Source organism: Mastacembelus armatus, chromosome 1 (assembly GCF_900324485.2).
Source record: "Mastacembelus armatus chromosome 1, fMasArm1.2, whole genome shotgun sequence".
In the NCBI taxonomy this organism is placed as follows: Eukaryota; Metazoa; Chordata; class Actinopteri; order Synbranchiformes; family Mastacembelidae; genus Mastacembelus; species Mastacembelus armatus.
The window spans coordinates 24,836,369-24,895,253 of record NC_046633.1 but is presented as its reverse complement, the minus strand read 5'-3'; the positions used below and the strand labels follow the sequence as shown (position 1 = coordinate 24,895,253).

Sequence of the window (58,885 nt, the reverse complement as noted above, 5' to 3'; positions counted from 1 at the left end):
TGGCTCCATCAAGCTAGGATCTCCAGCGTGCGCTGGGGCGGTTTGCAACCAAGTGTGCTTCACACTTGGTTGGGATGAGAATCAGCACCTCCAAGTCCGAGGCCATGGTACTCAACCAGAAAAAGGTGGCTTGCCATCTCCAGGCCAGGGGAGAGATCCTGCCTCAGGTGGAGGAGTTCAAGCACCTTGGGGTCTTGTTCACGAGTGAGGGAAGGACGGAGTGTGAGATTGACAGACGGATCGGTGCATCGGCAGCAGTAATGCATTCGGTGTACCTGTCCGTTGTGGTGAAGAATCTACATTCCTACTCTCACCTATGGTCATGAGCTTTGGGCCATGACCGAAAGGACAAGATCTCGGATACAAGCGGCTGAAATGAGCTTCCTCCGCAGGGTAGCTGGGCGCTCCCTTAGAGATAGGGTGGGGAGCTCGGTCACCCAGGAGGAGCTCGGTCACCCGGGAGGAGCTCGGCATAGAGCCGCTGCTCCTCCACATCGAGAGGAATCAGCTGAGGCAGCTCGGGCATCTGTTCCAGATGCCTCCTGTTCCGGGCATGTCCCCCAGGGAGGAGGCCCGGGGAAAGACCCAGGATATGCTGGAGGGACTATGTCTCCTGGCTGGCCTGGGAACGCCTCAGTATCCCCCCAGAAGAGCTGGAGGAAGTGTCCAGGGAAAAGGAAGTTTGGGTATCCCTGCTTAGGCTACTGCCCCCGCGACCCGATCCCGGATAAGCGGAAGAAGATGGATGGATGGATAATTTTAAAATGTACCTCAGTTAATCAGGTTATTCACATAGAAATTATAGCATATATCAAAAAACTTTATTCATCTCCCCCATATTAGCCAGAAAATGGATTGAACTACGTCAGTTTATACAGTACTAGTGTAAGTAGATTATCAGATAAATAGATAGATACTTTTTTCATGGCAATTATTTATTTATATAATATAATATATAATTTATTAGATTCTTCAATTTATTCATTATTCATTTATTTATTCAGATTATTAATAACTATTATAATTACTTCTGTCTATCTAAAATAAGAAATCTTCAAAAAAGCAGTTCATTATTGATCAAAAAGCTTTACAATTCTGGTAAATTTCATTTCAAGTATTAAGACACTCAGAAATAGTAATAAAATCTTACTTACAAGGTGTAATACCCCATCAAGATAATATAGGATAAAAAAGCTGAAGAAATATCTTGTCAGACAAAAACAAGTATATATTGCCTTGATTTAAGATGTTTTATCTTACATAGATTTCAGTTTTTGCAGTGCAATATCTTGTCTCATGCTATTTTAGGAAACATCAAGCTGCCAAAAGAAGAATGTAATACTAGGAATGCAGAATGAATGTATGTCTCTTTTAGCTCTATATGAATAGATGGTACACCATGAAACCATGTTGTATCATGTGGTACTACTAACCCGTACATCCTGAGTCTCTGGACTCTGCATGGGCTGGGACTCTGGTTCCTCCTCCTCAGTCCTGGAAACTCTTCTTCTGATTCCAGCAGGATCCTTGGAATATCAGCCAGCACTATGTAGTCCTCCATGGTCATCCCCACCTCAGAGTCAGAGTTTTTATCACTGTTTTACTTGAGATGTGGTATAGACTTGTCAGACGATACTGTGTCGACCACCATGCTATCAGCTCTGTGGGTTGTACTTAAGGACTAAACACTAATGTTAGCATGCTAACATGTTTACAGCATAAACTATATAGTTCACAGCAACAATGCTAACCTGTTGATGTTCAGCAGGTGTAATGCTTACACTGACTACAATATTATTCAATCATGTTAGCATGCTGACAGCTGCTCATTAGCACAAAGTACAAATGAGGCAGATAAAAACTGCTCTGGCAGAAATTTCATCAGAAGCAAAAGTACTGGACATTTTAAAATGTAAATGATGATGGTGCTAGAGGAAAAGTCAGAGGAACGTCATCAGTTGTTACAGCTTGTTCTAAAACCAACATGAGTGTTTTAAGCTCTTTAGGAGAACACCTCAGTCATTGGAGTACGTTTTCTATGGAACATGAATAAACAAAATTTCCTTGCAATCCATCCCACTGATATTGAAAAACAACATTTCACTCTGGGTCTACCCACTGACTGACATTCTTAAAGCCACATCACTAACATATCTAAAACAAATAATACCTACCATGTGTTGTTGGTATTACAATACGTACCTCTCCAAGTTCTACTGCAACCTTCGTGGGTTCAGAGATCAACAAGGCCTCCATTCCTCGCCTCATGCTGCTCCTGCTTCTGTCACCGCTGACCAGATTATTTCCCTCATTGTGCTTATCAGTTTCTGTAATTGCAACATGTGACACAAAATCACCAAGAACCTGAGATTCTGCACCTCTTCTTGATGTAGAAGAACCACAAGAGGGTAGGCGGCTGAGTAAGGAGCGTGAGGACCCCTGCCAGGACCCTTGACAAGGACTTGATCTGCTATCTCTTGACTGGGGCTCCCTCTGTGGGGTGTGACTCTGTGTGCCATAGCCGTTCCTAGATGGTGATACTACCCGGCTGTTACGAGTACGAGTGTTGGTCGAGCTGTTAACAGTTGTTCTGGTTAGTGGAAATGGTTTTGATCCTTCATATGAATTTTGTTGAATAGCTGAGGAACCACGACGGGAGATAGACTCCAGGTTTCTGTAGAGTTTTTCAGAGTCTAGGCTGTGTTTGTTTGAAAACTGAGATGAACTTCTCGACTCTCGGCTGCAACTTTGGGCATAATAATCACCATTCCGTAAATGGTAGGAGTCTCTGTGCCTGTGAGAAGAGGTGATCCTGGAAGGTGAGATGGTCTGTGAGGCAATGGACCCCCTTCGGCAAGATGGACTGGACCTGCCGGACATATGCCGGGAAGGAGCATGTGATGGAAGCTGAGAGGAGCTACAAGATGATGCATGAGATCGAGCTTGACTCCTGGAGAGTGAGGTCCCTCTTTGAGGTCCCACAGGAGACTCAGTGGAATTGTAGCTGTCTGGGCTCACAGAGCTGTGATGTGTTGGAGAGTTTCTCTGTGAGTCAGTTCCTCGTCTAAAGTTGGAGTGGTATGTGTACCTCTGTGGGGATTCACTTCTCCATGTATCTAGCATATATGTCTCTGGGGTCCTCCTCTGGGATGGTAGACCAAGGTTGACATTTCTATAAGGGACACTGGCTTTGGGCTCTGGAATGTAGTTGTTGGGCAGGGGATGACCCTTCTCATAGTAACGATGAGGCCGTTTGTTGACTTCCTCCATCTGCCGCTCCCCATCACCTCTTCTGTCTGGAGAGAAATAGCCACTCTCTTGTTCCCTGTTTCCTCTAGACTCTGAAAATCATACAAGCCTGTGGTCATTGTCTACAAATGTACCCTGAGAACACAGATATCATGGGTGACATTTCTTTTGCACAGGTTTTATTTACTGTCGCTACTTGACAAAACCTCTTGTTTTCAAAAGGCAAGGTCAAGATGTTCCTTGACCAGGTTTTTAGGCCAGTTGCACATGTATGACTGACCTGATGCCCGGCGTGACCTGTCTCTGCCCCTTCTCTCGTCCATCCAGAAGCTTTCAGTACCTTGTTGGGCAAAAGAGTCCAACCTGGTCATATTTCCTTGAGCCACACAATGCCTTTCTGAGTTGAGAGATCTGCTCATTTCTGGGCAGGACTCTCTGGACTGGTTTGGAGAGCTGGAGGAGGTAAGGTCATAACAGACATTTAGACAAGGAAGCTGGTGCCATCAGCTTTTTAATTGTAAAATACACTCACCAAGCACTTTATTAGGTACCAGCACAACTGAATGCAATTAACTAAATAGATAGATAGATAGATAGATAGATAGATACTTTATTCATCCCCACTGGAGAAATTCAGATTGTCCTGTAGCTCTTAACCAATAACTTTAACAGAGATTCCACTATAAAATATGAAATATAATAAATACCAATTAATTAATTAATTACTAATTATTCCAACAAATTATTATTACAACACAATTAATTACTTACTTTATTAATACTACAACAACTCTGTCATAACAATAATCTTTATAAGGCTCACAATGCTTCAGTTTTTGGTTACATAGCTAGAAATGTATAAATTCAGTTATATGGTTATTATTGTGGTTATTGTTAAAAGGTGGGCCGGACTATAATACTTTTTTTTGCCCTCCCTGTTTACATTTACATTCATGAAGCAGGAAGAATATTAGAAAGTGAAATGGAGTTTCTGGCCACCTCATGGATGTAGGAGGTTTCACTTAGTGTGTAGTTAATCCTACACCTAAATGTATAATTATCCAAAAATTTAAACAGCTTAAGGAGATACTGACGAGGAAGGCAGTGAAAAGTACTATCTCTCTGTCAGCCTGTTTATGTAATGGGATGTTGAATATTGCTCAAAAGGCTCTATTGGATTTGATTCTACAGTAACGTTAGCTGTTTTTCTGACAAGATAAAAAAAATTATATATATGCACAATTGTGAAGAACATAGTCTGTGTTATCAGGTTATCAAGGAGATAACAATATGTATATTAATGAAAATTGTTAAAATTAGTGCAGTTCTAAGCTCAGTTTTTATGTATAATGAACCAAGTTACTGTATGTCATTGTAAGCTAATATCAACTGGCTCATTCACTGAGATTAAGATTCAAGCCTAGCAGCCAAAACATTTATCTGAGTGTGTTATTTCAGGAGCCAAATGTGCTTGCTACTCAGGGAGCCAGTTCTGGGTAAAAAGTGGTTTCTAAAATCAGGCTACAGGGCACAGTCACCTGGATTGTATGTCAATCTCACAGATATTAAGTTCCCACTCAGGACTGTGGACCAGACTCCACTCATAGGTCCAGCCAACACTCAGGTCATCACTACTGGCACTTGTGGTCACCTCAGACAGGGCACAATTATCATCATCTTCATGCTGGTTTGTGGGGCATAAAAACACAGATTAAAACATTAGGATGATCCATGGATCAGCAAACTGTTAATGCGACTCTTCAAAACAGAAGGATGATAAAAATCAGATTAAAAGTTAAAATACATAGACAACATTGGAGTCACTTAATGTGACTTCTGGAACTTTGTTTTCAATTTGATCATATTTTAAAATAATGCAGCAACAAAATCGCTCACATTACTTACATTTTCTCATTATGGGCAGACAAAAGCTTAAAATAAAACAAAAAGAGTTTTTTAATCCTAGTACTTTAAAACAAAAAACACAAACTTACCCTGCAGATACTAATAAATAGCCAAGATCCAACGACTTGCAGTCCTTTAGACAAATCTGCCCTCAGTGCTTTCAGCTGCTATCCTTCTCTCCTTCCTTCTGCGCATTCATTCTAGCTAGGCCAGTTCATTTAGACTGCACATGACGTAACTCAAGCTAGTCTCTTGTCATGCTCATCATTATTTCATTGCTCTAGTGCTTTTGCATTACCAGAACTGCCCACTCAAGTTCTTTCTCATCTTTATCTAGATCACTCCTTCAGGTCATCAACGGATGAAAAACTGTTTCTTAGTTCTTGACTGGATGCAGGTTTAAAAAATTTGAAGTGCCCCTCTTTGTTTTCAGATTAAAATAAGTTACTACCTCACTACCATTGATCAAATACAACTTTCTTCTCTTTTTCTTCAATATAATTTTTTTAAAGTGGGGCAGTAGTGCATTAGGGTGCGAGTTTGCATGTGTAATATGGGTGTATAAGATTACGGCCCATTCCCCAGGGATTGTAATGAGCTTTCATTAATTAATGATATAGAATCAAATGCCACCATGCTGTTTTATCCTTCTTCCACCTCTGCAGTAGTTTCATTTGGTGATTGTGGTGTAGGTTGACATCACCATCCATTGAACAGTTTTATCACACGTGTCATTGACCACTATAGTTTATATTCAGCTTTGTTTAGGTCATTTGTTTTCAACTTATGGTTTATGAATAATTTATTTTTCTGTAAGCAGTTAAGATCAATAAAACCTATGGGGAGGGTATATCAATCACAAAAGGCTGCAATCAATAATTATTATCATCATCACTATGTCTGTATAAAATAATTATGAGATTGCATGTTTTGTCTGACCAACAGTGAGAAACCCAAAAGTACAGAGTTTACAAAAAAAAAAAATGAAATAGAGCAAATATTTACACTTAAGCAGCTGTCAACTAACGAATAGATGAATTAACTGTTCAGACCACTTCAGCTTTGAAGTGGTTGGTTTTTTTCTGGGTGTCTTATGAAATAATGGGACTTCCTTATCTTCCTCTGCTTAAAGTTTGTTTACTTATAGTTTATTTATAAGTCACTTTAAAATGTGTCATTTTCATAAATTTGTTTTTGTGAGGGAAATTTACACCTTGACAGACAATATGTCTGTCAAAAAATTTTTGTGTAAGGCTAGACTTAAAACCTTCCTCTTTGACAAAGCATATAGTTAGGGCTGGCTTCAGGCAACCCTGAACCATCCCTTAGTTATGCTGCTATAGACCTAGACTGCCCGAGGACCATTGGTGCACTGAGCTCCCCCAGCCTAACCCCCCCCTTCCCTTCCCCTCCCCTCTCTTCCTCTCCTCCCACCTCATGTATATTCCACCATTGAATGTCACTAACCTTGTGCTCTCTCTTTCCCCTAGTTTGTGCTCTCTCCCTCTCTCTCTCTCTCTCTCTCTCTCTCTCTCTCTGTACCTTCTGCAGGTGTCCCTGGTCCTGGAGCTGTATATCGCTGATGTGCAGTTACTGGTCCCACCAACCTGCAGTGTCTATTTGTTGTTTATTGTTGCTGTTCATTTCTCTCTCCTCTATCCACTCACCCCAACCGGTCGAGGCAGATGGCCGCCCAAACTGAGCCCGGTCCTGCTGGAGGTTTTTTCTTCCGTTAAAGGGAGTTTTTCCTCTCCACTGTCACCAAGTGCTTGCTCATAAGGGAATTGTTGGGTTTTTAGTTTTAGTTTTTGTAAAGTGCCTTGAGATGATTTGTATTGTGATTTGGCGCAATACAAATAAAATTGAATTGAATTGAATTCTCTGATTCACTAACTTCTTTTTCAGGGGGCCACAGTATCAAGCATTTCACGCAGTGAAACACTGTCAACAATATGATCAATGATTAGATTTTTATATTTGGCCTTTCATCAGAAAACAGACATTCATTGGTTCTCACATGGGCCCAATATGGTGACTGTGTCCTCTCAAATATTATCATCTTTACAGAGTGAAACATAGCACTGACTCCTCTTGTCTTATGCACAGATGGTTACAGTGCAGCACAAACAGGAGAGTGACAGTGTGTTTGCAAAAAACAAAAAAGAAAAGTGAAATGTAAATCTCATAAGAATGCAAAGTCATTAAAAAAGAGTAAAACCAGCAATATTTGATGATGTTTTGCATTTTACATTACAGCTCAGGTTTTTGAGGTAATCTTCATCTTCTCCTTTCAGCTGCTCCCTTCAGGAGTCGCCACAGCGAATCATCTGCGTCCATTTAACCCTATCCTCTGTATCCTTCACACCCACACCCACACCCAACTATCATCATGTCCTCCTTCACTACATCCATGAACCTCCTCTTTGGTCTTCCTCTAGGCCTCCTTCCTGGCAGCTCTAACCTCAGCATCCTTTTACCAATGTAGTCACTGTCCCTCCTCTGAACATGTCCAAACCATCTCAATCTGGTTTCCCCGGCTTTTTCTCCAAAACATCTAACATGAGCTGTCCCTCTGATGTCCTCATTCCTGATCCTATCCATCCTCGTCACTCCCAGAGAGAACCTCAACATCTTCAGCTCTGCTACTTCCAGCTCTGCCTCCTGTCTTTTTCTCAGTGCCACTGTCTCTAAACCAGACAACATTGCTGGTCTCACCACTGTCTTGTACACCTTTCCTTTCATTCTTGCTGACACTCTTGTCACACATCACACCTGACACTTTCCTCCACCCGTTCCAACCTGCTTGCACACGTCTCTTCACTTCTTTTCCACACTCTCCGTTGCTCTAGACTGTTGACCCTAGGTACTTAAAATCCTCCACCTTCTTCACCTCTACTCCCTGTAACCTCACCGTTCTACTTGAGTCCCTCTCATTTACACACATGTACTCTGTTTTACTGCAGCTAAGCTTCATTCCTCTTCTTTCCAGAGCAAAACCTCCACCTCTCTAAATTTTCCTCGACCTGCTCATTCATCAACTCTTCAAAGTATTCTTTCCATCTTTCCATCACACTTGTGGCACCTGTCAACACATTTCCATCCCTGTTCTTGATCACCCTAACCTGCTGCACATCCTTTCCATCTCTGTCTCTCTGCCTCGTAAACCTGTACAAATCCACCTCTCCCTCCTTAGAGTCCAACCTATCATACAAATCCTCATACGCCTTTTGTTTGGCCTTTGCCACCTCTACCTTCACTTTATGCTGCATCTCCCCGTACTCCCACCTGTTCTCTTCTGTCCTCTCAGTGTCCCACTTCTTCTTAGCTAACCTTCTCCTCTTAACACACTCCTGAACTTCCTCATTCCACCACCAAGTCTCCTTATCTGCTTTCCTCTTTCCAGATGACACACCAAGTACCCTCCTACCTGTCTCCCTGGTCACTTTAGCTGTAGCTGTCCAGTCATCTGGAAGAACCTCCTGACCTCCCAGAGCCTGTTTCAGCTCCTCCCTGAAAGCCACACGACACTCTTCCTTTTTCAACTTCCACCACTTGGTCCTCTGCTCTGCCCTTGTCCTCTTCATCTTCCTCACCACCAGAGTCATCCTACACACCACCATCCTATGCTGTCTGGCTACACTCTCCCCAACCACTACTTTGCAGTCACTGATCTCTTTCAGGTTGAAACGTCTGCACAAGATGTAATCAACTTCTGTGCTACTGCCTCACCTTATGCTCCTCCCATTTCTGGAAAAATGTGTTCACTACAGACATTTCCATCCTTTTTGCGAAGTCTACCACCATCTGTCCTTCTGCATTCCTGTCCTGCATACCAAACTTACCCATCATTTCCTCATCACCTCTGTTTGGCTCACCACTAGGGATACCCTGTATCACCTCATCCATTTCCCTCCAGAATTTCTCCTCTTCTAACTCACATCCTACCTGGGGGGCATAACCACTGACAACATTCAACATCCAGCCTCAGACTCATCACCCTATCTGACACTCTCTTCACCTCTATCATTCCTAGCAAAATCCTCCTTCAAGATAACTCCTACTCCATTCCTCTTTCCATCCACACAGCCTGAATCCTGCTCCTAATCTATAGGCCTTGCTACCTTCCCACCTGGTCTCCTGAACACACAAGATATCCACCTTTCTTCTCTCCATCATATCAGCCAACTCTCTAGTTTTCCATGACAAAGTCCCTACATTCAAAGTTCCTACTTTAAGTGCTACACACCTTCGACCAACAGTAGTCCAATTTCCACTGGCACCCTGTAGGTCAACAGCACCAGTGGCGGTTGTTATTAACCCGGGCGGAACCAATCCGGTATGGAAGTCATATTTGTGATTCGCATGTTTGATTTGGCTTAAATTTTATGTCGGATGCCCTTCCTGACACAACCCTCTGCATTTACCAGGACTTGGGACCGGCACATGAAGACACTGGATAGTGCCCCCCTGTGGTTGCATTGGGCTAATATGCTAATAATAGGTGATATTTGTTTTATGTTTTTCAAGTGTTATAATAGTACTTGTTTTGAATCTATGAGCAACTGCAGTTTGTCTCTGAAAGCTGTTGACATCATTAGTTTAGTTAATTCCCATGGGGTGAGAAAGTGCTGAGACAGTGTTTGAACAAGCCACCAGAGGGGGTCTTCTGTCTCAGCAGAGCCAGTGGTGTGTTTGCAACGATACATACTGTACAGGGATTTACACAAACTGAAGGCAGACATGCACATATGTTCACATCACTTTCTGTCTCCCTCTCCACCACCTTTATGCAAACACACACACACGCACACATACAGGTGCACACAGACTGTGCTCCATCTGTTTGCAGATCCCACTCTGCTCATCAAACATCCACAGAGATGCTTTGAATTTATAAGACACTTTAGTCTGTGTCTTGTTACAAAATGAGTGGCGAGAATTGAGTGCTCAGGCCCAGTCTGTGTGAATTGTGTGTGTGTGTGGGTCAGAAGCTTGTGATGATTAATTACAGTTTTGTAAGCCTACATTTCGTCAAGCAACACTACCACATGAACCTCAAAGACACAGGAATATAATTAAACATTTTTGGCAAGTAAAATGACAATTAGGGTGAGATATTTTTGTCTTCTGCTGTGTGTCTGTGCACTGTAGTGACATTCAGCTGCTCTGGCAGCAGTTGCTATAAGAAGAGAGTGGAGCCAGTATCCATGGAAATGCTGTCTGAAAAGTTTAGCTGACAAAACTTAAAACTAACAGGAAGATAAACATTTTAATGGCTGCATTAAAAAATAATGCAATTTCATTTCACACATTCAGCTTTATACAGTCTATGGATAGGATGAAGCATTTAATGTGAAATGCATATCTACTGACTTCATTTTGCCTCTCAAATCAAATCTACTAATAAGATTTGGGATCCAGTTCATGTTTCCAGGGCCTAGGTGGAAACAGGTTAGGGAGTGGGTGGGCCAGGGTCAGGTAATAATAATGTAATAATGTGAATTTGTAGTGACAAGAGAGTTTATTGCGAGTCAGTGACAAGGCATAAAAATGAATAATTGAGATTTTGCTGAAACGTTAGCAAAGGTAGTGACTTTAGATACTGAGCTACAGCACAACTGTTGTAAATTTAGATTATCAAACTATCACAGATCAATTCCTGTAGTAAAAAACAGAAACAACTTCGTGCAATGTGAACTGTTAAATCTTTGCCTTCACCCAAAGCAAGTATTGATTGTGACTAGTATTCCTGCACAGATCAGCCTCCTGAACTCAACAACTTTAACCTGCTTTTCTTCTAACCGGCCTGTACATTATTTCATAATTCATGTAAGGTATTTATGTGTTTGTCAAAAATGATTCCTACAGAGACAGAATTGAGCAGCTGCAGAGTTGTGTCCAAAACAAGAGTGCCCAAACACACACAGTGCCTATTTAGAGTAAATTTACTAAATTTACTTTGGGAGCCAACCTTTCTAAAAACATGTTCACCTGCATCAGCTCTCAAACTGAGAAATGAAGCAGCCACCTGCTTCTGAGTAAATTGACTCTTGCAGCATTTGAGGGGGTGTTCTCCAGCATAGCCAACAGAGATGGCCAGCACTACAGAAAACAGCTCTCGTTATAGCCTTATCAAATACAAAATTGAAGGGAAAAGTTATTACATTGGCATTGAGGACTCTTGGTGATGATTTCAGTCACTGGCCCCAGTGTTTGTTGTTTTGCTCTGGGAAAAATCATGTGTGTACAGTGTGTATGTGTGCATACATGTGTGCTTTTGAATGCGTTTCTATCTGTGGTGAGGAGATGTGATGGATGGTCCCTATAGAGACAGAAATACAGAAGTGTTGTTAGAAAAATATACCTCTAAAATGTGTTAATATCTCACTGCCACCCAGCTCAGTGCTATTTCTATACACAGATGGGCATGTTGACAAAGAGGATGGACTTTCCTGCATGACTTAACACGCTCTAATTAGAGGATTTCTATTAGACACAGTCTTCGATATTTATACTCTGGCTGCAAAATGAACCTGCAGGCTGTGCGTCTTATCTTCAGGTTTCTATAGTATTCATTTATTATTTTATCATATTTTACTATCTTTGTGTGCAACCCACATTTATTTCTCAAGTGTAAGTGTCACCTTACATTGGATTGTAACTTTGTGTAGCGTCATCATGAATCATCAAACTGGCCAACACAGCAGTAACAGCTTTTGTTTCATTCAGACTTGCAACTTAGAGTACATTGTGTTCCTTGATCTGAGTGTTATTATCAGCCCACTCATTCCCTCTGTGTTCCCTCTTAGGTAAGTGGGAGCCTTCACCTCTGACCTGTGCCCACACTGCTCTGTTCTGTATTACTGTACCCCATCCTGTGCAATGCAGCATCCACCTGTTGTCTCATAAAACTAGAAAGGAGTTTTAAAATAAACCATGTGCAGAAAGAGTGTGTGTATTTATATGCCAAAGAAAGAACAGAAAGAAGGGAAAAAATAAGGTTTCCATGGAAACTAAAGAGTTGTGTCTAATTATGTCTAATAACGCCTCAAAGAGGTCTGAAATAAGACGGCATAAAGCCGACCAGACTCTACAGTATGGATCTAGCTGACACCGTGCTGCAATGCTTAATCAACATTGCTTTCTAATTTATTGATGCTTTTTTATTTATTTATGGACAGCGAAGGTTTTCAGTCTGTCCACTGCAACAAGTACAAAAATGGTTTTGGCTGCACCTGTGCCCGTTTCTCTGGCTTTTATTTCTGGGATGAAGGGTTATCAGGAGCTAAAGCAGGAAACCAAATGATTCAGCTCCCCACACACAAACACAAACACACACACACACACACACACGCACACACACACACACACACACACACACACACACACATACATGTGCACACAAGATCAAACATCAACCATGGTTCCAAAGGAAAATCCCTCTTCATGGAGAGCTATTTAGACCGGGTGCACATATTCATGTTGTGTTAGACATCCCAGAATATGTTATCAGTCTTCTGATTCTTTACATCTGACTATTTCTCTCATAAATTAATCTTCAAATAATCCATTAATAATTTCATCTATGAAATGCAAAAAAAAAAAAGAAAAACATGCATCACAATGTCCCAAAGTGATGCTCCAGAATGACTTTGTCCAATAAGCAGCTGAAAACCGAAGCATATTTAGTGTATGTCATTGTCTTGTGAATCAGAGGGGTCACATGAATCCACCATTAGATCCTAACGACCTTCACCTGAGCTCACTTCTATTGTTCACCTAACGAGCCTATTCAGGCTGGGTGTGAAGTGTAACCAACTCAGGAGTGTTGGTCTAATGACCCTCACCTGAATTCCATAGCTTGCCTACTGATTTTATGGGACTAGAGGTGGAATGAAACCAACCTGGAAGATAAATTGGAGGTTTCATACTTTCTGTCAGGCTGATGAAGCTACTTGGATGAGTAGTGAAACATTTTGACCTATAAACTAGAAGTCCAGTCGCAATGACTCAACCTCTGCCAAAGGGCCCTGTTGGGTTTTGAAACAGGAACCTTCTTGCTGTGAGGCAACAATACTAACCACTAAGCCACAGTGCTGCCCCCTATTTAGAACTTAAATTTATTAATTTCAGATAAACTTTAGAACAGATGAAGAGTGTGCTTTGACGTTTATGTGTTTTCAGGTTAGTGCATCCTAATGTTTCTGATTTGACTTTTGCTTGTGCTTTGCCCCATGGGGCAAACGAAACATTTTTATAGGCTACTACATCAGAAAAACTCAGCCAAAACTATTACAAATAACTATTATACCACTGTATCTGTAAGACATCCTCCTTTCATAAAAGTGATAATCTTTGGTTTTGTGTTTTTACTACTATTGACTCATATTATTTAGTCTGTCCTGATATAAATGGGTTGAGCCTAATCAAATTCACCACAGATATACATAAAAAAAAATTAAGAAATGTCTTTGTAATATAATCAGAGACTAACAAAAATGTTTTGGGTCAACAGAAACATACAGTAAAATGCCTGTACAGGAATTTTGTAGCATTAGAAAAGTCTTCACTTCTTTTGTGTTTTTGGATGTCGGAGCAAGTATCTGAGTGGGCTAAATTATACAATCCACATCTCCACACTCTGGGGAAAACAATAGTATATATAAATAGGAACATAATCAGAGCTCTCGCTCTCTCTCTCTCTCTCTCTGTGTCTCCCACACACACACACACACACACACACATACACAGGCAGGGATCGGAGCAGATGCACCACCACCAGGCAGGAGCGAGTCTGTTCAGCTACTATGGAGCCACAAGACAAATCTCACACTGGAGACGTGCAAGTTTTTGCAGGAGAAACCTGGCTGCAGATTGATGAAACAGGCGTGTGTCTATTAAAGGGACGGTGCAAACAGTAAAACTACCCAAATATCTTTGTATGAGGATGAAACCAGTGTTAGTCTCCAAGTGATTCGGTCCGCAGTAACACAAAGGTGAGTGTGTTTACATAGTCTTCTTGTTTTGTGTTTGGTAATATACAGATTTTCATACATTGATCATCTTTTAGCCACAAAAGCTTTTTTTATTTTGTGTTGATCAAGAGTCAATAACATTCTCTACTTTTCTGAGTCGGATCTAAATCGTATTATTTTATAGTAAGAAACTGTCGCCTCAGTAAGTGCTGCCACCTGTTCTCATTCTAGCTAAATAACTACCAAGAAAACACAATCCGTACTTGAACAAAACATTCATGTGGCTGAGTAAGTCCACTGTAAAACTGTGAGGAGTGTAAACAGACATTTTCAAGCGCAGGGTAGTATAGTGCTCCGCCCCCCTCCCTCCACGACCTGTTGTCAATTATTCCTGCAGGGTTTGAATTGATTTCCAGGACTGGACAGCGCCCCGTGGCCTCAATGAAACAAGCACACGTCACAGCTGCAGTTTGCAAACTGCCCCGTCATAACTTCTGGCTGCCCTGTGTGAACCATTGATTGGCATTCAGAACTTCTTCCTGCAGTGATGCATATGCAGAGATGGAAACTTCACTTTTATCTACATTATTTTTAATTGGGAAACACAATTTATCTAATTTTAAATTTTTTTATCACAATTTTAAACTACAATAAGTGTCACAACAAATACCTTAAATATTAAAATCTTTCTTTAAATTATAAATAGTTATGACAGTTAACAAGGTCCTGCATTCAAACATTTAGTAAGGAAGAATAAAATATTGGTAGCATCTCCTTAAAGTACGTAATGTATCCCAGGTAAATGTTCTCAGTAGTATCATTCTAATGTATATTAGTGTTAATAAAATAATTAATGTAATTACTATTAATAGGCTTTATTCATACAGCACTTGGGAAATTTAGCACTTTACATTGGTTGAACCAGGACAAAAACATATGACAATTTCAATAAGTTGAATTAGTGTGAAATTAAAGTAGTAGAAGATTGGAACAATAGAAGTAAAATAATAATATATTTATTGGACTTTTATTATTGATTAGTATGTAAGCAGCAATTTAGCATTTACAAGTGGAAGAACTTTTGTCAATTTTATTTACTGGTAGTCTAATCCATTACAATGAATCATATTATAGAAACTGGTTATATATCATGTTTGTGTAGATAGTAAAATAAATAATTCAGTAGCAGTATAAAGTAGATCGGCCTAGAAATGATGCTTAGGTTCAATACTTCTCAGTGGGAACGAGTGAAACACTTTAAAATAAGTTCCTACTCCAGCCCATATTTTGCTTCTGTCTAGGACTAGGACAGTGTGTGTGCCCAGGGCTGTCCTGAAGGACACGTTGGACTTTTTTAAATGTGAGCATCTTGTACAAAGATACAGACAACACAAAGCAAAAGAGGATCGCCTCTGAAAGCTTTCTCACATTTCTTTGTCTTATGGAAAATATATTTACACTGGGAAGAGAAGAAACAAAGTGCGTGGTTGTTTCTGTTCACGCTTTTGGTGTGTAAATCTTCCACTTTTCTGCAAATGGTATTACATGCTGTAGTAACATCTGATGTCATAATCTCTTCAACTTAATCTGTATTTTTCTCACATTATCCATCATAGAAAGACCTCACACCTCTAAAGTCCTTACTCAGTGATTTCTTTCTCTCCTTCTTGTTTCATTCTTTGTTTCTTTCCTCCTTTCTCCCTGGTTTCCTTCACATTGAGCATGAGAGCTCAGATTACACAAAAGGGCTTAAAACAGTCCACACAGCATCTACCATCCACCTTTCATATTGTTTGGATTGGGAGATTAGGGGACGTCATAATCTGGTTTTAGACAAGGGCTCCCTGCATCCGTCCCTTTTCATGGGATTATGCTGTAATATATGTCAATTTGGTTCCTCTGATGTATTTGAAAAACATCAGACACGAGCGTTCGACTCATAGACACACTGGGCCAGTAATAATAAAAATATTCTTTATTCAGACACCACTGTAAAACCCTGCAGTTTATCCCTGCTCACCAGGTTCTTTATGAGTTGTATCATCCAGGCCTTCCCCAAAGAAGAGTCCATGGCCTCCTCTTCTATCCTGTGTTGGTTTATGTCATCCTTCTCAGAAGTCGTCTCACATATCATGACCACACACACACACACACACACACACACACACACACACACACACACACACACACACACAATCAGCCCCATAGAGAGGAGAGAGATGTTCCTATAGAGACGGCTAATACACTATGATCAACCATTAATTACTGCAACTCTCCCCCAGGGCTTCTGTCAGCTGAGAAAAAAGACATCAGCTAGGTATATACTGACAACAGTTAGCTGCATTAGAGTCAGTGCTGTGTTAATGACACTACTTAAGCACCACTTGTGCATGTAGTTGCATCTTCATGTGAATTTTGTTTTTCACAGATCATATTTAGTTAACATTTAGGACACAAACAATAATTTGCAGCCGCAGAGTATAAAACACAAAAATGTATTTTTAGCTTATAGATACAGGCAGTCAAATAAATTACAACATAACAAGCCGGTAAAGAGAACATGTTTCAGTGGGGAGGCAAAAACAAATAATGGGTTAGGTCTTTGATGAGTCATGGATGCTGCACAGTGGGTAAAAATGATAACATGAACCCAGTAACAGTTAGTGCAGACCAGAAAAACAGCCTAGCAACAAATGTTAAATCTGTGAAGCTTGTATTCTTGATTTTAGTTGCAATTATATTAGAGAGGAGATGATGTCAGCTACAAAGTGGGCTGATACTATAGTTTGTACTTTGATAAAACTTTCTTTACTCAAGGCAGCACTGTTAGCACTGTGGCCTCACAGCAAGAAGGTTCTGGGTTTGAGTGCTTCAGTTTGTTTGTTCCATTTTAAGGTGTTTTGTTGTTTCGTCAACCTTATGGCCATCACACTTTACTGTTATACTGTATTATACTGTCAGGTAAAAACAGGCCTCAGTTGAACATCAAATATACAGAAATAATAATACTATTTGTTACTGTAAGTATTTGATTTTACCTCATTTGTGTTACTATATTAATTATTGTCATTAATGTATTTCAGGGTTTGTTTGCAAGACAGTGGTGATGACAAATATAATTCTTCAAAAGTAATGCTCCTCAGCAAAGAGCCAATCAGTAAAATGCAATAACATTAAAAGAATATTGCACACCACAGTAAAATGTCAGTAAAAGGTTACCTACAGAAAATAAAACCAGATTTGTTCAGTGTATATCATTTCAGTGATATCTAAAATAATAATCTTTTTCTTCAGTGTCTTTTCAGCTGGGAATGACACAATCATTTTTTTGGCAAGAGAGCAAAATCAAATAGTGAATATAAAAGGAGTTACAGCATTCCTTTTCTTTTATTCTCATTTGAACATTTTCACATAGATGTGTTATGTTAAGGTGTATAGATGTACATGTACAATTAAGACCAACAAAGAAACCAACAAAGACAAAGAAACAACAACCAGGTGACACTGAAAATAACTGGATGATTTTCAGCATTAGAACCAGTTGATTCACGGGGGAACAAGCAAAAAATAAATGTTTCAAATAAAATAACAATTAATTAGACTTACACTACAACATTGCAGTCTCTCACATGTTTTGATTGTAAATCCAGACTGACATGTGAACGGCACTGTGTTGTCCTGATGCTGCTGGCACAGATATGGGACTTGACCTGAGTGACCCAGCATATTGCCGAGCGTCTTTAAGGACTTCGTAAGGAAAGGTTGTGATTTCACGGTACGGGACTCTGTCCTGCAGCTGTGAGAGTTATCAGGCTGATGTAATCATCTGCCCTTATCTAGTCAAAAATCACTGATTATCCAGCCAATCGTCAGCCTGTTTGTAACATCTGTCCTTGGTGCAGCAGGATAAGTCTGGAAGCTTCACACACAACTCACATTGCATGGCACCAAATCCCATCAAACGCTGTACATATATTAGTCTCTGTGTGTGTTATTGACATGACTGAAATATTGAACACAGGCTTTTAAAATGCAGTTGTTAGAAGATTTCCCAAGACAACACATTATGTTTCATTTGTACAGACCAGTCCTTTCAACAAATTCATGTCAGCCAAGTGATTCACATACAATAAAAGATAAACCATTATTGTCCTTCAGTTTTGCATGTGATTGGCTTTCTATTGGTTATGCAACACAGCACTCTTTGGTTCTCCTGGTTCCCAGCTGGCTGACATAATAAGTCAAGTGAAAATCACCCTCCAACCTTGTCATCAGTCCAAACAGTAGATCAATTGTTCCTCTAGCAGTAGATTAACACTGATTCATCTCTTTTTAGACTTTTGTCCCTCCCAATGCCTGTCTGGTTTTCCACCCCTGGTTGGCCTGAAGGTCCCTAGGGCTAACCACTAGTAACGACCTAATCAATAAGCTTTCATGACAACAAACTGTCTGCTCTGCTCTGTGCATTAGGGCAAGGCCATTGTTTGTTTTAATTGCTGATTTTTTAGCCCCACTAATATCATGTAATCTTGGTTTGTCACTTTGGTCCAGTATCTCAACCGTTACTGGATGGATTGACTCAACAGCTTGAAGGAACATTCATGGTTCCCAGATGATCTTGACTTTTGCTGGTCCTCTGGCTTTTACTCTTGCACCACCATGAGGTTGACCTTTAGATGGATTACATAATATGGTGCAGACAGTGGCTCCTGTTGTTGAATTGTTTTAAAATCCCAGTAACCTTTCAAGTAGTACCAATAGATGTTCTCGGATATTCTCAGATTCATTAGCTTTAATTGGACTTCATATTAATTCAATTCACTTCAATTCAATTCAATTTTATTTGTATAGCACCAAATCACAATACAAATCATAATCATATTATGTGGTAATTATTAAATAATAGCATCCACTATATGTTAGCTTGTACATAATATTTTTTATACCTGCCAAACATCTGTCTGTAGAATTGGGTTAATTTTATTTTTGTGTGTGTGTTTAGCAGTTAGTCATCATTTCTAATTATTGTTTAATTTTGTTTTTATTTTGGTTTGCTATAGACAACGTCCTTGACCTTCACATTTTGAAGTTATTGTAAATCATACTTTGGATGACTGAAGAAATATTCTCTTTGTCCACGTTGCTCTCAGAAAATGGAGCTCAAGAAGTCAGTACTGATAACAAACGCAAGACAGACCTGAGCTCCTAGTGCCTCCCCGTCCAGCAACAGTCCGTTAATGGTTGGAACTGCCCGCCCCAACCTACGTTACTGCCCTCGCAGACACAGCCTGATGATCACCGGTGCCATGGGAGCGGTGCGAGTCAACAGGTGTGACGGGATGAGAAATAAAACATCAAAATAAAATTTCAGAAGCTGTGGTTGTCTATGATCTTTCAAGAAATGTTGAGGTTATTTCTGCACTTTATAGCTCATCACAAGAATGCTTATTTCTTAATAACATGACACAAATTTACTTTTCTTTCTGCCAGATACAGCATCGTTTCCACAGATGAAGATGCCCTGAAGATCTCCAGCCTGGGCCTCCACAATGGCCACAGCCCTCTGAATCAGCAGACACTGTCGGGGGCCTGTATGCATGTTGAGGAAGGAGGAGAAGGGGGAGAAGGTCCAGGAGGTGATGACAGAAGAGGAGCTTTGTCTCTGAGAGTGACAAACAAGCCCCACAGCAGCTGCCGTTCTTCACCTTCATGTCGTCTGGGCCTGGAGGTGGGCACCGGCCACCTGCGCAGCCGCTTTGTGAAGAAAAATGGCCAGTGCAACGTGGTTTTCAACAACATGGAGGATAAGCCACGGCGATACCTGGCTGACATTTTCACCACCTGTGTGGACATACGCTGGCGCTACCTGCTGCTCATCTTCACCACCACCTTCCTTCTCTCTTGGCTGCTGTTTGGCTTGATCTTCTGGAGCGTGGCACTCGTTCATGGAGACTTTGACCTTTTTATTCCTGTGAAGGATGGGGATCCTGGGAGTACCATTAAACAAGGTAAAGATGAATGGCGGCCATGTATTCTCCACATCCAGGGATTCATTGGGGCGTTCCTGTTCTCCATAGAGACCCAGACCACTATTGGATACGGTTTCCGGTGTGTCACCGAAGAATGCCCAGTCGCTGTAGTGACTGTGGTGGTGCAGTCCATCGTGGGCTGCATTATTGACTCCTTTATGATCGGAACCATCATGGCAAAAATGGTGCGGCCTAAGAAGCGGGCACAGACCTTGCTGTTCTCGCATCATGCTGTCATCGCGTTGCGAGACAGTAAACTGTGCCTCATGTGGCGTCTGGGGAACATGCGCAAGAGCCATATTGTTGAGGCCCATGTGCGTGCTCAGCTTATTAAGCCACATATAACAGCAGAGGGTGAGTATCTCCCTTTGGAGCAAACAGATATAGATGTCGGGTATGATGACGGGTTGGACCGGCTGTTTCTGGTGTCACCGCTGGTGGTGGTCCACGAGATCAACAAGAACAGTCCTCTGTATAACCTGAGCCGCACCGACCTGCAGAAAGAGGACTTTGAGATTGTGGTTATTTTGGAGGGAATGGTGGAGGCCACAGCTATGACCACCCAGGCTCGTAGTTCCTATTTGGCAAAGGAGATCCTGTGGGGCCACCGCTTTGAGCCTGTGGTCTTTGAGAAGGGTGACCGCTACCATGTGGACTACTCCCGCTTCCATAAGACCTATGAAGTGTCATCTACTCCTCACTGCAGTGCTAGAGAACTGAGCCAGATGATGGGTCGTGGCAGGCAGTCGTCGTCCTCCAGCTCCAGTTATTCCCAACCTCCATCACATTTTGCTCCAAGGGCGCCCCACCATCTACTGGGCCCTCACTCCCCCAGCGCTTTCTGCTACGAAAACGAGGTCGCTTTGTGCTGCGGGGATGACGAGGAGGATGTGAAAGAGGAGGCAGGGAGCCTGAACCTAAGAGGTGACAGAGAGATAAAGATGAGAGAGGACATTCACTTGGGTTTAAAGGAGACATTTGTGGAGGAACAGACAGTGGAGATGTTGTGTGTTCTGGACACAGAGAATCAGATAAGCTTTGAGAGACTAAAACCTGCTCTGCCTTTATACATTAGCAGAGAGTCTGGAGTTTAACTGCTGGTAATGGCTGCCCCTCCATTTGTTTCCTCTCTTTATTTGTGTGTCCAACCAAAGGACACACGTGTGTGTCAAAGACCATGGAGAACACTACTTAAACCACACATCTGGTGGAAGACAATGACATTTTTGCATCTGTCACAGGCTCCACTAAGCTTTGACTCATAACCTGCCTGGTTTCAGACATTGTACACTTTGAGTTGCAGCATCTAGAAAACGCACACGTCAGCTACTTTTAAACATGAAGTAGCTTGAAAACTTTGTTTTATTCAGTATGACCTGTGTATGATCTACAATTAAGACAAGCTTTCTGTTCTTGATTTTCATCTGATTTATTTGTAAATATATGTCTGTTTTAATTTCTAAATGAATATACATCATAGACAGATAAACTTGATTGACGAGTAAATGTGAGAAGAATTAGAGAATAACAAACCTGTTTATTTTAAAGGAAGCATGACAGAAGTGCTCTGTGTAAAAATAAATAATTTCTGTATTTTGAACATCTGTCTTCCTGCCTGAGTTTTGTTTTCATAGTTGATATAAGATATTTTGTGTTTCCAGATTTATCGATTTATTCCATGATAGAAGCACATTCAAATAAAAGAAATGCTGAACAGTAGAAGCATTCAAACTGAAGAACAAGCACTTTATTCTTACCTTTGTCAAGAGATACACTTTGCAATAGTGAGTTGTTCTGTATGAACAAAGCACCAAATAAAAAACAGTATATACTTGAATTGTCTCTAACCTCTATTGCATATTACACATGCTTATATATACATATCCTTTTTAATCACCACCTGCGTCCAATTACATGAGAGCTTATTTAGCTTAGCTCTTCCTTTAACAGGCATTGTTGGATTACCAAAACAGGGAGTTACTCTGGGGGTCTGTCTGGGGTCCTAAAAGCCCCAAGTCCACTGTGTGGAACTGACTAATGGCCTCAGCCTCATGTGTGCTTGTGTTTAATTGTTAAATGTTAGCATGGCAGCGTACTAAGTAAAAATGACTATGATAAACATTGTAGTTTCTAAACATCGTTGTCTTGATGTTGTCATAGTTAGCGTGTTAGCATGCTGACATTAGCATTAAAGCCTTACAGAGCTAATAATACCTGAGGGCTGATAACTTGCAGTTCATCTTTTAGGGGCCTGCTTTGATATAGACCTGATTTCTGTCTGACTGTGTCTCATTCAAAAGTCATTCAAAAGAGTGAAGGGCAGATTGAAATAGAGTGAGGGCAGATCACACAGACCAGTTGAGCTGAACGAGGGACTGGGATGAAAGGTGAAAACCAAGAATAAGAGGGCCAAAACAAGAAGTAAAGCCTTTAGGCGCTCCCTCTAACAGTATTATAGGACAGTGTTTTTACTGTTGTGCAGGCTCCCCCACATGGTTGAGTAGTGACACCACAATGAGCAACAGCACTGATGTTGTTGTATATAATCACTGCACCTTTTTCTATGTGGATTTGTTGGTTTTGATTATCCCAGACTGTACCAAAGACATCAGGAAAGTTAAAATATAATTTATATTAATATTATTTTGGTTTAAAGAAACTGTTTCTGTTTCTCTGACATTTCTCTGTGCAGTAACCCTGACTCTTCACTGCTTCCTGGTTTCCCTCCAAAGGGTCACAAGACAAATCCAAGGGGTCATGGGAGGATTAGTTGGAGGCACACTTTCCTGTTTCTTTCATTTCTACCTGTAAGTCACTACTGTGCATTTCTTCATCCAAAAAATATTTAAATAATGTGATAATTAAAACTGAAGCAACAAGCCTACTTTAAAAAGTCACAAGCCCTACAGTAACCAGTGATTAAAGATTATCATGTTCCAATGTTATGAGAATTCCATGTGAAGACCTATATACCACATACAGGAATTACATCATTGATGTAATTTAACAACAGAGATGATGGACAAAGAATTTCCATTAGATCCATTTGATTTTCAGTAATGGAAATAGTTATGTTGTGCTTTCTCCTTCAATTATAGTTTATCTTAAAACAACTCACAAATGTCCCATAACACTTTTAAGTAACAGGCTGAGAAGAAATCACTTCCTAGAGATGCATTAAACACTTACACATGTTTACATAATCAAGCAGCCTGATGGGTCCAATGCTTAGACTCATTAGTGTTGTGAGGTGGCCACACTAATCACTGAGCCACTGTCCCAAACATCATTTCTGTTTAGAGCAATGCTGAGCTCTACTTTACCCCCCGCTGCTATTTCCCCTTCGTCATTAACAAGAACATCCAAGGTGATAACTTTTTGGTTCACGTCGTTTTACGTGAAAGACAAATAGTCAGATGGAAAGTCCCTCCATCATCTCCCTCTCCTCTAATCTAATCAACCAGACTCTGATGTGGTTAAATGTCGTCTCCACTCTAACACGCCATTTCCCCTTCATGCAAACTGCCCCTCTCCCTGCTGTCATCCCATCCTGCCGTTTTCTGATGTGGGTTAATTAACCGCACCGTCACACCCCCTGTCATCAGCATCCGAGAGGGAGAGCAGCTGGGTGACCTCTGTGACCTCTGTTAGGGCTGCTAATGGCTGACAAGGATCTTTCCTAATAAGGAGGTGTGTGTGTATGTGTGTACGACACCATACATCTCTGTGCCCTCTTTGGCCTCACTGGCAGTTTGTGGCTCTGGGCTGTGCGACTGGAGCCAGTGACAGTATGTGTGCTCAGCAGGGGACTGTATTTAGGCACTGGGAGCTGTGGCTGGGGGATCTTTGTTTCCATAATGTGCTGTTGTGTGTGGTGGAGCTGTGAAGCAGCTCGCTGGGGGACAGAGGAGCATTGTGTATAGCTCAGCACAGCTCAGCTCAGCAGAGGAGGCCTGACTGAACCGGGCTGGGAAGCACCACAGGGCAAACATCTTCTGGATGCTTCTATCTGTCTGTCTGTCTGTCTGCCTGCTTGTTTTGTTCTCTGTTTGCCTGTCTGCCTCTTTCACTCCCTGCATTTGTCTGTTTCTGTCACAAGCTCACTCAGTCATGTTTAAAATAAATAAACATGGCTTTTGTCTTAATTTAAATCCTATAGAAATGTCCCACTACACTGAGCAGCTGCAGTGAGCTTGTTATTGCAATCTTGATTTATTTAAATTATGACAACATACAACACAAAAGTCCTTTAAATGTTATGAATATTATCTAAAGTGAGGTTGCATTACTGAGTGAACAGAGCTGGCAATCAATCTCCACACTTGGTGTGTGTCTCATGTGGTTTAATTGAAAATTGAAGCACATTATCTGCTCCCAGGCCTTAAAGGAATAATTTGACATTTGATAAAATATGCTTATTTACAAAAACATCAAATAACCACATGTACATTTTGTTTTTGTCCAGAATAAACATATAACATTTAACATGAAGGCTGTTAGGTGGACTTTTGATAGAGTCAGACTAGCTGTTTCCCATTTTTAATCTAATCTGTTATAGCTACAGATATTATGCTGATTCTGATCATCACATTTATGTCTTGTCTCAGTCAGACTCATTAAGTCTGTTTTCCAAAAATGTTTATTGAAACTAAATGTGATTCTTGTTTTATTATTGAATCTTGAAGGGGGTCCGTGCATCAAAATTTATTTTAGGATCTTTAGGATCTTTTAGTTTTGTAGCATATTCTTAATTTATTGTATTATTTGTGTTTTATGAAATTACCACTCAACAAATATGGAGCCAGGTAGGACAGAACACCTGAAGAGAGAGTCTGGAGGGAAGGAGTTAATCAGAGACCCAGCAGATTATATTATTTTTACAACATCACAAGCTAATCAGACCTGATTTACACTATGAACCTGTCATTTATCAAGTGAAAATTGTAAATGCCAATCTTTGGACATGTTTTTCTTTACAGTTTAAATTCTGTTTTTCTGAAAGGCACATGATTTGTATCATTTTGGCTATGACACAAATCATTTATCATAAAAATCCTTGATGGCAGTGAAGCTTATTCAGATTCAGTCATTATACAGGTCATTAAAGAACAGGACAAAATGCAGCTCAGTGTCTTCGTCTTTTTTATTGAGCTTCATGGATTTATTAGATGTTGGCAAATCTTCAAACTTTGGAACAAAATTCAGTGTTAAAATATGACTAACCCGCATATGATTTGGGATGTGTGATTCAAATTCACCTCCAGTTGAACAACTATTACACCACATTTTATGTCATTTAATCATCTTTGTATTTGTTTATGCTCCTCTCGGCCTGTCAGCCTGACGTCCTGCCTGTATATTCACATAGTTTCAGTGTAAATCTGGAAAATTGACACATGTACCAAAATGTCACACAATGGACCAAAACAGGTTATACTGTTTATAACATGTTATACTATACTGAAGGAAAAAGCAAAGACATCAAAATGACAGACACGAGGAATGTCATAAATCACCATATTTTTCACTCTACTCTCATCCATCTTTATGGCTTGCTGCCTTTTATCTCTGCCTCTGCTCGGACAACAACAGACTCTTTCATGTAGTCATCTTTTCCTCAGACCCCTCAGGCCAGGCGCACTCTCTCTCTCTTTCTCTTTCTCGTTCACACAGACTAATTAAATGTTCTGAGAAGACCTCATGATTGGAGAGTCCAGGCTGCATTTTCTGTTTCTCTTTTTGTTTCCCCTTCTCTCCTAATTAAAAGCTCTCATAAATCTATATCCCACTTATCGACCGTAATGGAATTTCACAGTTGTGTGTTTTTTTTAATGAAGACATGTTTTCCTGAAAAATCTCACAAGCAGATAAAATATGTTACATCTGAGTTTTTTTCTGTTTTTGAAGCAATAGTGAAGTGGTTGGCAGATGAAATGTAAACTTTTAACCAGAGTGTTTTGAATAATTTGTTTTGGTAGAAGGGACTGAGTGACAGATTTCATAAATAAACCAAATATATATTTTAAAGTGATTATTTTCATAATTTTTTTGTGATATCATATGTTTTGTTTTCACTTTAGTTGGTCCCAGACTCTGTTACAGGTCTTGAATGAAGCTGTTTGCACCACAATTCTTAATTGCACAGTTAAACATGGAAGAGGGAAACTTCTGATATTAAAAATGACTACACTGAACACCTGTGCCCATCTGTGCTAATCTACTCTTCAACTTCCCTTAACTTAAATACCTTGTGCAATATTTTATTTATTTTAGTGATTGTGATGAAATATATCCACCAATATAACGTCACAGTTCTCATTGTACAAGTTTAATATCTAAAATATCACATTTGTAAATTGAATCTGGCATGTAAAACCGTGTCAGTGGGATCATATTGTTCACCTTTAACACAGGAAACATTTCCAACTGCTGTTTTGTCTTTGCACCACTGCAAGGAAGAATTTGAAGTGCGGCTAACAGCCAACATATATGCATGACTAAACAGCGTGCTGGCACTTAGGACTGAGGGGCAACACCGTTATAATATGAATGCCACCATTGTCAGCACACCCATCATCCCCATCTTCATCATCACCATCACAGTCTGAGTTTCACCATCAGAATCAGAGTCAGACGCACAAATGCCAAGTCTCTTTTGGTCTTTTCCTCAGGCTTTCAATTACTCTTGCTCTGTCTTTTCACCACATGATCCTCATCTCTTGTTCTCATCAACACTACAATCAATTCTGAATTTCTTTATCTCTCCTGTTGTTCAGTTGCTTTTCCTCCGCTTCTCTCAGTCAGGCTGAAGTTGTGGCAAAGAGACGCAGACACAGCAAACCACCGAACAATAGGCCATTCATGGTGCCCTATAATGCAATGATGATCCTGCTCTGCCCTCCACCCCCTACCCTGCACCAGCCTCCACAGCTGCACAGGAATGTTGTCCAACAAGTTACCCGCTCCCATCACCCCCCTCTCCTCCCTGCTGCCGCCACCACCATCGCTACCACCACCACTACCTCACCAGTGCTGCCACCATCGCAACCGAAACCCCTCTTCCCCAAATAAAAAAGATGAAGAAGGCCAGAAACTATACGGGGGGAAATGCTGGAGACTGAGCACAAAGAGAGGATTCATGGTTGGTCACATACACTCCCAGAGAAAAAAGAGGGGCACCCATTTAAGTGTGGTGCAGCTGCACTAATTCACTGGGTGAAAATGGGCAAAAAAGGAGTGACAGAGGTCAGATAGCAGAACCATTTTTTATTCATCTTTATGGACAGCATGTCACAGCATCATCGCCAGTTAAAAATTGTGCATGATAAATAAATCAAGTTGTGAAGCCAGAAAACACCTGCAGCCCTGTTTTAGCAGCTATTCTGCAATTTTAAAATAAAAGTTAAATTTGGAGCAACTCCTTACCAACAACAGGTGACTAATGTTAGAACTGTGTTATCTATAGATTTTCAGTCCACGGCCCAAAAATCTGAGGTGGTAGAGAGGAAGTGTCTCACGGATCAGCTGGACAATGATGTACAATGTGAAATTTTCAGGGTGAAAGTATGAGTCAAAATGATTGAGTCACATGAGGGTTACTTATAATGATGGACTAACGTCTGAGCTGGAAATTCCCCAGCAAAAACCTTGACCCCAAGTGTTTTGTTTTTGCACAAACCCTGGGAGGGAATAGCAGTTATGAATTTTGTACAGAGTTTCTCACAAACCAAGAAAATGCAGAGGAAAGCCAAAGTGTGAGAAAAGCCTTTGTATCTACAGATAAACTCGTTTTAAACAGACGTGTAAACTGACAGAGACACTTTGCATTCAAATCTGAATCTATGCAAGAAGAAAACATCCCTCTGTGTCCATCTTTGCCATTTCTAATATTTAATTTCAGATACTTTTGTGGACTTCATCATCATGTGGAACAAATGACGCCATTCATTTCAAGCCCAATGCGCCTATTGACATGGGAATGAATGCTTTCCACCAATTATACATCAGTTTAATGCAGAATGTGACCCAGCATGTGAATGTTTGACCGCTGTGCATGCTTCTCTTATCTGCATCCCTCTTACACTCTCTCTCTCACACTATCTGCATCTCTGTTTTTCTCTCTCTTGGCTTTTTTCTCCAACCATCGTCAGATTTCAGGAATTTCCTTTGGGAGATGTTTAAGTATTTGGGCCAAAGCAAAAGGGCAATTTCTCTGTTTCTTTCCTTTCCTAATTTATTTTTCTTTTCTGGCACCTGGTGATCTCATTTTCGGTGTAAAAAACTCTCTAACCAATTATGTTCAGGTATAAATGAATCTACTCTGGGCGACTCCATGTCATCCACGTGTGTGTGCATCTGAAGGCTGACTGTTTGACCCCCCCCCCAGCTGATCATGATATTTGACCTCCCTGATGATCATGAGACCTTGTCTTCTCATCTTCTCCCAGCTCACCCCCAGTAGGAAACACTCTCTTGTGACACAGTGGTGTGTGCCGCCATGGAGAGGCCCATTACTGCAGTCACATGGCAGGTTAGCACCGACGTGACCATGTGAGCTCTATTTTCTAACACGATGCATCTGCCCCAAGGCCCAGGACAGTTTCACATGGTAATATCTAAAGAAGCGTTGCTTTAACTCCAGAGCAAAACTTGGGATTTCTGTCATCTGTTTTTATCATGGAAATGATCTTGAAGACATGAACAGGTGATAAAGATGTGTGACAGGTGTAATACCCATGTAGCTCTAACATCCATTGTTCATATGTAGCCAACAAGCTGTCTACATATTTTTTAATGGACCAACAGTGAGATTGAAATCAGACATTTATGAAGCTCTGAGATTTGGATGACCAAGCAAAAAAAGCTCTTTGTGTGCTTTTTACAACTTTTTTATGATAAAAGCTCATGAATAATATTAAACTCCAGAGAGGCAAAACATGTTAAAGTTTCTAATTATAAGAAAATAACAGTCAGTCAGTTGCTTGTCCCTTAATAATGAATCTGTTCTGGGAGCCAGTGTCATTACTACAGGCTCTGTGTATTAAAGTGAACAGTTTCACCTCTGGATGAACCGCTTCCAGTTCAAACAGTGTCTGAATGAAAACATACAGAAAACAGTCTGATATTTGCAAATATAACATGCAAATATCACATGCAAAAACCTGTTTGACATTATATTTTTCTAAAGGCAAGTCTGAAAATGTTGGAGCAACAACACGACTAAAAAAAAAAAAGAAATATAGGCCTAAGCCTTTTTTTCAGTGACCTGCAGGCAAACATGAAGGAAGTGACAATAAAATAAAAATCGTAAACTCTGGTTATCAGAGTCAGCATCTTCAAAATGAAACTGGTTTTATAGCAAAGAAAATAGTCAGTGTTGACGAACCGTTAAGCAACTTTCTGAGACCTGACCCTGACAAACAGATCCTGCAAATTCTCTACTGACAATAAAAAAGACAAATTACATTTTCTTTGTTTTCGTTCGTTATAAGCAAAAGACATTTATGTGAAAAATAACATCACATTCAAAAATAAAAGACCGGAAATCGGTACATTTGGAAAATAACCAAAGGCCACGGGTTTTTTCTTTGTTTGTTGTTATTATTACAGATTTTAATAGCTTCATTAAATAATCAGCCTACATTTATAATATAGCATATATTTATAACGACACGCATAAATGACACAATGAAAAGGTTAAATAGCTGCGATTCTAATGTTTGGGTTACGAAGCATGACGAGCCCTTTGAAGGGAAAATTAAATTAAAATAAATTAATAAATTAAATAAGCCAATAACATTTAGACTATTTCAGATTATTTGTAAACATTTGATCGCGCACATAATTACGAAAAATAAAAATTAAAAAAATATCGTGAATAGGCCATAAATAGATAGACAGAGGTTTTTACATCTCAGGATAGTCTATATAATTCGAACGTTGTTGTTTTTGCCTAAGCTTTTTTTTTTTTATTTTTAGTCTCAGAAATGATAAATATGAAACCGGAGCCAAATATTAAATGACAACTTTAAAAGACAACGCAGCAAAACGAGCCCACAGGGAAAATTCACAGGCTCATTATCGCAGGCACCGCAGGAGATAAAACATGTAATTGTTCATTGTATAAACTCAGCAGTGAGGTTGGTTAGTGTCACTGTGCTGTAAAATAAAGTATTTCGCACTAATGTTCAGGTATAAAAACTGACATTATTATTAAAGGCTCCAATGGGTCGATATATGAGTTTAAAGCATGTTATCATTAAGGACACACACTGGTGATGTGAAAACCACCTTGCCCTGTCAGACCGGCTCCCTGGGGGGCCCCGCGCATCCAGCTGCAATAACTACACACTGGGAAACCGCAGCTTCCTCCGGTCCACTGTAAAAACCTGCAGAACAACACACATACAGACACACTCACTTCACAAGCCCCGGAGGCCTCACGCAGGATCCCAGTGGTGCCAGTTGGTCGGGGCAACATGTAGGTGCACCCCCGTCACCACTGCCAACCCATCACCCCTTCGTCCCAAAACACAGCCCCCTATCATCAGCACCGAGGCCCAACTCCAGGTGATGCGGATTATTTAGAAACAGAAAAGTGTCGGAGAAACAGATCCACGTGTCCCGTCCGCTGCAGAGTATTTTCAGCGTGTGCGGGACTGGTGTCTATGCTCGGGACACAAGGGCAGAAAAACGCACACATCGTTCTCTGTTATCATTTTTTTCCATGTTTGCAGCACAAAACTGCATTTGTTCCCCATTTTTTTCATTTACGAGGGTTAATGGATTGAGGCTTGGGCGTTTGATCACATGGCTCAAATTCACCTGAGACTGAGACAACGGGAGCAAAGAGAGAGAGGGGCAGTGGACACACAGGGGTTATTGTTGCATTCATCGTGTGTGTGTGTGTGTGTGTGTGTGTGTGTGTGTGTGTGTGTGTGTGTGTGTGTGACCGGGTGCGCATCTGATGCCTCTAAAGACGAAGCTCTCCCTTCCCATCTGGCCATGCGTTACCGACACCGACCAAAAACCTACAAAAATGCTCAAATCGACCGTCACGGTTTTATACTCAAAAGCAGAATCATTGGAAAGTCCAGTCTGATGGATGGATGGTTTTCCTGTGAATTGGGTTTGTTTCAAGGATTTGCCAGTCGGTACTTCATACTGGTCTCACTTTGATTTGATTAGATTTGCTCATTTATTAATTCATTTTAATATCGACCTGCAACGTAAATGTGATGTAGTTTGAACTTTCCAATAAAAGCTTTTTTTATTTTATTGATTCTTTTTAAATTGCACTAGAGAAGATACTCTGTATAAGCGTTTTCTTTATTTGTTTAAAGATTATATTGGTTTCAACGATTATTTATGCTCATGGACTAAGCAAATATTAAATAAATAACACACAAGCACTAAACCATGCTTTAAATTGTTTTCTTTTTTAATAATAGCAATAATAATAAACCAGTCTTTATGTGCTTCGGTTGAGTTTTACAAGATTTGTTTTGTTACTCGAGTTTTATTTCCTGTATCAAATTAAGCACAGTCACAATTTAAGGGTGATTATTATTTTTATTTTTTGAGGAAGGTGACCACACCAGGCAATAACTCTTCTCATGATTGTTTATTTGTTTGATATAACATGTTAACACGTCCAACAAAGCTGGCCTTCTCCTGCCTCTAAATGGACGCACTGTGGAGCCATTTAAGCCACTCCGAGGTAAAACTCTCACCTCTTCGCCGGCATTAACGGCGTGTTCGCCTCGACCAATCGGAGAGCAGCGGGGTAATTAGCAGACCAATGGGAGCGCAGCGTGGTGCCGGAGGGGCGGGGCGGACTGTGATGGAATCCCGACTCGGAATGTTTTCCACTTTCAATCGTTTTTTTTCTCCCGGTCCTGCTCACAAGGCGCCCTTTAAGCTGCGGCGCTGCCACACAGAGCATCCATTCATCGGCTCCACACTCAGTCACACATACTCCCATGTTGCACCACTGGACATCTCAGTCGGTAAGTTATGTCATTTTTTAAAAGACATTTTCTAAAATAAAATGAATTTTTAACAGGCTATGAGTAACTTTAATCATGGAGGAGCCGTGCGCTTCTTTTTATTGACAGTTTTTTGTCTTAATGTGTATCAAAAGATTTATCAACAGAGTATTATTTTTACTTTTATTTTTATTTTCCTGGATCTTGTTCTTTAGTCCAAATTGGACTGATTGTTTTTGGCCAGAGGTCAAATTTTGGCTCTTCAGCTGAATTTATTAAGCGATTTAGACTGAGCTAAAAATCGTGTTTCATTCACAGTAAAAACTAAAATTAATATTAACTCCATTTGTGAACTAAATAATTTCTGTTATGTTGCGTTTCATCGTAGGTGTAGCGACCTTTGCTAAAAAGGATTTCCAGTCAACGGTGGAAAGGATTTCGACTTTTACGCAGAAGTATGGCTTTGCATGAAAAGAGTCAGAAATAACTGGTTTCGTTGTAGACTCCAGACTTATTAGATTAAAACTATTTAATTACACCGAATAGTGTGGACTTTCTTCGAAACAAACTTTGCATTCAGTAGTTGCTCTTGTCAGTAGAGTTAGTTAAAAGTTCATTTAAAACATGTCCGGCGAGGAGCACAGCCTGTCCGAGGCTGAGCTGAGTCCAGGAGGGTCAGACGATGGTCACTCGCTGTCACCGACTCAACCCGGAGGGCCAAACGGCCAGGACTCCCCTCTGACCGGGCCAGCGCAGCAGGCGACCGCGCTCTGTGTTACGGATGGCAGCGGCGAGGAAGGAGGGAGATCCAGATCCAAATCAGACGAGGAAGACGATCGCTTCCCAATCGGCATCAGGGAGGCGGTGAGTCAGGTGCTGGACGGATATGACTGGACACTTGTGCCTATGCCGGTGCGCATAAACAACGGAAACAAAGCTAAACCACACGTGAAGAGGCCCATGAACGCCTTCATGGTCTGGGCTCAAGCGGCGAGGAGGAAACTGGCTGACCAGTACCCCCATCTACACAACGCGGAGCTCAGCAAGACCCTGGGCAAACTGTGGAGGTTTGTATGGAGACGCTGTGCGCGGAGAATTTCCTGTGTTCGTGCGTAAAATGTAAGAATGGATGTATACATTCAACTTAAACGTTAAAGGAGGTGAATTATAACCTGAAATTATTGACATTATTAACATGAAATAGGGTTTATATTATAACAAGGACATTTTAACATGTGCAGTCAAACCGAGATTTTCTTCTTATCCGTTATCCGTCTCATCCTTAATAACAAAAATATGTAAGATTTTAAAGCATAACCTATTTTAATACGAACACACTTCCACATTAGCCAAGAACACTAAATCACTTCTTTTTTTTTGTCTCTCCCCAGGCTGCTGAACGACAACGACAAGAGGCCATTCATCGAGGAGGCCGAGAGGCTGAGGAAACAGCACAAGAAGGACTACCCGGAGTACAAATACCAGCCCCGGAGACGCAAAAACGGCAAACTAATGGCTGCTAGTGAGTCTGAGGGTCAGGGGGAAGGGGAGGCCAGCCACTCCCAGTCACACTACAAGACCCTGCATCTGGAGCACAACGGTGGTCCTGGGTCTCCTTTGGGTGACCTGCACCATCACCACCATCATCACCACCATTCTGCTGGTAAGGGTTCACAGGATTCACATTTAAAGGCATTTTGTCACGAAAAAGGGAATTTGCTGTGCAGCATTATGAAAGAAGCACTAAAAGGAGACAAACCTGATGTCAGAGATCACCTGACCAAGTTGTTCCTTCTTCTCTTTCCTGTAGGTCAGGGTCACAGCCCACCCACGCCCCCCACCACTCCAAAGACAGAACTCCAGTCTGGAAAACTGTCAGATGCCAAGAGGGAAGGGGCAGCAGGAGCAGCTGGAGGATCAGGGGGGTCCAGGGGAGGTCTCGGGGTGGGAGCTGAATCTGGAGGCCCGTCATCATCGGGCACTAAACCCCACATCGACTTTGGCACCATGGACATAGGCGAGATCAGCCATGAGGTGATGTCCAACATCGAGCCGTTTGATGTAAATGAGTTTGACCAGTACCTTCCTCCTAATGGCCACCCACAGAGCGGAACCGGGGCTCCTGCAGCTGGATCCTCTGCATCATCTTATGCCTACGCCCTGGCTGCTGCTAGTGGGCACTCCGCCTGGCTGTCTAAACAGCAGCAGCAGCCTCAACCCTCTCCGTCATCCTCTGACCCTTCCAAGGCCCAGATCAAGAGTGAGTCTGCATCTGGAAGCCACTATGCTGAGGCCTCGTCCTCTCCCTCCTCAGGCACCCATGTCACCTACACCCCACTCAGCCTTCCTCACTATGGCTCCACTTTTCCCTCACTGGCTTCCAGGGCTCAGTTTGAATATGGAGAGCACCAGGCCCCTGGGGCATACTATGCCCACTCCAGCCAGGCCCCGGGGCTGTACTCAGCCTTCTCCTACATGGGCCCTACACAGAGGCCTCTGTACACTACCATAGGAGACCCCTCCAGCGTGGCCCCCTCCCACAGCCCCACACACTGGGAGCAGCCTGTTTACACCACACTCACAAGACCTTGAGGGGAGACCAGCTGAGCAGAGGGAAATATGGGAAGTGTGTGAGTGGATCTGTGTGTATGTGTGTGTGCAAATATGTGAATGTGTGATTGTGTATTATGTGTGAGTGTGTGAGTGCCATATTGATGTTATATCAGAAGTTTTTACTTTTTTAGCCAATGTAATGCAAGACCCATTCATGGGCCTTACAGTTAAACAGCCACAAACTCACACCATATACAGTGTGAATCATGGGTGAACAGCCAATCAAAAATAAAAAAAAATAAAACTTAACAAATGTGTGCCATCATAAATATATGAGTTGGGATGTACAGCAAGTGTGTACCCAAGCAGTAGATAAGAGTGGACAGATGATGAGTGACCCAGAAGAGATGGGTTTAGACTGATATTATCAGATGTTATTAACCAAACTAAAGAATGTTGTTAATGTTATTGTGTTATTTTATATGAGTAGTAAGTTTATTGTTGTTGATATCCTAGGGTGTAACTTTATTGTGACTGATTTGATATTACACTTATACACCTGCACCACTGCTTTGCGAAAAAGCATCTTTTGTTTCTCTAAGATGTTCCCTGGTGTTGCTTAATTGTGTGGCCAGAAAAGGATAGTTTCAGCATTCCTTCTTTCTAGATAGCTCAGTCTGTATCTCTGCCCTTCGTGAACTGAACAATGAAGCATTTAAGGGGAAAAATGGGAAAACGAGAGGGAAAGAAAGGTCTTAAAAATTTGTTTCACCTTATCGCTCAGTTTTGGACACTTACCTCAAAACTATTATATTTGTGCCAATAGCAGAGGAGGAATATGACCCTGGATACCTGAAGGTATTCAGGATTTCAGAACATTAACTTTGCTTTCTAAGTGCTTAACATTTTGCAGATTCACGTGTGATTTATCCAGTAACTGAGCTGAAATCTATAAGTCTCAGCCAACTCTCTCGAGACACTTGGTCAGCTTTGCTTCCTAGTTAAGGATTAGAATCACATGTTCCGCACTGCATGTAGGCCAAAAACATGTTTTTTTGCCATTACAGTTTTTCCTATGTTGTGTTCCTTCCTCTTTAGCAATGTGAATAATGGTCATTACCACATAGGTTTCACTTGTATTACTGTATGTGATGCAGACTTTATCATTTTATACTGACCCTCTTACCATTTAGTTATTATTTTTATGTAATTGGTAGTCCATTGTGTGTTCACACCTTTGCTTTCTTCCTTTTGTATAATTCTGGGTAGTTTTGTAAAGTGTTTGCTATACATTTACTTGAGTATTTTGCTTCCTTACAAGAAAAGCAACGTCGAAATATTATTGTTGTCATTTATTAAATCGATTTATTTATAAACATCCTGTGTTAGAGCATTGTTGTATTTAGCAAGTGAAGGGTAAAAAAAAAAATTAAAAACACACTGCTGACGTGTGAACTGTAATCATCAGAGCCCCACCAAGCTAAGCTGTTTAGTGTGTTTGTGTGTGCGGTAGGCTAAAATTGACTACTAATTCCCCACATTTAATCGGCTGGGGACTGCGTGTTACTGAGAAAGACAAAGAGAGCCATTCAGAGAGAGGCAGAGGGACAGAAAGAGAGAGAGAAGGGGTGGGCGTAAAACGCCAGAGGCATGGCCAATTTCAGCTCAGTAACCAGCATACACTTGGACTTTTGTACATGGCTTTCCTTTCACTCTGCCCTGTCCTCTCCACCTGAACCTCCTTCCCTGCCTCCACATTCAGCTGCAGTTAAAGCCCATTCAGAGGCCATCAAAATGTCAAGCTCATGGTACTGACTTTATGTTTGAGGGCAATGTAAAATAAAGATGATCATAGACATGGTGGAAAGATAAAGTTAAAGATCAGTTTGGAAAGAAACAAATAAGGATTGCTTGATAAATGAATTTAAAAAATGAGTCACACTGCATTTGGTCTGAATTAAGTGATATTCATATGATTATACCTGAAATTGAGACGTATGTGTCTAGAAAAGTGCAATTTAGCATTATGAAGCAAAATGCAAGAGTGAAGTTGAATTATGAATTGCTAAGACTAATTAAGTAGTAAAATGTAAATTTTCAGGTCAGACTAGGGACCCTTAGGTGGTGGTCACATTAGATTATGTTGAATATGTAAGCTCCACCCATCTATTGTAGATTATACCATGCTTGGAATAACACAAATACAGAGTTTATTTTATAGCCACCAAGCAAGTCAAGGTCACTGTTACTTCTAGGTTAGAAATGTACATACACCCCAAGGAACTCTGCTCTAGATTTCAGCATTAACATTTGTGACAAATCAGTGAGGAATTATCAGTCTATACTGGGGATCAATCAGTTGTTGTGATTACTGTGACCTAGAAGCTCAGTCATTGCAACTGGACTTCTCGTGTTGGTTGAAATATTTCACCACTCATCTTAATTTTTTTCTTCATTTTTAGGTTAGTTAGTTAGAAATCTCAGTTTTTACGATATTACTGCAATGTGTTGAATATGTAAGATGTTTGTATTTGTATGGATATCAGCACATATATAGGCATCAAAGGAAATGTATTTGCAGGCAGAAGTGCCAAGAAAGCCACAGAACATGGTACTTTGTATAGAGAAATAAATAAATAAGCACATGTTGAAAAAGAATTGACTAAATTAACGGGATGAAGAGTAAACAGTAGATGATGAGAAGCACAGGGTTTATCCAGACTACGGTTTGAGCTTACAAAATTAAAAGTGCATTATTTAAATTAGGAGAAAAATCAATAGCCTGCAGGCGCCAGATCCATCCATCATCTATACCTGCTTATTCCTAACCAGGGTCACAGGGATCTGCTGGAGCCTATCCCAGCTCTCTTTGGGTGAAAGGCAGGGGTCCACCCTGGACAGGTCACCAGTCCATCACAGGGCCACATAGAGACAAACAACCTCACACACTCACACTCACTCCTATGGGCAATTTAGAGTCACCAATCAACCTGACATACATGTTTTTGGACTGTGGGAGGAAACCAGAGTACCTGGAGAAAACCCACACAAGCACAGGGAGAACATGCAAACTCTACGCAGAAAGGTCCCTGATGGGATTCAGACCAGGAACCTTTTTGCTGTGAGGCAACAGTGATAACCACTAAGCCACTGTGTTGCCCTCCTTAGAACATATTATGCTTTATTTTTGTGCTGTGTTGTGCTTTATTGTCCAAAACCTCAACTGATATTGAAGAAAACTGATATTAAACTTTGATTTAAATGATCTTCCCAAAGATATTCTGGAGAGAAATTTCATCTGTTTTTGTCTCAGAGTTTCAGAACTGAGCAGATAGAATGAAAGAACATGACGCTGTTTTCTTATTTATTTCTTATGTATCTATTTATCGCTGTCTAGTTGTATCTCTTTAGGACCAGGTGGTGGCAGTAATGCGCCATGACATGGTCTGGCCACAGCAAAAGAGCCAAAAACCAGCAGACGAAGAAGAACCAGCCTGTGACGTCATAGGGAGGCCCAAATACGCAGGAGAAACAAATATTGAGGAGTCTGGTCAAAGTTTGGTGAGAATAAGATTTTTTTACGTTTATCGGGGTCTGTGCTCTTTAAATGTTTTCTCACAACATCCTACATTAGTCAGGTAAACAGGAAACAGTGTGTAGCATTTAGCCGCGGAAGTTCAAGGACCTGCTCCACATTAACATCACGACACTATAAAATAAACTATAAACAGGAAACACCGTATTCTGCTATAAACACCTTCGGTGTGTCTGACATTTGTGTAGTTAACACGACAGGTTGGCTGCTTTTTAATGCTAATAATCCCGCAACCACAGATCCATGTGTGCGGGATAGAGATTTTACAGTTGAATGAGGAGTTTGTAATGTTAGCAAAGTGAATACATGACACGTTAAAGCAATAAACAGAAATGTTAATTCACCTTCACTTCGTCAACATAAAAAAGAAAAACACTAATTGTGATATGTTCAAAATCTCCAGCACCTAGTTAGTATTCAGCACCCAGACTTTGGCAGATAACCCACTTTGTAAACAGTCTGTTATTTGTTGATTCATTTTCACCCACTTGCCCTTGCACATTGCTTCAGATTTCCTTCAGGATTTAGGCTGCCATGCGCCCACAGTATGCTTTAAGATTCCCTGGGGTGTTTGGAGACTGTGACGCCTGTTAAAAAAAAAAGTCAGTCTGTGTTTTGTGAAGTAGTTCAATTTGAATTTTCAGGTTTGCTTTGGGTCATTGTCCTTTAAGCTTCACTTTCTGGACTGAGTGTCTGACATTTGCCACCAGAATTTGCTGATATTTAGTGGAATATATTGTTTCCTCTTTCTGTGCAATATTTAAAACATTATTTTCACCCCATGGTTTCATTTGTCTTCGCAGCCAGTGGTCATGGATCTCAGTCATTTTGAAAAGGACAACTCTGTCAGCTGCCGGCTGGCTTCTCCGATTCCTGATGTCTGTAAGATGGAGGACTGCTGTTTGGGCATAGATGAGGCAGGCAGGGGGCCTGTGCTGGGTAAGTAATTGGTTAACTTTAGAAGAAATAAGGCTCCATCCTGAGATCTTTGTTTGCAGTCATCCATCATTTATCACTGAGATAATTAGATTGTCTTCTGTCTGCCACACTGTCAATTGTTTAAACAGTGACTGCTTTGTGACATATGTATTATATTAATGTGAGATTTGTGTTTTGTGATCCAGGGCCCATGGTGTATGGAATTTGTTTCTGTCCGGTATCCAAAAAAGAAGACCTAAAAGACTTGCAAGTGGCAGGTAATTTTGTTTAACAACTAAACTAAATAACAGTGCACAGCCTTTTTTACCTTGATTTGAACCCATTAATCCCCAGAAAAAAAGATAATCATGTGAAGCGGCTTGTTCGCCATTTCCTGAGTTAAATAACTGTAGGTTAAAAAACTCCAACTTGCAAATCAACAGCCTATGCATATTGAATAACATATAATTTATGCACTGGCAGTGCGGTAAGTACAAGCCCAATTCCAAAAAAGTTGGGACGCTGTGTAAAAACATAAACATAAAACAGAATGCCATGATTTGCAGGCTTTTGAACTGAGCTCTGATAACCAGCTGAAAGGTCCCTCTCCTTTTTAGCCCTGAGGACGTGGTGCCCATGGTTGCCAAAAAGAATGTAAAATTTTGATGAACACAGAACAATTTTCCACTTCACCATAGATCATTTTACATGAGATGATGATTATGTCTGTTTTTAATGCAATGCTGTCTGAGGGCCCGGAGATCATGGGTATCCACAATCGTGTTTTGGCCTTTTCTCTTGATTCTCTGAATCTTTTGATGATATTATGTGCTGATGATGTTATGATATATTTAAAGTCAAGTTTGTGTTGAGGGACATTATTCTGAAATTGTTCAACAATTTGTTGACACAGATTAATGAACCTCTGAACCTTTACTTCTCAAAGATAGTGACTCTCTAAGATGTTCTTTTTATATCCGGTCATGTTACTGATCGGTCAATTAACCTAATTAGCTGAAAGCTCTTCTTTGTTAAAACTACTGACTTTCCCTGCTTTTTGTTGCCTCTGTCCCAACTTTTTTGGAATTGGGGTCGTAAATCTTTCCACTGCTTCCTTAAATTGATAAATTTTTATCCCCTTATCAGATTCAAAGACCCTAACAGAGACAGAAAGGGAGAACCTTTTCCAAAAACTGGATGAAGCCAGAAGTTATGTGGGCTGGGCACTGCAGATTCTCTCACCTAACACCATTTCTACCAGCATGTTACAGAGGTATTTGGCACACTGAGCACTGTTACTGAAATACATACACACAATAACACAATCTGTGCTTTTTCTTCTAGGACAAAATACAACCTGAACGCCCTTTCACATGATACAGCAATTGGCCTGGTGCAGTATGCCTTGGCCAGTGGAGTACAGGTCAAAGAGGTAAATAAGTCATTTACACAATACTTGCACATCCAGTGTTTTATTGTGCTGAGCAGGTCTTATTTTCTTAATTTGTCTTTATATGGACAAATTGTGCCTTTATATTATCTTTTCTAACCACATACAGCTCCTTTTCATCTTCAGTCAGGCCATCAAAATGTAAAAAATCTTTCATGCAATTTCATACCTATTACAGGTGGCCATGGGGATTACCTTCTTATTTTCTATGGTTGACCCTGAAAAACATGAATGAGTTCTACTAATTAAAGTGGGGCTGGAAATTACAGTTTTACAGTTAGTACTGTAACTCAGTGATTCCTACGCTTTTTAAAAATTTTCGCACCCTCATCTTCCTTTTTCTTTCTTGGTTCTGTCTTGGTCTGGTCCTCCCACTGTCGTGTCTGGTGTTCTGCAGATTTATGTGGACACAGTTGGGCCAGCAGAGAAATATGAGGAGAAACTCTCCCAGCGGTTCCCGGGTATCGAGGTGACTGTGAGGCCAAAGGCTGACTCCCTCTTCCCCATCGTCAGTGCAGCCAGTATCTGTGCGAAGGTTGGTGGTCCATTTTCAGTCTTTCTTTCTTGCTTACTTTCTTATTACATTTACTGTGTTGTTTGGTCAGTTTCATATCTTTCCCTTTACATGAAGTAAGGTTATTTATGATGAGCAACATGTAGTGCAATATTATTTCTATTACTTATAAAGAGTTGAGTGGAATTCTTTAGCCACTTTTCCTTGTTATTGCAGTGGCTTTCATTTAGGGTTATGGACCACATATTGGTGGTGCTTAATATCTCGATGTCCAGTTTGTAAGGCCTGTTCAGATTGGGTCTGTGGCTATGTTTATGTTGTGTGGTTATTTTCAGGTTGCCAGGGATCATGTTGTAAAAGGCTGGAACTTTGCAGAGGTCCTGGGAGATGTGGATAAAGATTATGGCTCAGGATACCCAAATGGTAACAATCAGCAGCCATTCTAATGCTTCCATAATGACATCCATGAAAAACACTTGTTAAATGCAATTGATAAAATCATAATTTGAATGTACTTACACTATTATGAGTCAGTGTTTTGGAAAAAAAAACTTTTTCCTTGTAACCCTACCTAAACCAGCCTAAGACCAATAGAAAAATATCTACATGTAAAAACTGCATTGAGATTTTTCCTGTGTCTTTTAGACCCCAAGACGAAAACGTGGCTGTCAAAGTACCTGGACCCAGTGTTTGGTTACCCTCAGTTTGTCCGCTTTAGCTGGAGCACTGCCCAAACCCTAATGGACAGCAAGGCGGTCACTGTTCACTGGTAAAAAGGCTTCAGACTCAACTTTAACCTTTATTCTTGGATGTATAAAGAGAGATGCTGATTTAGAATAAATAATAGAATAAATGCCATTGAAATCCAGCATTAAACACAATTTACATTATCCCTGCCTTTGGTGATTCTGCTGTCAAAAACTACTCTCAGAAATGGTTAGAAATGGTTTCCAGCTTTTTCCAAGTCCATAGAAGCCAAGAATCTTGACAAAATGCTTCTAAAAATAGTTTTGTTGTGTTTGTGTGTGACGACAAGATTGCTTACATGTGTCAGTGTGTGAAAACCACATCCCGCTCATTTCTATGTCACAGTTAATGTCTGTGCAAATTATTTGACCTCAGGAGATAAGTACTAACCGCAGTATTAAACACCAGTTTTGTTCAATCTGTCCTCAGGGATGATGATGAGGAGGACGGTGAGAAGGCAGCACAGAGGCAGAACAACAGATCCATGCTGTCCTACTTCAGTGCGGCCCCAGGAGGTAACATCCCAAACCAGACCCACCAGTCACACCGTTTCTTCACTGAACGCAGGCTGAAGAGCCTTGACACACTCTGAAGACAACACATTAAAGGACATTCTCACACAGCATTGGATAAAGATAAGCTCTTTGTCAGATCTTCATATACAGACAACAGACTACATGATCACCAATGCAAACTTGAATCACAATCTATTTGTCTTGTTTGTAATTTTTTTTCATACACAAAAATTATGTTTAAAACTTGATCTGTATTCCTAAGAGCGCTTGTTTTAAAAATAAATACCATACTTGTGAAAGAAACAGGACAGTGCTGGAAAGTGTTGCTATCTTTAATGACAATACTGCCCTCTGGTGGCAACATGACAACATACACATGGGTTTGAGAAGCATCAGTGTTTCACAGTCCTCCATAAAACAGCCATGTTCTGATCATTGACCCAGACAAAGGCAAAAATATCCACAAACCTCAGCTTGTTCCACAGAAGATGAGAACATGAACTGTGACTCAAGTCCATGCTACATATCAATTCTACAGTGTACTCTTATTTACTGTAGTACACTGTTACGAGTTTGTATAAAAACAAGAAGCTTAACATCTTTATACTAAGCAGAAGTGACAAAAAAATGTGATGTCAAACTGATTCTCTGAAATGTCACTACAAGGTCAACTTTAAAAATAGAAAAACAAAATGTCTTATGGTTTTTACTTCTTGTTTTACAGGTTTTTTTGACGCCAAAGTTTTCTGTGCTGCAAGCAGTTTCTCTGCTTCCTTTGTGCACTTCATAATTATGAGAGTACTTTGCCTCAACCCACTAAAACGTATTTAGTATGCATACTGTCTCATTTTACTATTATTCATTTTTACCACTGTTTTCAGTGTGAACACACTATATACTAATAATCTGTCAGAATTAGTATATTGTGTGGATTTGGGACACACAGACAGCCTCTCTTCATATATGTCACGTTTTTCAGGGTTTAGGGTTGCTCATAAATTATGGTGTATGCCGTACATACACCATAATTTATTTGTTTCTGTTCTTGTAGTGAATAGAACTGGGTATCATATACCAGAGGTTCACTACCAATAGCAAAGCAATACTTTTTGCCTTGGCTTATTTTAAGGAAATGTAAACACATATTGCTACTGAATCTGGTTTTACAAAATAATCTTAACATCTCAAATGTTAAGACTAAAAATAAACGGAAAAAAATATTGAATATTGGCTAAATGCAATACAGTGTTAAAGCATGATTTAATCACATCAAAAGAGGTTAAGTAAACACTGAGTTAGTTTTTAGTACCTGACAGTTTTCATTACTTCTTTAGTTTGATTTCAGGTAGTGCTAAATGAAATCTGAGGTTCAGTACCGAGCCAGTCCAAGAGCAAAATATAAGATCCATAAATGACGTTAGTATCATGACATTTGTCCATGAACCACCACAAGACAATTTCTACTAAATCACCTTTAGATTTCTCTCATTTCTGTTATGTTCGTTTACATTTTAGATGTTGAGACTACTGTGAGTATGAGGTAAAAAAGAGGATGAGGTCTGATGGTTTTACTGCATACTGTTCCCCTCTTTGAATACCAGTCTGATGTATAATGAATCGATGGAGCATCTTTGCATAGATTGATGTTGAGATGGTTGCCAAGTGCTTGACTTCTCTGACATGACAGCAGTCGTTTTTCCTCTGTTGTTGATCTCTCATCCGATTTACTCTCCGGATGTCTCATCCAGCAACACAGGAAATTTCACCCATGATGTATCACGTCACATTTTGCTACAGGAACACTAAAGGCAGCTGGCTATAATGTGGGTGTCCATCGTAAAACAAAAATAAATTTTTCATTGATGTGCCCAGCTTAACTAAAAAATAAAAGGCATATCCATCTGTCCACTGTTGCTAGTTCCCGTCGGGCTTGTGTCTCGACTCTTGGATCTTCTTCCCACAGTTCATAGCTAAACTGGAGACTGCAAACGAGGACAGGATCATAATCGAGCTCCCCACAAAATGAGATGAGGCTCCTCTGGGGGCTGCTCTCAGGACTTTCCTGGGGAAAGTCTCTCTGTCGAAGGCTGCCGAGGCAGTCACTGTCTGGGCTACAGGCTCCATGGTTATGGACGATAGCTGGCTGCCAGATAGCTGAGGTCCACGCGCTGTCTTTGGAGGTTAGGGGATGGATTTGTAGTAAGACTGGTGCTGCCTTAGCAGGAAGTGTCTGGACTGTTCTGTCTTCACCAACCTGTCACAGGGCTTGATCTGTTGTGTCCTGTCTGATTCCTTTTCTGATCATCAGCTTTACATCCATTTATGACCTCTCCAGGTTATCTGTCTAATCCCTCTAAGTAGCCTGGTTTCCCACTGCGTCAGTGGGATTAAAAATAGCTAGCTCATGCCTACAGCAGACTAAGGTGCAGATCTATTTCAGTTTACGTCTGTCCAGTGTAATACCGTTAGATCACCCTGCCATTGTTCAGTAGTCAATGAAGTGTTGTTTATGGGATAGTAGTATAGTAGATAGTAACTTTGGTCGATAAACATATGATAAGGAAAGGGCATAAACAATGAACTTTGACCTGATGGTGACACTAAATGAAAAGTCAGCGATCGACAATGTGGTTTTAAGAGATTTCATAGCAGCCCATCTAAAAATTGTTGAGACATTTCAAACAAAACCACAAATATGAAATGTGCAGCCAAACCCCCAGCTAACTCCAGTAAGATATACCTCAAGATATGACATACACCCTGGACTGATTCACTCACTGTCAGACCTCGGGCAATTTAGAGGCCGAATGACTGAAATTGCCATCACTACAGCCAAAGTGCTAGTGTGACTAAAAACACATTAAAAAGCTGAAATTTTGTACAGACTAGGAAGATGTTCTCAAAAGTGGTTTTGTACACTCGAGCTGTAGCCCTCTCTTTGCAGATGCTGTAGACAGGTTAAAACCAATGACTGCACAGTTTGGCAGATAGATTGTATGTTCACTGACTACAGGCTGTAATCTGAATATCTGCCAGAATGAGTCACTTTAGACTATTAACCAAGACTGTTGTGTTTTTCTGAACATGTACTGTCCATTCCCTTATTGGAGAAAAGCTAAAAAAGTAGAGCTGTGGAGACACACATGGTAATCAATCAAAGATTCTGGTTGATTTACAATAAAATGAGGGAGACACTGAGACAATTATACATTTGAACTAAACCTGAAAGTTAAAATGTAATTCTGTGACTTAATGGTGACTTTTTTTTCTCATCAGAGAACTAGAACGTTTGTTGTTTAGATAAGTTTAGATTATGCATCTACATTATGTTGATGTTTACTTTATTCCAGTATGTCTCACTACATTCCGCAAGGTAAACAGGAAGATAACACTGGATAATAATCATTTTTATTATTATTAGTGTGGATAGTTCACACTATTGTTATCCTGTGTCTTTATTATTAGTGTGAATGCTGATTCAGCATTCACACATTCACACACCGCCAAGCTTATCTTTAAGCAGCTTTGGTGATCCTGGAAGGTGCATGTACTTGACGCGCCTTACGCATTAAAAAGATGATATCCACACAGATATTTAGATGCTCAATAATATGTTCATTTATTTACCTTGTGAAAATAGCGTGTAGTGAAACGAAGCACTCAAAAACTGTGAACACCTTCCCTTCAAGAACACACCAAGTGAGGGAAGGTTCCTACCATTATACAAATTTTCCACAGTGACACCTAGTGGTGGTTTAAAATATCACTTCTACATGGCTGTTACATCCTGTGTCTTTATTGTTGGGATTGCTGTGCAAACAGCAAGCCCAAGATATGTTCTTCGTCTTTTCTCTTTATTAATTTATTGTTATCCTAATCTTTATTATTATGAGTGTGAATGCTGCTTCAGCCTCTGTTAGTGAAAGAATTATTTAATAGGTCTTATAGTTTTTCTGTAATCCTCCATTTTGTGAGGTGAAGTTTTCTCAGCTTCTATTCTGCATGTGTAAAGTGCTGTGTTACTGTCACTCCCCCTCCCACTCTGGGCTCAGGTCACCATAGCAACAGCTCACAAAGCAATAGCAGGACAACAGCTGCCTGTGGTTGGCAATTAGACTGACTGGCTGCCTAATGTCCACTGCTGTTACACGTGGGGACCATTCTAAGTGTCAGCCATGTTGTTTTCTCCAAGGCGGATGTGACAACACTTTCACAATAAAAGTCTGCAGTTATTTACATGAAGTGATGGCACCTTTCTGAAGTATAAAAAAATAAACTTCAGCTTTTAATTGAAGGTCATGTGGGTGTACCACAGCATGCTGCACTTTCAAGATAAAACCCTTTGTTCTGGATTCTTACAAAATAAAAGCCAAGAAATAATCAAATGAGCTTGAAATGGACTTTGGCTATTGGCATACAGCTTTAGACACTGACTTAGGATGTTTTCAACATCAGCCATGGTGTCTATGCCCAGGAGGCCATGCCTAGCCTTTCACAATAAAAGTCTAGTTATTTGTAAGAAGTTATTATACCTTTGTAAAGTAATTGTCTTCTTTCAAAATAAAGTTAAGATTGTAATCTAAGATCATGTGAGGCTCCTGCAGCACACTGTCCTTTCAAAATAAAAGCTTTTTTCCAAAATAAAACCCAACAGTAACGTGAGCTTAAAATGGACATTGGCTACTGGCATACAGATTCAGGCACCAGCTGAGACCATTTATAATGTCAGCCACAATAAAAGTCTACAGTAGGACATAGACTGCACTGGTCTAAAGTATAATAAATATTCAAAATTAAATTTCAGATCTTAACTAAGATCACGTGAGTCTCCTGCAGAACGATGCCTTTTCAAAATAAAAGCCTTTTTATGACATGTTTCTAAACTACACTATACAGTCTTTCTACAATTTTGCATTTTTGTTGTTTCATTCTTGTTTTTCTTTCAACTCATATATAATTCCTTCATTTTGTCCATCCTTCTCTATCCTACTAGTTTCCTTCACGACACTGTCTTCTTTCATATTAGTTTAACACTTCTCTCTTTAGCAATTGAAAGCCAATTTATTTCTACTTCATCATATCATTCTCTTTCCACCCTTTTCAGCAATGTTGAATAGTTTTTTAGGTAACCAAGTTGAGCTTCCAACTCCAGTTTACATTTCAGCTTCCAGAATTCTTCAGCATTGCATTTCAGCCTTCAGCTTATTCAGCAATGCATTGCAGCCATTTTCAGCATTGTTGGGCAGTTTCACTCAGCTGTCAGCATTCACACGCATCTTCCGCAGGAAATGCAATTTTCTAGTTATTTTTGTATTGTTATTATTATGGCTATAATGATGACTGTTTTGACGGGCGTAACACATGCTAACATGCATACTTTTTTCTACAGTGTATATATTTCTAGAACAGCCAGTGAACAACAAGCTGTTTTTGTTGTGGTTAATTTATACAACCTTGTGATATGATTTTACTGTTTTTTTGTGAGAAAAATGAATGATGCAGGAACTTAAGTTAGCATCAATCAGACACTAACTAACGTCAATTTGTAGTGTCAGCAGTGACCTGTACAGTGTTTTTAGCTCCTTCTCACCATGTCCCAGGTCACATGGGGTCAGCAGGTCTCTAATCCCTGAGGCTGGTACAGGACACGTAGTCCCAGTTTTTTTCATGGCGTCTCTTAATTGTGCTAATTGGATTGCACTGTTTTTTTCCCCACTACTGACACATGAAAAAACTTTCATGAATGAATAAGTGGTGTTGAGACTGCAGGGATTGTACAAGAAAAATAAAAGGAATACACAGTATATAGTGGAGTTATTGTGTGCTCTAACAATTTTTTGGTTCATTTACTGCACCACTATATCTGTTTAGACTAGCTGTCTTATTTCACTATTCAGGCAAACACAATGGCTCAAATATATGAGCTTTCAGGCTGGATACAGTTTTTTACCAGAGGTGCATGGAAATGGAGAATTTTGTACAAACAGAAATGACAAGGAGCACTATGGATTTCACAAAAATGTCAGCAGTGTGGATTTTGTTTTGTAAAATTGACAAAAAGATGTCCTTTAAAATGTAATCCTGTTCTTAAAGTACCATCTGTTATTGTTTAGACTAACTAACAAGTGCAGTAAAAAGACTGTATTATAATAGTTAAAGTCAAGGAAATGTCAGAGATTAGGTTATGTTCAGTACAAAATCAAAGGCAATCTGCACCATTTCATTGGAAGTGTCAGATGGTAAAACGTAATTTGTAAATGCCATCATCTGTGTTTAAGTAACCTTTGAGGATTTCTTCATTAAACTGCAGAAACTAGGCATTTCACGCTGGCTCCATCAGTGATTCGTTAACTATCTATCTAGCTATCTTTTCATGGGAAAAGATGTAAAGATCATTTAGCAGTCTCTTCCTAAGTCATCATTTCTGTAATTAATATTTATATGACCATGATCAGATCTTCGCTGAGCATCTGGTCTAAATGGAGCAGTCTGATCTAAAGCAGGTTTTTATCTGTGGATCCAGCCGTGTGAACTGCAGCTATGCTGTCCCAGGTCTCTACAGACTTTGTTGTACCTGGCCTTCAGATCAAATTATCTTTTTCAATTTCCCTCTGGAGGTCTGACATGTCTCTAATATCCGTTCAACATATGGTGGCTCTTCTTAATTGGAATAGCAGATCCTTTCCACTTGGTGTCTCTATTGCCCCAAAGTGAAAACAAGCCTCTTTTTTTTTTAACCCATGTCATACTTAATTAGTGGAAGCCTTTTAGGTTACAGTGCATCAGGGTGATATTATCTTTCTGGATGCAGTCTGTGATGGTTAAAGTTACTGTTTTGTCTTTTTGTACTGGGTGTCGGACAATCAGTTTCAGCTTTCCGTCATGCTACAGGGCTGGTGTGAGATTTAGTAATTCCACAGCCTTGGACAAGTCAGTTAATGTATGCAATAGAGCCAAATTAAGAACTGCTTCAAACCTGTACCTGCAAAGCTTGGTACTCGAACTAATCTGTTCCCTGAAGTTATTTATAGATTTAATCTGGACCTGTTCCATACCTATAACATAAGTGAAACACAAAGGCTCCCACTATAAAACTCTTCCAGTTCTATTTAGGCAGGGTTTGCATGATTTTTAGTCTGTTAATCATGTTAATCTAGCTGTTTGGAATTAACGTCTCTCTTGTGCTCAGCTCCCTTTAGTTGTTGATTTAAATACGTCCAATTCTCTGGTGATCATCTGTCCACATATTTGTCCTGTTGGTCTCAGTCAACTGCATTCACACTTCAGCACTAATGATGAATTGTCCTAAACACGGCCGCTCCTTGTATCTGTGAAGCCACAGACAATGGGCCCCAATGCGCGCACACAGAGTCACAGCATTGATTGTTTATGTTTGGGTTTGTTCTTCAAACATGATGCTAAATTATCACTACAAACATCTGAGTGACCACATTATGTTATAGGTCATGCTGGAAGGCTTGGCCTATGAAAATGTGCTGAAAACATTTATGAATGTTGCTCCAAATAACAATCAGGAAGATTATTTGATACAAGTGGAGTAACAGGGGAGTTTTTGTGATTTTTGATATTTGTAGCGACAAGCTAATTAGATTCTTACAAAAACTGCACAAATATAATGGAATAATGCAGAAAATGTCTACACCAGCACATGCATTGAAATCTGGCACATCGGTCTGTATTGGTCAGTAGATGAATACTGTATCTGTTGTCCACAGCTGCTTTTCTGCTTGAAAAGCTTTGTGTTCTGTCTATTAATCTATTGGTCTATTGGGGGCAGTGATGGCCTAATGGATAGAGTCAGACTTGCAACCCGAAAATTGCGGATTCGAGTCTCAGGACCAGCAGGAATTGTCGGTGGGGCGGAGTGAATAGCCTTCAAGCCCACCTTCAATACCACGATGAGGTGAGACCCTTGAGCAAGGCACCGAACCCCCAACTGCTCCCTGGGTGCCGCAGCAATGGCCATCCACTGCTCCAGGTGTGTGTTCACGGTGTGTGTGTTCACTGCTGTGTGTGCACTTTGGGTGGTAATGCAATTTCCCCATTGTGGGACTAATAAGGGTAATAACTTAAAATCCTGCAAACATCTGAAGAAGCAGGACACACTTTGAATCTGCAGCCTCTGATAAGAGAAATGCTGAATTACAGTTTCATTACATATAGCTGCCCACAGTGTTTACCATTGTTAAGTCAGTTCTAAATGAGTGAAGGCACAATAACCGCACACCTCTACACATACCAGCCCAGTTAGTAAAAACTTGGTTGGGAGATGTTGGATTACCAGAGCCATTAATACTGTGACCTCCTTTCCAAAGTTTTTCAGTGGATGCATATTTTATTCTTGCCTTAAAGTACAGACATTACTGCATCACATTTTGTGATAAGATGTGACGGAGACAGAATAAGCTCTGGATTGATGCAATCATATAAACAGCTTTGTAAGACTATTCAGTTTATTTCTAAAGCCATTAATTATTGGTTTAAAATCAACATGTACATTCATGCTGCTATGCCTTATGTATTCTCACCTCATGCTTCTGTGTCTAAGCTGTGCACTATGTTCAGTCACTGCCCACCAGATTGAAGGTTTCGAGGGTAAGTGAATCACTTCCTATTGCAAGCGTGTCGTGCTGTATAGTTCATCTACAGATTAGCCACAGACTAGCTATAGTCTAACACACCTAGAAACTAACTAAACTCTCTAAACAATTCGTTAACTGCTACATTCAGGTACTAGTCAAGTACCTTTCTATTTTGACCGGTATTTATTGCTATTTCCTGACTTAGCGCTCGTTAGCCTACCAGTTAGCTTAGCTAGCTAGTAACTTGGCCTCTCTCTCTCTTTCTTGCTCGGTGTGCCACATGTTTAGTTATTCCTCTGCCTCCTTTAGTGATAATGATACCTGTAATAAGTGTAAGGTTCTGTTAGCCTTGGAGGCGAGGATCACTGATTTGGAAGCGCGGCTCCTCACCTTCGAACAAAAGCCAGCTAGCCTAGCCCCGTTAGCTGGTGTGGAGCCACCGAGCTCAGGGTCTGTTAGCGGTCCAAGGGCAGCTCCGGAGCAACCCGGAGAATTAGCCTGGGTGATGGTCCGACGGAAACGTACTCCTAAGCAGAAGCCCACGGCTCATCACCTGCCTGTTCACATTTCTAATAGATTTTCCCCGCTCAGCGACACACCCGCTGAGAAACCGACTCTGATAATTGGCGATTCCATAGTCAGGAACGTGAAGCTAGAGACACCAGCGACCATAGTCAAATGTTTCCTGGGGCCAGAGCGGGTGACATCGAGTCAAATCTGAAGCTGCTGGCTAAGGCTAATCGTAAATATGGGAAAATTGTTATTCACGTCGGCAGCAATGACACCCGATTACGCCAATCGGAGGTCACTAAAATTAATGCTGAGTCGGTGTGTAACTTTGCTAAATTAATGTCGGACTCCGTAGTTTTCTCTGGACCCCTCCCCAATCTGACCAGCGATGACATGTTTAGCCGCATGTCGTCGTTCCGTCGCTGGCTGTCTAGGTGGTGTCCAGCAAACGATGTGGGCTTCATAGACAATTGGGCCACTTTTTGGGGAAAACCCGGTCTGGTAGCGAGAGATGGCATCCATCCCACTTTGAATGGTGCAGCTCTCATCTCTAGGAATTTGGCCGAGTTTCTTAGCCGACCTAAAGCCTGACAATCCAGGGTGGGGACCGGGATGCAGAGACTCAGTCTAAAACGCCTCTCTGCAGTTTCCTTAGAGCCGCCGCCCCCCTCAAACCACATAGAGACTGTGTCTGCCCCTCGAACATATAAATCAAATAAATCAGAAGTTAACAGAAGAGGAGTTATTCATAAAAACTTAATAAAAATTAAGACCACTCCTCTTATTGAACAGAAACACAGAACTGTCAAATGTGGATTATTAGGACCGAGCACCAACCGAAGGTCCAGGCTCAGGGACGATTATAACTGCTCAATAGGCACGGGACGAATGGGGGGGGGTCGAGGTAAGTGATTCACTTAACCCGCCATAACGTGGCAATGCACGAGACCTTTCCGAAAATGTATATCAGAGGCTTCAAAAGTTATCCAAATTTCCTAATTCATTTTTACGGTTTTCCCTTGGCGGGCGTGGCAAGTTGACGTATGTTTTTGGCACCTTCGAGGTGTGATGGATCGCACACGCATTGTCGGATTGGAATCTGACCAATTGATTGATTGTAGACCCCGGGGCCTGAATCCAGGTGATTGAACAAAATCACAGTAGGCGCAATAGCGCCTCCTGTATAACGTTTTGAAAATTTGAATTGAGAGCCAAACATTTAGTTTGTCACAGGTCTACCAAATTTGGCACATAAATCCTTTAGGGCGTGCTGATCAAAAAAGCCAATCACACCCATGCTCTTTTTTCAATGCTGTTACCTTGAATATGACAGAAAGCCACCATTGTTTTCTTATGGAGAGCTGTACTGAGGGATGAAAATGCATGGAGAGCCAAAATTTAGTTTGTCAGAAATGTACCAAACTTGTCTTAAAAAATCCTTTATGATGTGATGATCAAAAAAGCCAATCAGAGCTATGCTCTATTTTCCACGCTGTTGCCGTGGCGATGATCGAGAGTCACCATTGTTTTCCTATGGAAAGCTGTACTGAGGGATGAAATTGCATGATGAGCCAAAATTTAGTTTGTCAGAACTGTACCAAACTTGGCTTAAACATCCATTAGGGCATCCTGATCCAAAAAGCCAATCAGACCCATACTCTATTTTCCACGCTGTTTCTGTAGCGATGACTGAGATCCACCATTTTTTTCTAATGTGAATTTTAAACTTAAAGGTACATTGGCTGAATAAATGTCTGCTGCTGCTGCTGCCATCCTGCATTTATGTGTGTCTGTATGTGTGGCTGTATGTGCCTGTATCACTGTGGCCGCAGAAATGTGCCCTCTGCAGCAGTTAACAAAATCCCACACCTCACCTTTCCGGGTGCAAATTCTCCTCTCACTTAAAAGGCTCCCAGTGAGGTGACTGGAACCACACTTTGACCTTGGTATTGAATAAATCCTTTGGTTTTATGATTTACATTTACATATTCGTATCTTAAAGCAGGCATCACGAAGGCTGGAAAGGAAGTGGTGTTCCACAAATTAGAGGAATTTTATCTAGCCTGGAAAAACAGTCTATTAACATATAAAAACGCTCTCCGTAAAGCCAGAACTGCATACTATTCATCACTAATAGAGGAAAATAAGAACAATCCCAGGTTTCTTTTCAGCACTGTAGCCAGGCTGACAAAAAGTCACAGCTCTGTTGAGCCCAGTGTTCCCTTAGCTCTCAGCAGTGATGAATTTATGAGTTTCTTCACAAATAAAATCAAAACTATTAGAGATAAAATTCATCAGATGCTTCCTATACCTGCAATAAATGAATCTACTGCAGTAGCTCTTGAATCATCTGTAAGACCTCAGTTATGTTTAGACTGCTTCTCTCCCATAGATCTCTCTGAATTTACAGTATTGTTCAAAATAATAGCAGTACAATGTGACTAACCAGAATAATCCAGGTTTTTAGTATATTTTTTATTGCTAGGTGCAGTAGATTCTCAGAAAACAAACAAGACCCAGCATTCATAATATGCACGCTATTAAGGCTGCGCAATTGGGCAATTAGTTGAAAGGGGTGTGTTCAAAAAAATAGCAGTGTCTGCCGTTGACTGTACAAACTCAGAACTATTTTGTACAAACGTTTTTGTTTCTAGGATTTAGCAATCCTGTGAATCACTAAACTAATATTTAGTTGTATGACCACAGTTTTTTGTAACTGCTTCACATCTGTGTGGCATGGAGTCAACCAACTTGTGGCACCTTTCAGCTGTTATTCCACTCCATGTTTCTTTAACAACATTCCACAATTCATTTACATTTCTTGGTTTGCTTCAGAAACAGCATTTTTGATATCACCCCACTAGTTCTCGATTGGATTAAGGTCTGGGGAATGGGCTGGCCACTCCATAACATTAATTTTGTTGGTTTGGAACCAAGACTTTCCTCGTTTACTAGTGTGTTTGGGGTCATTGTGTTGTTGAAACAACCATTTCAAGGGCATGTCCTCTTCAGCATAAGGCAACATGACCTCTTCAAGTATTCTGACATATGCAAACTGATCCATGAACCCTGGTATGCGATAAATAGGCCCAACACCATAGTAGGAGAAACATGCCCATATCATGATGCTTGCACCACCATGCTTCACTGTCTTCGCTGTGTTCGATCCATTTTGATGGTTGTCTTCCGTTTTTTCCCACATCTCTCTGGTTTTGCCCTCCATTTTAAGACATTGGAGATCATTTTAGCTGAACAACCTATAATTTTTTATAGGTTGTTTAATATCCAACCTACCATTTATTTCTAAAATCCTAGAAAAAACTGTTGCTAAGCAGCTATCAGATCACTTACACAGGAATGAACTATTTCAAGATTTTCATTCAGGATTTAGAGCACATGATAGTACAGAAACAGCACTGTTAAAAGTCACCAACAATCTTCTCTTAGCCTCAGATAATGGACTTGTTTCTATACTTGTCCTCCTAGACCTTAGTGCTGCATTCGACACTATTGACCAGAACATATTATTACAGAAAGTGGAGCATGTGACTGGTATCAGAGGAACAGTGTTAAAATGGTTCCAATCCTATTTATCGGACAGATTCCAGTTTGTTCATGTCCATGATGAACCTTCCACACACACAAAAGTTAGTTATGGAGTTCCACAAGGCTCTGTGCTAGGACCGATTCATCCTGTACATGCTTCGTTTAGGCAATGTCATTAGGAAGCACTCTATTAATTACCAGAAATGAAACCTGTTAACACAAATCAGTTAACCAGACTTAAATCGTGTCTAATTAACATAAAGGCCTGGATGACCAGTAACTTTCTACTTTTAAATTCAAAGAAAACAAAAGTTACTTGGGTAGTATTTGGGCCTAAAACCTCAGAAGTAGCTTTTCTAAAATTATAGCTACTTTAGATGGCATAGCCCTGGCCTCCAGCACTACTGTAAAAAACCTTGGAGTTATTTTTGACCAGGACATGTCCTTTAACTCACACATAAAACAAATTTCTAGAACTGCATTCTTTCACCTGCGCAACATTTCCAAAATTAGGAACATCCTGTCTCAAAATGATGCAGAAAAACTAGTCCATGCGTTTGTTTCCTCAAGGCTAGATTACTGTAACTCATTACTATCTGGATGTCCTAATATCTTAATAAAAAGCCTCCAATTAATCCAGAATGCCGCAGCCAGAGTCCTGACAGGAACTAGCAAGAGAGATCATATTTCTCCTATATTGGCTTCTCTTCATTGGCTCCCTGTAAAATATAGAATAGAATTTAAAATCCTTCTTCTCACATACAAATCCCTTCATAATCAAGCTCCTTCATACCTTAAAGACCTCATAGTACCATATTATCCCAATAGACCACTTCGCTCTCAGAGTGCAGGCCTACTTGTGGTTCCCAGAGTTCTCAAAAGCAGAATGGGAGGCAGAGCCTTTAGCTATCAAGCTCCTCTCCTGTGGAACCAGCTCCCAGTCTGGGTTCAGGAGGCAGACACTGTACTTTTAAGGCTAGACTTAAAACCTTCCTCTTTGAGAAAGCGTATAGTTATGTCTGACTTCAGGCAACCCTGAACCATCCCTTAGTTATGCTGCTATAGGCCTAGACTGCCCGAGGACCATCGGTGCACTCAGCTCCCCTACCCTACCCCTCCCCTCCCTTCCCTTCCCCTCTCTTCTCTCCTCCCCCCTCACATGTATATTCCACCATTGAATGTCACTAACCTTGTGCTCTCTCTCCCCCCTAGTTTGTGCTCTCTCCCTCTCTCTCTGTTCTCTCTGTACCTTCTGCAGGTGTCCCTGGTCCTTGAGCTGTATATCACTGATGTGCAGTTACTGGCCCCACCAACCTGCAGTGTCTATTTGTTGTTTATTGTTACTGTTCTTTTCTCTCTGCTCTATCCACTCACCCCAACCGGTCGAGGCAGATGGCCGCCCAAACTGAGCCCGGTTCTGCTGGAGGTTTTTTCTTCCGTTTGTAAAGTGCCTTGAGATGATTTGTATTGTGATTTGGCGCTATACAAATAAAATTGAATTGAATCGAATTGAATTAAACTGCTGAGCGTGATGTCCTGACACCACCTACAGTACAAGTGTGGGTCTATGTCTGTATATATTATAATATATGTTTAATTTATTTTCCAGCGGAAATTATTTTTTTATCTGTACAGTCAACAAGGCCAGAAACTCACTTAAGTGATTAAGCTGCAAATTCATTATCTCTCCCTCTTAAACTCTTTCCTGTCTTCTCTCCATCTTTGTTCAGTTTGTGTTCATTCTCACGACTACTTATTGTTTGGAGTTTTATTGAGACAATTTTCTTTTTGCAGACAGGGCTTTTAGCACAGCTGTAGTCTGTGACTCACTTCTACACAAACAGGGCAAGGAACAAGGAAAAGAGCTGAGAGGAGGCGTTGGGACCTTAAGCAATTGTGGGGCAGAGAAAGTAGATTTGCAGGACAAGGAAAGTAAAGAAAATGAATGAAAGAAGAAGACAATAGGAGAGGATGAGGAGGATAACAGGGAAATATAAGTGCAGCGTTTGGGGATCAAATATTTGGAGATGTGTAAGTTTCTCTAAATACTTTATTTACAGTAGGAAGGCAGGTAGTATCAGTTATAATACAACAACATAAAGTATTGACCCTTTTAACAGACTTTGCCCTGTGTGATGCTGAATTAGAGTTCAGCATCACACAGGACAGATAATAACAAGTAGGTCAGTGATTGTCAACCTGCTTGTCGAAACTGAGACGTTTAATTAGAATCAAATCTAATTTGGCTTGTTTTATTTGTAGTTTTCCTAGTAACAAAACAAAGAGTTTGACAACCAGTGAATTAATCAATATAGTCATATAGTCGTAATAATATGAATTTTCAATAATGTAAAAATTCAAAGGTAACAGCATCTGAAATGTTAATATTTTCTGAGCTAGTTTCTGGTTCTTATGTTTTGGCTTTTTTTAACTGACTGTTAATCAGAGGTACTTTGAAGAAGGTACTTTGGGCTCTGTGAAGGACTGATTAGCATTTTTTTCCCCTTTTTGCAATATTTTATAAACCAAACTATTAACTGATTAAATAAGACAACGGACTGACAGAGGAACCGGCGAAGAAAATAATTGATGAATGATGAATTCCAATATGATCCAATACAAAACAACACAAGACATGACCTCAAACTCAATGTCTCTGACCTTCTGTCTGCATGTTACAGTTTGTGTCCATGTAGATGACTCTGACTCTTTACACACACACACACACACACACACACAAGGAACACAATTGAATGCAGGCACTTGCAGTCTATGAAGAGATGTGAGCTGACATGGCTTACCAGGACGGGAAATGGGATGGTGCAACAGCAGGCATATTCCAAATCCCAGCCCTGCCAAGCACTTGGCTGCATAGAGCTGACCCCATGTGACCTCCTTCAGGGCATCCATTGAAAAAGGGTGACATCATTTTGAAAGCTTTTGCACAGAGCACACTTTGCTTTTACAGTTGTGCTTATATGAGCTTAAGGCTGCCGCCTTTTTCCTTTCTGTACATCTCACAGCTCCAAATGAACAAAAAAAAGATGTAAAATTCATGTACCTTAATTCATATTTTATTATTAATAAGAAAAGCAGTGCAGCCTAAATGTGCTAGAGAAGTCAGACAGGCTGGTAAGTGGGTCACTCCCCATAATATAATTGCTCACCTGCTGGTGCCAGTGCACATTTATGCTTGTAACAAATTTCCACTGATGACCACTTTGGTAAGATAAGGTCTTGGTTGTGTCTGCTCAGAGAGACAGCAGGGGAACATTAAGGCCATGATGCTAAAAGCCAGTGTTTTTCCTCCCTCTGCACTGATCCAACACCCTCTGTCCAACGTTTTCTTTTACCTCACTTTATTTTTTGTGATAATGTTTAAAAGTAGAGTAGCATCAAAACAAACACGCTGCCCGATTGAATGGACAGAGTGAGACTTGAATGTTTCATCAGAGTCAGTGATTACCACGTCTTAGTGGTGGTTTCTGTTGAGTATTGATCAGGGTGTGCATCCCTCTCATGGACAGACTCACTGTGAGTAGAACATTTCACTTGTATGAACATTTCACTTGCACAAGACTCCTGGTTTCAGTTAATCTGTCAACAGCCTACAAGACCTTTCTGAAATCACCACAGCGGGAATTTGTTTCAATGCCAGCGTTCATTCATTAACATTTGCGTCAGGGCTGCGAGTAACTGGAGTGTGAAGAGCCGTGAAATGTTATGTGGCAGTGAATTTCATGTGTGACAGGTGTGAATGTTGTATAATGCATAATGCTTGATGCCGTT

At 40.5% G+C, this 58,885-nt stretch overlaps 3 protein-coding genes across 3 annotated transcripts; all 3 read left to right on the top strand.

Annotated features, from left to right (window-relative positions):
- Positions 1-19,366: 19,366 nt before the first annotated feature.
- LOC113128255 (ATP-sensitive inward rectifier potassium channel 12-like) lies at positions 19,367-21,252 on the top strand. The gene is made up of 2 exons (XM_026303447.1): positions 19,367-19,458; positions 19,620-21,252. Exons 1-2 carry the CDS (start codon positions 19,367-19,369, stop codon positions 21,250-21,252), a joined length of 1,725 nt encoding a protein of 574 aa, XP_026159232.1.
- A 10,796-nt stretch (positions 21,253-32,048) lies between these two features.
- LOC113128803 (transcription factor Sox-10-like) lies at positions 32,049-36,008 on the top strand. The gene is made up of 4 exons (XM_026304380.1): positions 32,049-32,166; positions 32,534-33,212; positions 33,537-33,808; positions 33,956-36,008. The coding sequence occupies exons 2-4, from the start codon at positions 32,770-32,772 to the stop codon at positions 34,735-34,737; spliced, it is 1,497 nt and encodes a 498-aa protein (XP_026160165.1). The 5' UTR covers positions 32,049-32,166; positions 32,534-32,769; the 3' UTR covers positions 34,738-36,008.
- Positions 36,009-38,137: 2,129 nt separating this feature from the next.
- Positions 38,138-42,745, top strand: rnaseh2a (ribonuclease H2, subunit A). Its single transcript, XM_026303488.1, has 9 exons — positions 38,138-38,259; positions 39,097-39,232; positions 39,418-39,489; positions 40,358-40,484; positions 40,556-40,643; positions 41,059-41,196; positions 41,511-41,598; positions 41,821-41,944; positions 42,352-42,745. Exons 1-9 carry the CDS (start codon positions 38,140-38,142, stop codon positions 42,512-42,514), a joined length of 1,056 nt encoding a protein of 351 aa, XP_026159273.1. The 5' UTR covers positions 38,138-38,139; the 3' UTR covers positions 42,515-42,745.
- Positions 42,746-58,885: the final 16,140 nt, after the last annotated feature.

Bases quoted from the DNA above. Each gene is read 5' to 3' on its own strand.
- LOC113128255 (XM_026303447.1), top strand. From the start codon at position 19,367: ATGGTTGGAACTGCCCGCCCCAACCTACGTTACTGCCCTCGCAGACAC. The intron at 19,459-19,619 runs GTGTGACGGGAT...TCTTTCTGCCAG, and splicing joins GGAGCGGTGCGAGTCAACAG to ATACAGCATCGTTTCCACAG.
- LOC113128803 (XM_026304380.1), top strand. From the start codon at position 32,770: ATGTCCGGCGAGGAGCACAGCCTGTCCGAGGCTGAGCTGAGTCCAGGA. The intron at 33,213-33,536 runs GTTTGTATGGAG...GTCTCTCCCCAG, and splicing joins ACCCTGGGCAAACTGTGGAG to GCTGCTGAACGACAACGACA. The intron at 33,809-33,955 runs GTAAGGGTTCAC...TCTTTCCTGTAG, and splicing joins TCATCACCACCATTCTGCTG to GTCAGGGTCACAGCCCACCC.
- rnaseh2a (XM_026303488.1), top strand. From the start codon at position 38,140: ATGGTCTGGCCACAGCAAAAGAGCCAAAAACCAGCAGACGAAGAAGAA. The intron at 39,233-39,417 runs GTAAGTAATTGG...TTTGTGATCCAG, and splicing joins AGGCAGGGGGCCTGTGCTGG to GGCCCATGGTGTATGGAATT. The intron at 39,490-40,357 runs GTAATTTTGTTT...TCCCCTTATCAG, and splicing joins AAAAGACTTGCAAGTGGCAG to ATTCAAAGACCCTAACAGAG.